The 70501-nt window shown below is 41.2% G+C and overlaps 5 protein-coding genes across 5 annotated transcripts; 4 read left to right on the top strand and 1 right to left on the bottom strand.

The window, feature by feature from the left end:
- The first annotated feature begins 6584 nt into the window (after positions 1-6584).
- LOC140995203 (dynein axonemal light chain 4) lies at positions 6585-11195 on the top strand. The gene is made up of 4 exons (XM_073465171.1): positions 6585-6667; positions 7185-7264; positions 9835-9918; positions 10104-11195. The coding sequence occupies exons 2-4, from the start codon at positions 7193-7195 to the stop codon at positions 10266-10268; spliced, it is 321 nt and encodes a 106-aa protein (XP_073321272.1). The 5' UTR covers positions 6585-6667; positions 7185-7192; the 3' UTR covers positions 10269-11195.
- Positions 11196-21277: 10082 nt separating this feature from the next.
- On the top strand, positions 21278-55065 carry LOC141004718 (extracellular serine/threonine protein kinase FAM20C-like). The gene is made up of 11 exons (XM_073476381.1): positions 21278-21536; positions 21624-21780; positions 23146-23321; positions 25525-25603; positions 25930-26022; positions 26222-26337; positions 26543-26723; positions 26938-27047; positions 54226-54307; positions 54422-54481; positions 54792-55065. The coding sequence occupies exons 1-11, from the start codon at positions 21278-21280 to the stop codon at positions 55063-55065; spliced, it is 1587 nt and encodes a 528-aa protein (XP_073332482.1).
- Positions 29793-53538, top strand: dnhd1 (dynein heavy chain domain 1). Its single transcript, XM_073463961.1, has 43 exons — positions 29793-29904; positions 30350-30539; positions 30624-30827; positions 31608-31718; positions 31839-31995; positions 32251-32505; positions 32747-32890; positions 33322-33433; positions 33621-33853; positions 33946-34189; positions 34446-34603; positions 35433-35558; positions 35718-35994; positions 36201-36328; positions 36703-36901; positions 36982-37067; positions 37232-37451; positions 37585-37710; positions 37826-37920; positions 38045-41180; positions 41283-41388; positions 41637-41796; positions 41905-42178; positions 42286-43825; positions 43920-44025; positions 44370-44484; positions 44575-44761; positions 44972-45074; positions 45440-45568; positions 45767-45958; positions 46098-46517; positions 46630-47038; positions 47193-47288; positions 47421-47597; positions 48001-48179; positions 49010-50008; positions 50096-50264; positions 50404-50478; positions 50755-50980; positions 51193-51284; positions 52031-52180; positions 52413-53041; positions 53149-53538. The coding sequence occupies exons 1-43, from the start codon at positions 29793-29795 to the stop codon at positions 53536-53538; spliced, it is 13236 nt and encodes a 4411-aa protein (XP_073320062.1).
- Positions 55066-56837: 1772 nt separating the features above from the next.
- baiap2l2b (BAR/IMD domain containing adaptor protein 2 like 2b) lies at positions 56838-64740 on the top strand. Its single transcript, XM_073476358.1, has 14 exons — positions 56838-56891; positions 57091-57166; positions 58059-58145; positions 59142-59203; positions 59986-60057; positions 60601-60690; positions 60833-60964; positions 61738-61842; positions 62322-62424; positions 62593-62800; positions 63090-63155; positions 63440-63779; positions 63886-63929; positions 64665-64740. The coding sequence occupies exons 1-14, from the start codon at positions 56838-56840 to the stop codon at positions 64738-64740; spliced, it is 1515 nt and encodes a 504-aa protein (XP_073332459.1).
- A 1508-nt stretch (positions 64741-66248) lies between these two features.
- Positions 66249-67525, bottom strand: pvalb7 (parvalbumin 7). The gene is made up of 4 exons (XM_073466727.1): positions 67465-67525; positions 67064-67193; positions 66800-66909; positions 66249-66274 (listed from the first exon to the last, which is right to left on the bottom strand). Exons 1-4 carry the CDS (start codon positions 67523-67525, stop codon positions 66249-66251), a joined length of 327 nt encoding a protein of 108 aa, XP_073322828.1.
- Positions 67526-70501: the final 2976 nt, after the last annotated feature.

Genomic DNA, 70501 nt, shown 5'->3' with positions numbered 1-70501 from the left:
CATAGTGCTAAAATGAAAGATACCCATTACTAAAAGGTGCAATATGTAAGAATTTTAATTTGAAACATCCAAAAATTACCTAAAATTATCAACAGAATGTGAATAAATAAGAGTTTTGAAGCTATAGAGTGCTGTAGTGATGAGTCCTAAAACACAGAAATCACTTAGCATTTTTGCATCTCCGGTTCCCTCGTCTCAAAGTCAAGGTTTTTTTTAATTGGTTTTCATTTAAATGCCTGAAATAAGGTGTGTGGTTACCACAGGCTTAAGATATTTACACGTTTTGTTCGACGACATAAAAAACATCATTAAAAAGTCCCACAGGTGAATTATAAAGCACGTACGTGTTTAGAAAACGGCGGTTGCTAACAAGTGGCAAAATGAGACTACAGGAGTTTTCAGGGACATTAAACATCATCATCAGAATCAGAATCAGAATCAGAATTAGAAATACTTTATTAATCCCCGAGGGGAAATTGCATCACAGCTGCTCCCATTCAAAGTCCAGAAATATGCAGAAAAAAATAATAATAAACACATCAAAAATACAAGAAATGTACATTCTACTAGAATATATCCATATATACTGTATAATACATAATGCTACAATTGAAAATGTATGGGTTATTGCACATTAGAGAGAAACAAAGCGTCCAGAGTCCTCCTATTGAGTCACAGTGTCTGACACTCAGAGCGAGGAGTTGAACAATTTGATGGCCACAGGCAGGAATGATTTCCTGTGGCGCTCTGTGGTGCATCATGGTGGCATGAGTCTAGTACTGAATGTACTGCTGTGGCTGACCACCACGTCATGGTGTGCATGGGAGCAATTGTCCAAGATGACATGTAACTTGGACAGCATCCTCCTCTCTGACACCACCGTCATCGAGTCCAGCTCCACTCCCACAACATCACTGGCCTTGCGGATCAGTCTGTTCAGTCTTCTGGAGTCCGCTACCCTCAGCGTGCCGAACACGGAGACTCATCTCCTCACTAGTCCGTCTTTACAGGCCGACTTCAGTTACAGACTATTCTAACTCTAACTTTACAACTTGTAGATTGACCACTGTATAGAAAATGTGTTTAGTAATTGTGTAGTAAGACGCTTAGTGGTGGTGACGTTTAAACCATGCGACTGCAATGTAGCCTGTTTATAGCCTAACGTTAGCTTTTTACATCTGGAGATTTACTTTACATTTGAAAATCTTAAAATTGGTGTTCATCTGTGAAGATTATCTTTCTGAACAAAACGTGGAAGTATCATAAACTTGTGTTTGCCACAGAGCTTATTTTCAGCAATAATCCAAAATCCAAGTCTTTTCAAGTATCTGATTTGTCGAGGGACCCAGGGCGATGCTAACTTTTGCATTTGCCTACAAAATCATGATCCCTGCAGCTCTCCATGTCAACAACATACATGTATATTGTGTGGCAGAGATATTTATGAAGTTAGCATGCTAACCAGCTTGTTGTACGCATATTTTTCAGCCTATAGAGCCCTGTTTTGAACCTGGAAATGTTAAGTTTTTGTAAATATACAGTATGGGTCTAGCATCATTAGCAAAAATTAGCATTATCACCCATTTGGACAATATTTCAGCAGCATCTTGGCCAGTATCTTGGATATTGGGCAATATTCGACTGGCTGGGGGGTTATTGAGGATGTTGAATTTATTTTGAATATCCTGTGGCCATATTTCACCAACTCTGTGTTGCTCATTGATCAGTTATAAATTCAGTCAATCGATGAGTGAATGAGTAAGTGAGTCATCAAACACATCGAGTCAATGAGGTAATCAGTCAGCCCTCGATCAGTGAGTCATCCAGTGAGGAAACATTTTTCTTCGCTGATTCTCGGCTCCATCTCCCCGTTGATCTCTGTCACAGCTTGTTAGCAGAGTCACATGGGGTCCACCACTCCCCTCCCCAACGAGCTGCTTCCTCTGCTGCTGAATTATAGATACACATTAATTACCTCTCTCTGAGGCAGGCAGAATTTATGGAAATCCTTACGTGACCCACCACCACCCTCGCCCCCCGCTGCCGCCTACCATCTCTCTCACGCACATACACAAGTACACAAATACACCGACTCAAATATTAATTTCTACATCGAATCTTGATCCCTTTCATAATATCTCTCAACTCTTTTCATCCCCTGCAGAACAGATGCTGGCAGTGTGTGTCAGCCTTCCTCTTGACTACACAAACAGATTACCAGCGGTTTTTTATTCTCCGTGCGCAGCACCGCTTCTTCTCTGCGAAGCTCTCCAGTCGAGCAGTTCTTACACGTCCCCTCATATTTATTCTGTAATTTCACTGTTGATCACTCCTTCACCTTGAGCTGCTTCACCCTGAAACCCCGTCTTCCATTATCCAAACATTCCTCCTTGAATTTCTTCCCACGTGTGCGGCAGCATGCTCGCTCAAGACTCTGCCTCATCCTCTATTTACCACAAAAATGTTTTTTAAAATATTTTCCCCTGTCCTGATGAATACTCTCCTCAAGGTCTTCATACTGCCACTTTTCTCCTCTTCTGGTTTTTTTTCAGCCTCTCGCCAGCAGTTGGGAACTTTTCACCGCGCCGTCTGTCAGAAACACCTCCATCTCCTTTTCTCCGGCCTTCCGCTTTGTTTCGACGTTCGTTATTTCTGCTTAGCTTCCAGCCCTCTGGCACTTCTCTTTGCAAGTCTCTCACCTGGGTATTATGTGCGCGCTCTCTCGCTCTCTTTCAATGTATTTCAAGATGTTTCACACTTGATCCGAGATGGCTGCAGACGCCCACATATACAAGTTGTTGTAATCAAATATAGTCAGTTCTCTTGTTCTAATCTATAAATGAACATGAACTCAATATGTAACAATCAAACTAATAAGATCATTTTGTTGAGAGTAGGGAAATACATTATTGAAACAGTACAGATGCCATTATGAACACCCATATTTCTTTTTCTTACCGTGCGCTCTGATTACGATTCACGTGTTGAAGCTGGGTCGTTATTTTGTGTTAGCGGACTCCATTTTTAAACTAACATTAGCTACTGTTGCTCTCTGTTAGCGGAGCAGGGAGAGGCGCTGAGACGAGGCGCTGGAGAATATTCATCAAGTCACATCCAGTGGACTGTCGCAGAAAAATCCGCGTTAAACAACTTAAACAAAACGTCCACAGGCTTGTGTAGGCAATAGGCGAGAGAGATGGGGAAGACAATCCGCTCACATCTAAACTAAGGCGTTAAAAATGTGTTCCCATGGAGATGCAGTGAAACATGTATGTATATTCAATGCCATTTTACGATTCTCTACTTTGTCTGTATGAGTTCTCGCTCACCTCTCGCTCCCCTTTTGTTATTCAGTCTGTTTCAAATAGTCTTTTCTTTTCGTAGCTTTTAGCGGTGTCCTTCATGTCACATAGAAATAATACACTTGTCAAAATATCCTCAAAACAGGACAAAGAGAAAGGAAAACGAAAACAGTGATTCATTCATGAGGCATGATACACAAATGTATTCGTCTGATAAGCACTGAGGTTTATTTTTGACCTTGGAAATAGTTTGACAAAGAAATTCCAACTCAAGGTCCATGATGAAGATGATGAAGGAGTGTAAGAAGCCTGTGTGATACAGTTGAAAGCTTTGGAAAAAGCTAGTATGAATAATGGATTGTCAATGTACTACTTCTGATTATTTCTAAGGCGACAAGGTACAAAACCGGCCGAGCGTGGCCAGCTACATTGTCATAGTTCAATGTTGAGGCCAGCTCAACTTTTATTTGTAGTGCGTCGCGCCCGTCACGCGGGAATGATTTTCAAGGTTCATATCGCCAACATCCATTGATAATGACTTGTGACCTGCTGCCTTGACACCAGTAGACTGCACACACCATGAAGCATCACATAACCGCAACATCCATGGTTCAGTTCTGGCCAGGGACCTGTCCGTCCTCCTATGTTTTCCTGTCCCTCTCACATAAAGGAGACATTCAACGATGAAAATTCAGTCCTTATCTACTCAACTCCAGGCTAATGGAAAGTCGGATGTAGTCCACAAAACATTTCTCATCAACAACTGAAGTAGCCGTTTATGTTAGTGAACATAAAATGACTCCAGTATAATCCGAGATCCCAAATTGATTTAAAAAAACATGATTTACACCTGCAACCTGCGACTCTGGAGCCCCTCTGCAGTGGCTCCCTGTGGCTTTGATATTTTACATGAATATGAATAATGTATATATGTATATTTATCATCATCACTGTTTCAGGCTACAGTGTTTCTTGCATTCTCCGACAGTAAAAATGTGCAGCCTACACACAGAATTGTATATGTTCTATCAAATTGTGATTAATTGAATGATCTTGAGTCAATATCATCGTGCTTTACGCTCAAGCCCGAGGGTTGAGCGCTGTATGTTTGCTGTTTTTAAATCTAGGCTGCCGCTATATGTTTTATTTATTATCAAATGAGGCTACTTTTTATTTTGTACATTTTCACAAACACAGGGAGGACTTAAGTCGGCCTGCATATATAGCTCTGTATTGCTACTCTATTTCTATTTATTGTAGGTTAGTTCCTTTATTTCATAAATGCACCAAAACATGGCATCATTGAAACGGAAATGCAAAGTTTAAGTACCTTATACTGTTAGCATAAGAAGCCCACTGCAGAGTTGCCACATGATGTGAAAATATAAATGAATGCTCATTTAGACCTATTAATAATCTTGATAGGCTAATTTAGACTTTCCAGGCTGCGTTTCCTTCATTATAAGACACAAATATGTTTTGCGGCTCCAGACAGATTCCTTTGGCGAGGGACGGGGGCAAAAATGACTCTTTTGTCAGTAAAGGTTGCCGAGCCCCGGCTGAGGAGATTACTATAATGCTGTTTTGCTGCTCCAGAAATGTTTTGTGGGCTACAAAACTTCAGCTGACTTTGCCATTGGGGTGTGTAGATAACGACAAAATGTCTTCATCATTTCTTTATGTTGGCTCAAAACATTGTAGAGAGAGACAGCTAACACAAGAAGACAGAGAGCCAGTGAGCTGAAAAGTAAGTGGACCTTGAATCTGGATTGTTGTGTCAAACTGTATTTATTTGGCTCGTGTACAAATGTTACCAAACCCAAATTGGGCCAAAACATTTCATAACATAATCTGCCGCTGTGCAATCAGTTAATGGCTCACTGTTTCTCTGAGCTAGCGCACTCCTGAGAGGAGGAGGCAGTAGAGGTGAGGGACGGGGTTTAAATTTAGTCGCATCCTTTCATGTGGTTGCATAAAGAGAGTTACAGACAAGGACAGAAGAGACAGAAGAAGAAGGAGAGAAAGATTATCATGTGATCTGTCTGCCTTCCCAGTGTTAGATAATCAATTCTAATCCCGAGGAGAGTCATTGTTTTAAATTAAAATCCAGATGCTTCAGACCGGGGTTATTACAGCAGAGGCTCAACGCACGCAGCCCAGGTAGACGGACACAGCCCTCACCGGGAGGATGTGGGACTGAGTGGGGTTTTGGGTGTGTGTCTGTGATTTTTGCGTGTAAAGCTGACTGACAATTCTGGGTCAAAACACTCCACCTGGGGATTCCACCCAGATGTTTCCAGCTGAATGTGGGTCAGATTCAGTAAGAGGGATGAGAGGGGAAGGATAGAAAAAGAGGTTTTACTCACATGCAGAGCAACAGACAGTGGTTTAATTTTAGAACAGATGGACAGATAGACAGTGGTGGACTGTAACCAAGTACATTTACTCAACTTGACTTCAAATTTATTCTGTTTTACTGTAAATTATCGTACTTTTAAATTTACAGACTAAGATTTTACACACAAAACACCTAATGTACACACTGTGCAACATCTGACATGTATTTTTTATATGCACAATGTGCAATATTATTTATTTTTCATATAAGGTGCTTGATGTGCTGTCACCTTGCTCTTTTTGTACTTATATTTTTATTGATTTTACTAACAGGTGTGTGCATGTGTGAAATATATTGTTTTTAGGCACTGCACATCAAACAGCAACAATAAAGGCATGCTATTCTATTCTATTCTATTGTTGTTTGCTCTTTTTTACTGATATTGGTGCCTTGTAAGCCCGTTCGGGCAGTGCACACTATTTGTGCATGACACCATAATAAAAGATCATGAATCTATTCTATTCTATATAAAACACACTGCATTGTTATAGATCATTCATTCAAGTCATTAAATTCAGCTCCACTTCAATCAACAACATGTATGTACACTTTTTGTTTATGCGTCAGACACAATGATCCATTGCTTTAACAAAACAACACAATATTATATTATGAGAGTACTTTTTTTTTGCCAATAATTATCAGAATCAGACACGAGGAATTTGCCTTTTTTTGATGCATAACAATAAACAAAGTGAGAGAAAGAAAAAAAGATAAAACAAGTACTGTAAATAGAAAGATTTAGAGAAAAAATGTATATATATGTTTATATGTTGTTAAAATGAAAAGAGTCTGGTGCTGGATGGATACATGGAGTCTGTCTTTTGATTGACAGCGTTCTGAACCAATAGGAATGAAGCTGGGCGGTAGTGGGCGGGGCCTCCCTCGTACATCAGTTGTTTAAAATGTCTCCCTAACAACCGAACTGGGAGTCCAACGGCAGAAGTTTTCGCTGGACAAAGGCCTCGTAAGTAACTCACGTCCGTGTTTTCACCCCCGTCTCTCCGCATTTATGATCCTCGGACAACACACTGTGAGTCGCATTACCACGACTGCCGATTTAAAGAAGTCGCTTTTGAGATAGGAGACGTCAACCGGTAGCATCAGCTGTTTGCTATCACACGAGCTAAGCTAATTAGCTAGCTAGTAAAAACCCAGTTCGCTGGTAACGGATGCTAACCTGATGCAGCCCGGTCACGTTAACGAACCGAGCCCTGCATGCGATACCTGTCGATGCTGTCCGAAGGAGAAACATCTTATTTTTGCGCAAACCACTAGGAGATACTTGTTGTAGCTAGTTAGCATTGGCTAAGTGTTTTTTAAGCTAATGAACCTAGCTGGGTCATGTTACAAGAGTGTTCAGCCAGAGATGTGAAGTCTGTCCGTGCTCCTCGTGAAATGCTTCATGTTATCACGCTGTTAGTTGACTTTTTTTTTTACTACGTGGGTTCATTTTTAACATGTGGGAAATGTCTTTTTTCCAGGAGTCGGAATGGCTGGGACTGGCGAGGGAAAGAAAGAGGAGGCCGACTACAAGAGACTGCACAGCTTCCCTCTCATCAGGGTAGGAGAGAAACGGGACAGTGCCTCCTGATTCAGGACAACAACATCCTGACTGGTGTTGGGAGCAGCTTATTCTGCAGTGACAACATCCAGATCATAGTTTGATCGTTGTCTTGTGCTGTGTAGGCTGCACATGTTAGGCTGCTGGGTGTTAGTATTGATAGTAATGATGTATTTGTTTCATGAAGTACATGAAAATGTACCTGCAAAAATAAATGTCAGTGTCTGTAATTGACTTTTGGAAATGAGAGACAACTTCTCATTGGTTCAAACTGCTACGTAGTCTGCTGACTTGGTCATTAAAGCACATACAAGTTCACTAGCAAATGCAATAGTGACTAATCTGTAGTTTTAGAGTATGTGTTTTTTACATTTGTTTTACAGAGTATGTAACTACTATATATCAGAAGCCATGTGTTGTCATTAAGACAGGAAAACTTTAGGCACTTTGAAGACATCCTCACAAGATCCTTAGAAGTGTATTCAACCTTTCTCCGAGACTTTCACCTCCTCCTCTTCCTGTTAGGAAACAAGACAACACATACTTTACACTGGGATGCACGATAGGGATTTTTTCATCCAATATTGATAATTACCTGCCGATAATAATTTCACATTTTTGTATTTTAAAGATAAATCCGTAACCTGTAAAAAGGCTTAGATGGCAAAGATAGATGATTTATGATTTATTATTCATAGCTCTAATAATATTTATTGTGATAAGCTCAGACTTTTTCCCTCCTCTTCAAACACTTGCAGAACATTTATTGCAAGTTACAATTGTGTTGTCTTCTTCTGAACTTGAACAACAACGTCCAGTGACGACATGTGTGGCTCGTGTTTACATTACGCAGCTCTACACAGGTGCAGCAGCTCTTCATCACGAACGGCTATAATTTCATTATCTGCCGATAACCGATGTATATCGTGCATCCCTACTTTACACTCAACTGATCCTCCAGGCCCAGTTGGGTATTTAAATGTGTTCATACTATACAGGCAATTGATGATAAACAACGCACAGACAAATACCGTTGGAGAAAAATCTCTCGCTCAAATTGAGATAATCTTTCGTTAGGTATCGAATACTCTCAGATCAGCAAACTGCATAAATGTGTGGTTGCAGTATTAATGTAACTGCAACCACATTTGTCATGTTTTTCAGCTGCTGTTGCAGAGTTGGTCAGCCGCAGCATACAGACTAATCACTGGCATTGCTCACGATGATTGAAAGTGCAAAGCCCTATTCACGAGGGACTAGTCTTGCCTCTGGACCTCTTGTATTTGTAATAATTCAGAGGTCTGTGATCTCGATCCTGTGCGATTCTGCCATGGCCGTAATTTGTTAAATAAAGATTCTGACACAAATTACCTTCGATATTTTACCAAAGTCAAATGTCCTGTAATAATATTAGTCCTGTGAGAATCGGCATTGCTGTGATTTGGCATATTTATTTATTTATTTATTTATTTTACTGAACAAATATGAAGTTTGTGAGATGCCAGAGAAGTTTAGGAGCAACAAAAAGTTTGTCATATTAAAATACAGCCACAAAACATCTGTTACTTGATCTAAATGTGCTGCAAATATGTGTTTCTGCTTGTAACGCATGCAGAAAGCAGGCAAAAACATCATTAATGTGGCTGCGGAATAAAATGAATCTCCGCTTCTGAGATGTTAATGTTATGTGGAGCCGTGACATGATATGTGGGGGATAATGTGAATTTAAGTTAAACAGATTTTGCTTATCTCGAGGGAATGTGACACAAGAAACACAAACATGGGGAGGTAATTTCTACGTCACATTGTTGATAATCGGTCACAATTTTTTTTAAATCAACGTTAAAGTAGTTGTGTTCATGTTACAATGAACACAACTAGTTTGTCGGGCATGTTGAACAGCAACATCGGGAACTGAAGGCGTTTTATTTAATTTCCTAACAAGCACAGTAAAAGTAGAAGAGAGGAGATGTTGTTTAAATATGGCTTTAACTGTACGCAACATCAGACATTCTCTCCTGGAAGATATTCGTTGTGTTGCACTTGGTTGTTCATATGAAGAGCAACAGAAATAGTTGTGTCAGGAATAAGAAATGAGGTGGCAAGAGAAGTTCAAACCCCGGCTCCTTTCCCACCTCTGCACAGCTGGTCAGTTATGGCGTGAAGCGAGTGTGGATGTCGGATTGTCCATTTGGGAAAGTTACAGAAATGTTCGACCACAGCTGTGGGTGGAGGAGGTTTTCTTCTACCGTCAGAAGACTCATTTGGATGTAAGACAGTTTTGACTTCTCCGACTGAGTCTTGAGGGCGACACACACACCTATGCTGTTCGGACGTGCATCATCACCATGGTGACACACACCAACTTGTATGAATGCACCATTGTCCTGTCTCCAAGCACCAACATGAGTCAGAAAAGCAGCAGTTTTATTATCTGCTTCCTGGATGAGTCCATCCAAGCTACTGCACTGTGTTTGTATGACATGTTTTTAAAGATCGTCTTATATTTAGGTTTTTTATTTGTTTTTAATATCTTGAGTCTAACATTTAACATGTGTGTTTGTCTCCAGCACACAGACATGCCGGAGGAAATGAGGGTTGAGACCATGGAGCTTTGTGTTACAGCCTGTGAAAAGTTTGCCACCAACAATGAGGTGAGTGAACATGTTGTGTGGTCGGAAATTGTTTTCCTGCCACGCTGTGCCTGTAGTTAATGGCTTTCGCAAGGAAATTAAATCACATACTCGACAGCGGTATTGTGTCAGGACTTTTTGTTCGCACTAAGGCTTCATTCTCTACATATAAAGATTCTCCTTTTTGTCCTCGCTGTCTTTCTCAGAGTGCAGCGAAGATGATCAAGGAGTCAATGGACAAGAAATTCGGCAGTTCGTGGCACGTGGTGATCGGTGAAGGCTTCGGCTTCGAGGTCACGCACGAGGTGAAGAACCTGCTCTACATGTTCTTCGGAGGGAGTCTGGCTGTGTGCGTGTGGAAGTGCTCGTAGCACCTCCTCGCTGTCCTTCCTCCCCATCTGACCTGGTCACTGGGCTGGGAACGAACACCAGCTACCAGCCAGATGCTGGTCACACTTTCGTTTGCGGCGGGTTAGTTCGTCCACACCGCCAGCCACTGTGGCAGATAATAAACCAATCAGTTGGAGATCTTGTCCAGTTTGAAAATGTAGTTGGAAGGGAACTATGAGTGCAGCAGTCACTTTGGCTGGTAGGCATTAAAAAATAGCTTCCTGCCTTGTCCGTCACTTTCCTTTTTCTCTTTGTTTTCTACTCTCCGTCCGTCTCTGAAGCCGTACCCATGGTCCTAAACGTTTGTGAGCGTGCATGTGCAAGAACGTGAGCTCAACTTTTACAAACAATACAGCCAGCCAGGGTCTCCAAAGTCCTTTATCCTCATTCCTCTTCAGGGAGCGTGTGTGTGTGCGAGTGAGTTTATATGTTTCGTGTGTGCTGGACACACACTGTTTTTTGAAATAACATTTCATCGTCACTTCCCTCAGCAGTTTGTGCAACAGTAAACTGTCCACATCGTCTGTGACTTTTCACACGTGTCTTTCTCTCTTTCTCTCTCTCTCTCCAACCGCACTAGTCTTTCAATAAAATTTTTAATATTTTTTATGTGTACATATTTTGATGCGACTTGAAAAACTTCTTTTTAAAGACCAGTGTCATCTTCTTACAAACTGAAAGGCTCAAGAGTCTCCTGAGCCGAACGAACACTACACCTGATCCACCTTTTCTCCCTGTAAAGGTGTTTGTAATAATCCCTATTAATATCCCCCCTCCCTCCGCTGGGTGATATTAGCAATGTGATTGTTTTCATGTTGATGCCAGTTTTTAATGATCCAGTGCAATGGATCATTTTGTGTGACTTGACCTGATTGTACAATAAACTCTGAAATGTGGTGAAATACGAATCTTAATCGCAGTGTGTGTTCTTCATGACATTTAATGTTCGCTAAAGGGGTTCAATTACATTTATTATCTTTTTGGCAGATCAAATTTATCATAAGCAAACGTAATTCTTGGAGCACCAGCAGGGAAAGAATAAATGCACGCAAGAATAATTGCCACCGAGGTGTGAAAGATTTCTGGTAATTTAAGAGCAAATTTGGTTTGCTGTGTTTTTTTTATTTGTTTTAAAAAACAGCTACGCAGTTTATACATTTATTAGTGGCTGCACCAGCATAGCCAAAAGTCAAATGATAATATATTTCTAATTTGAATGCCTAATTTTAAAATGGTAGAATGGAGTAAAAGTCAGGGATTCACCGAACATCAGTATCTCCAACGCTCACCACTTTGACTGCCACCGGCCTCTCAGTAAACAAGATTAAATCACATTCACTGATGGCTGTGGGTATTGTGTCACACCTACAGTATTTCGCGCTGGCACATTCACGAGTAATTGTCTCATGACATCCCCCGCCATCAATTTGTAAGGCTGTCTGAAAAATTCTCCTCATTGAGTCGGTAGTTGTACAGCAGGCTCAAAAGCATTTAGAAGTAGTTACCAAAGACTCTCTTTTTTTTATGTGAAACAAGGCCAGAGTAAAGGTCGTTTCATCAATGCTACGATCGAATTTGTGCTCTTTCAAAGGTAGTGTAACACAGGCCTGAATGACTTTCAAACCATTTCCCTGGAACGTAAGGTGAAATCAACAACAGAAAACATTGGCCACTGGCCAGTGTGTTATTTTAAGCATCAGTATCTGCCCAAATTTTCACAAGTCAGACACAGGGCAACTCAAAGTGCTTTTACGGGGCATGAAATGACATTGAAAGACATTAAAAACGAGTGAAAAGACATCAAAAATAGAAAAATATGCTAAAATAGAATAGGCTTTAAAAAGACAAGACAATAAAAGTTACAGTGCGGTTCAAGATATTGATCAGAGCCTTGCTTCAGTAAGAGGCAGTGGCAAACAAAATGGTCTTCAGCCCCTTCATTTAAAAGAGGTGAGAGTTGGAGCTGACCTGCAGTTTTCTGGGAGTTTGTTCCAGATATGTGGAGCATAATTACTGAACCGTGCATCCCTAATGAAAATATTTTTTTTTTTTGCGCGAGGAATAACATGCCGGCAGCTGCTTTTAAAAAGCTCTTTATAAATAAGAAATACACAGAGGAGAAGACTAACAAAGATGCTTCCATAAATACCTCAGAAGGGGTTTATGTTCTCAAGGAAAGAGATGTAAATGCTGAAGTGTTTGGATAGTTTGGGACTTGTCAGGATGAAGATTGAACCAGGCAGGTTTTTCCCCGAGAAACCTGAGAAAGTTGTATTGAAAAGATGCTGCTTTAAAGTTCAAATGCAATCCTCTGAAGGCAATTTACATTTTTTTTGTGAAAAAGTTTCTCAAACTGACAGTTTTGCTTAAACAATCTTTGTAGAGTTCCTTGTTGAAAGGCAGCGTTATCCTCAGCCGGCTCTGCTCTGTGGCTCCAGTGAGAGATACTCCAGTTCATGCGATCCATTTTAAACGCATCAGCAGCAGTTACAAGAATCTGTCGGTGAAACGTGATGCTGGCACGCCCGACAGAACCGCGTGGAGAGAGGAGAACAAACGATGAGCACAATAACCCGGTTCTGTTCTTTAATGCTTAAATTAAACTTCTGCGGGACTTTCAAGGTCGTCACAACCAGGAAATTAAAGATTAGTATCATGATGAGATTGAAAGTTAATAAACATTAAGTGAGTGACTCATCAGTTTGCTGCCGAAGGATGAAAAAGTTTCAAGGATATTTGAACTCACCTAATCAGTATTAGTTCTCATTGTCATTAACCACACAGCACATCTCAAGGAGTACTGAGCAGGCTGCGTAGATGCATTCAGTTTCACAACCTGCCTGCCACTCACACGAAACATGAAACTCACATGACCTTTACGACAGGGCTCCAGACTTTCGCTCTCACGTGCACCAGCACACAATTTAGGTGCACCTAATACATCTTAATTTAATATCTGGCTAGCAGCAATGTCTAGTCACACTTGATGGATTTTTGGGCGCATGTGCGACCAAAATAGTCACACCCTGCAGCCTTGTATCGTTATCACTTGACTAATTGCTGCATTTATATGTGTTAACATGTTTGTGTGTTTATATATGTACTGGGTTTGTGTATGTTTGTACCCCTAAATCCCAATTCTAATCCTGATTTCTGTCCTAAACTCAATCACATCTCATTTCTAGTCTAAAATAAACCTTTTAAGTGATAAAAAAACACACAGTAGCTTGACTGTGTGAATGTGTAACTCTTTATCTTGTTCAGAACAATAATGTGTGGCCTCCACTGAACCAGTAAAAACAGCTGACAGCAACAAATAAATAGAAAAAGTAAACTCGCTTTTAGAGCACATGAGCAGGAGTAAAGTATAAACACAGTATAGTGTATAATAGTCCACAGCGGACCCGAGGAACAGCACATTTCCTAATATTGATACAAAAATAAATACGTGGCGCTTATCTACTTAAAGGAGAGAGCTATTATGTGACGTAATGAAGTGTCCCCTTTGCACCATGACAGTGTGGAGGGCATTTTGACCCAGCAGTGGAGGGCCAGAGGCCGCCATTATTGACAAATCAACAGAATCTGGCAACCTCCACCTGAGTGTTTGCGTACCCAAACACCATGACCCTGAATCAGGTCAGCCTGCACTCCGGCCTCAGAAATGAGACGACACTCATCAGATCTCTTTCTCATCATTTCCCTTCTGTTCACGCTCATGTTGCGCCGAAGAAGAAATTATCTTCCTGTGCAGGAAATAGTCAGCGATGATCTGTCCGTCACAAAGCAAGCATATATCCTGCTCATTATTTTTCACTGTGTGTGTGAATATTACATGTACCATTTACAGGCAGCGTCTCCTTCTGCTTCCTGTTAGTCTCTGTAGAGTCTTTGTCCAGAGTCCTGAAACTGCCTGAAAAAGTGAGTTTGCTCTCGTAAGCTGTGGCTTTATTTGAAGTATGATTAGAAAAGGAAACAATTAAGTGAAATTAAGATTAACCTTTGGGCCCTAATAAAGATTTTATTGCAAAGTGGTCATGTACCAACACCACCCAAACTCCCTGGCTTTAGTCTTTTACATCTTTTCAGTCTAATTAAGTTAAATTGTGCAGTTATTTAAACGTAGGCTGGAGCCGCTCTGTAGTCTGGAGCCGCTCTGTAGTCTGGTGCTACAGTACAGCACTAAAACAAAGTTAACGTTGTTTTATTGTCATCATCTTTTGTCCGCAGGGGCCAGAATCAACAAAAAAAAGACAGTTCTTTGTCGTAGCTTTAACAAAGTAACATGAAATTCCTGCATTAAAAAGTCTAAAATGACTCGAGCTTTGTTGTGTATTTTGTTGAGTTGTGTCCTTTTATCATCCCAAATGTTTCTACAATGTTTGAACCCAGAGAAGTCTGTAATTTTCTTCAAGGTCATGGTGCTTTTCATTTTGTTGCCTGTTAATATAACTTCTGTGTGAGTGTCAGAGAGTGAGGAAGGAAGCCGTGAGTAAAACTTTAAAACATCACCTCGTCCGTGTCTGAATCACAGCAGATTTTCAGCAATGGTTGTTGTTTATATGAAGACAATAACTCCCATGATCCCACACTACTCACGTCTTTTATTTTGTTTTGACTGGGAGCGACAGAAATGAGTGTGCGTTTAAGTCATCATTGTGGGACCAGTCTTTCTAGTCAAGGCTTAAACAGTGGAGACAAATCTTCTGTCCTCATGGTCTTCACTGTCTTCACTCTGGACCACAAGGATCAGAGCTGTTCATCAATTATTCTTCTCTGATGTTGCTCGACATAACATTTCAGGGCGAAGGTACCAAATCTGAAAAATGCAAACAACCACAACAGCTTTAATTTCCTCCATAGACGTTTAATACTTCGGTGACTTTGTCAGCGAGCCTGAATCAGCGCTGACAGGCGAGTCCACTCAGGGAAAAAGGTTACGGTTCATCCGGGTCAAGACATCCAGACTCCGAGTCAGTTTCAGCCCTCAGGCCATCAGAACTCTGAACACTCTCCCCGCCCTCCCCGTTACAAAGCACCCCGAACCTCCCCAACGCACACAGACGCACACACAAAACATTGCATGAGTCACTTTCATACCAGCACATAAGCTACAGTATGGACCTTTGGACTATTTGCACTATCATGATTGCTGCTTTGCCACCTCATCCTGCATATTTATACCTTATTCTGCATACTTATTCAGTATAATTTATATTCTCTGTATATTTATATATTTGTTTCTGTTGCATGAGTAGTTGGGATAAGGAGAAATGATATTTCACACAAGTGACAGTGAAGATTAACGATTAATGAGATATGAGATCTTTCTCTAAATTTCTTTGAAAGTTAATTTCATCCGGTTTGTTGTTGTGTCGCTACCACAGTTGATTGCTAATTTGGCTGCAGCACTGACAGGTGCTACAGTGCCTCCTTGTGATGTTGCCAGAGAGTTCTCGACATGAGATTTGGCAGGAATCTGCCTCCAAACAACAAAAATGCATTCATAACATTTTGATATCGAGAAGCAGCCCGGGCATGAGAACCACTGGCTTACAAATCCCTTGTCATTTCTCCATCCTGTAAACATCTACCCACACAATTGAAATGGATTTGACCGGGATACGTCCGGATTTGTGTGGATTTAACACGCTGATAACTTTCACCCTGATTTCACCTGCCTGTTTCATGTGAAGGAGGCGGCACATTCTGCAATTATTGTAACAGCAATCTGATTAATCCGGTGGGTCCTGTGTCGGTAAACATGGCTCCACCCTGCGATGCATCTCATTCATTATTCACCTCAGACACTCTTTATATATCTCCTCCCTCTCCCTGTGTCTCCTTGGTGTTGTTAAATATTCATACAAAGAGCCGCAGAGTCGCACCAAAGGCTCTGTTTGCTCAGTCTCAACACTGAAACGCTCTCCCCAGTGCGTGGAGAGAAGACTTATTATGCTGCCGGAGGCTCGCATGAACTTTAGGTGAAGTTACAGACATCGTTAGCATCAGAGGAAACTATTAAATATCATGCTCACATCTCTTTTCTTATGCATTTCCATGTTTTTATTGAACCATTGTGTATTGACTTGTTTATGTTTTTCTGCTTATTGTGTGCACGTTTCTTGGTGACATTTAGTTTTTGCTGCATTTTCCCTTTATACAAATCTTTCAAAAATTTCCATCTGTTGCTGAACTTCATTACAAATTGTTTCACTGTTTTTTAATACTATGCCTCTTATTTGAGTACAATTTCACTATAGTTTCTGAGTTTAAACTCTTCGAGACTTCACTTGTGATAGTCAAACAAGTCATTTCACAGGAGTTGTGACGCTCAAAATAAATGATCCATGGTTTTACAGCTGCTTCTTTTACAATGTAAGCTTATGGGGGGGAAAAAAGTCTTTTTGGGCCACAGTACATCACATGACGTAATTAAACTGTTTGGCCACTATGAAAGTTGGCCTCAAAGCCCGGCGCTCTTCCTGGGGGCTTGCATTCAACACACATTCAAGGTTGATGTGAGTGACAATAGCTCACTAATAAAGTGTGGTTGAGCAGCAGCTTTCACATCACACGGTCACGAGTTCCTATGTGCATTATGAAATTACCCTTTCTTCTCTTCCTCAAGGTTTTATTCCTTGTAAATAAATCACAATTACTGCTGTGGGCGAAGGCTTTAGCATCGAGGACACACATCTTTTCTGGGAATTGTGGGACCTTAACTACAGTTTACGTTTTATAATTTAAAGCTGGATTAAAGGTAGTACAAATAATGAGTTTCCAAGAGAAGAGACCCCCTTTTTTTTTAGACTTTACAGTCTAACCTGCAGGACTGTTGGTGGCTGCTTTCACATAGCGTGTTGCAGCAACAGGCAGTCGAGAAAAATACTTTTTTATAAATGCGGAAAATCCACTGATTAGTGCTTCAGCTGTTGATGTTGAACTTCAAACACAGTTTCTGTGCCGTCACACTGTGTCCTCATTCGAAGCATCTCTGTTATGTTGGAAAAGCTCAGTGCCGTATCTTAGCAACCTCCTTACCACCTGCAATGATGTGTGGAGGGAAGGTTGGAGCCTCCATGTGTGTGTGTGTGTGTGTGTGTTAAAAGACACAGGAAGTAAAACGGAGAAGACATCTGTAGGGGGTTTAAGATGTGGTGACTGACAACACACAGGACTCAATATGTGGTGCTGAAAAGAGAGAAAAGTGAGGTTTTTGGAGAGTTTAGCGACTGAAAATTCAGATTTCAACAGTCGCTGAAGGATCCAGAGAGTTAGAGAGGAGTGGAGCGAGATGAGAGTGTGACAATAGTTAGAGACGGAGGGCGACGGAGGACAGCAAAAGCAAGCGTGAGGGATGCATTTTTCATCCGAACACCGCTCGTGGGCTTTTTATATTGAGAGACGAGGAAAAAACAATCCAGTTTTAATATGAGAGTGTGTTTGTGTGGCTTTCCGCGAGTGTGTGTGTGCGCGTGGCAGCTCCTCTTATGACCAGCAGCTCCTGTGGCTTTGTGTCTCACTAGCTCATTTCTAGACCGAAATAAAAGGGCGACTTTTATTAAGTTTTGGGAAAAGTGGAGGAGGATGGTGGAATGTAGCAAGAGACGACTGGTGTGTGTGGATCAAGCTAGAAACAGCTTGTTTATAATACATCATTGAGGGACAGAGACAGAGAGAGCATTAGACAACAACAGAGACACTTGGCAATAAAAGTAAACTGGCCAGAGGGCTGGTAGGTGAGCTGAAGTAAGAAAAACAAATCATGAGATTGGAGGGAGAGAAATGGAGATGACAGTTGTGAAGCTGTTTGCGTCCTCTCTCTTCTGATTGATTCCTCTCATCACCCTGCCGAAGGCTGGAGATATCCTTGGGAGCTTTTTGCTTCACTTGCAGCAAGAAATTGAAGTAAAACCCGCAAATTGTATCCTGATACTGGCTGAAAGGATTGGAAAAGATGATTCTACTGGTGCTGACAACCTTGAAAGTCATTTCAATTATAAAAACCAGTTCCATTATCCAAGGCTGCCACCACGACGAGGCGGAACGAGAATGAGAAAACCAAAATTAAATAAGCGGGACGGCCAAAGAGTTCAAGCACACACTGATTTCAATTCAAACACGACACAGTTCCATGATTCAGTGTAGCAAAATTAATTATCCTGTCAAAGTCTAGTCTTTGCTTCCCCAGGGAAAGATAACTGGGTGGACTTTTTTCTTTCTTTCTTTTTGAAGCGTCCTCGGGCTCCATGAAACGCCCTTCAAGTCTCATTTTATTATCACTATTGTAACTGATAGTAACAGATTCCTGGTGTACAGTCACAGTTCATAGTCAATGGGAGAAAAAAAAACATGAATGTGGAGAGACAGTGGAAGAACATAATGAGTCCCAATGCATCCCTGCAACGCAACGTGGTCACTGAACGGGCTGACAAGTATGAAAATGACAGGACGTCCAAATTAAACCACAAAATGATACATTTGCCTTTCGACATGGGCTAATTTGTCTGTTACTTACTAAACTGTCATAAATCTCTGTTGAAAATAAATGTTACGATGAAACAATGCAATGGTTAAACGTTGGTACATTTACAGATAGATTTGGATTGAATAGTACTTTGTCTACTTCATAGACATACGATCTCACACAACAAACACAAGCACGCAAAGACTGCTTCCTCTGCGTTGGTCTCCATCAACATGTCACATATTTCTGATACACCCTTGAACATAACTTCTTTTAGCAGGCAGGTAAAACCCACTGAGATGTGTCCTAGTCTTTGAATTTAAATAATTTAGACCCGCTGAGACATCCTGGCCGCTAAAATAAAGAGCCCGTGTTTGCCCGTCTTGTATGTTCTGTCATCTTTATGCATAATACAAAATTACACACATACAACGATACAACGCTTCCTTTAGTGTCCAACTTCTTTTCCCGCTTTGGTTTACATAATGTTAATCTCACTCCCTTCATTTGCATGTCGCTCATGTTGCAATCCAGAACATCAATGTTTTATGAGCGCCGGTGAATAATAAATGAATATGACCACCTGCATGAATACAGGAGGCTTGCACGAAATCTGTTCAATGCACTCTATCAAGCTGATGGAGATGAGTCATTTTTAAGGTAGGAGATCCCTTTCTCTGCACTGTCAATACTCTATTCAATACACTATTTAGATAGTCATAGGGGTATGAGGCATGCATTTTGTTAAACTTTATCAGATCTCCGTATGAGACACACATAAAGCTTACAACATGTAGATACACGCACACACACCCAGACTTTAAAGAACCATACTTCACAGGAACAGTGTATCCTGTGGGAATCTCCATGAAGTCTGAGGTGCCTGAATCAAAGTCTCAGAGCAAATACACTCACAGAATATAAAATATCTGCCTTCATACTGCCTGGTTATTAAGTCCACATTGTTGAAGCCTTGAACAGACTGCACATAATTCACTGTTTATGTACATAGAGCATATTTACACATACATTTTCTGGCAGCACACAGAATACATCTTCCTCTTTGCTCTTATTTCTCTTGCAATATGGTGTTAGATCTACAGGAACAACTATTAAAGCCACTGTGGTAAAGGATTTACCTTTGAAACAACATATTTCAGGAACAACACAACCTCATATCAAAATGGCTGGCTAGGTTTTTTTTTGCCAGCAACTCCCAAAACTGGCATGTCAGCTAACATCGGCCACTTTAATATTTAATGTGACAAGAGACGAAGCTGCCATTTGGTGTGTGCGGACGGGTGTTTTCAGCAACAACCACAGGTACTGTACCTCATACAAGCTGCAGATTGATGTCAATAAAGGTCACAGAATGGTGTAAAACCAGTCTGTCGGATGGTTTTTTGTACTAAGTCTGTGAGTGAGTAAGGATGTGTCTCTGGTAACAGATTCTACATCTCTACATTGTCGTCAGAAGTGCGACAAAAAGTAAAGGTTTGGCTAAAGGTCAGTTGTGTAAAAGTGATTTCCTGCACAAAAGAGGCAGATGCAGAACTAAGTTCAGAAAATATTGAATTTAAGTTCAGGAGTAATACTTTTTTCATAGCATGAATATATGTACATTTTTATCTTGATTTTCTTTTCATGTTCCTTTGAAATCATATTTAAAATGTCGACCCATCAGTATTAATTCAGATCATCCTGCATCTGCAGTGCATGTTCAAGTGTGTGTGTGTGTACTGAAGTAGCTCCTGACTGGACAGTCCTGGCTGTCATGAATGATCAGGAGGTTTGCCCTTCCAACACTGCCTGTTAAGCATTAAAGGCACGTTCACATATAGTGGTTTTAAAAAAAAAAAAAAAAGTTACACTCTTTTGTGAAGTAACTTTCCGAGACTTTGTATAATAAGATCAATCCGTGCTGTGGAAATGAAGAGGTGGAAGTGACACCCTGAAGTAGAATTTTTCAAAGGTCTAACTGATGAACGCAATGACAAAAGGACAGACAAGACAAATAAACTGGCAGAACAAGTCTGACCGACTAAAAAAAGAGAGAGAGAGAGAGAGTAAACACATTGATCCACATCCAGATCACTTTAACCTGGCACCAACCTCTGAGTCTGGTCGCAGGAGCACAGAAAAGTGCAAACAACCCGAGTAAAGCCGCCTTGATACTGGATAGAGTCCCGTCTGATTCCACTGAGGACCAGCGACAGCAGTGAGCTGACAAGAGGGATTTTTAAAGGAAGGAAACTATGTGTAAGTTGAGTTTTGTTTTTCTCTTTATGTAAACTGACTTCAGGAAGGTCAGAAAGTAAAAGTAGGCTGATATGGACTTTTTAAAAAGCCTTTTATCATATACAGACTGCGTGATGCTCTGACTTTAATTAGTTTTTAACGCTCTACACCATATGGCTTTTCCTCATATTCTCCGAGCATCTTTTGCACCGAATTTTCTTCCTCTCTTCTTCCCTCCATGTGTTCACCTCTCCTAACCCTCTCTCAGCTCCTCTCAGTAGGATGATGTGGCGTATGCGCAGTCGCTCCAGGACAATCTGTCTGTCCTTGGCCTTCATCACCGTTTTCCTCTACCTCCTGCTGGCGCTTGTCTCTCTTCCCATTTACCACCAGCCCTGTGACCCCCTGCTGTCACCGAGGACACACATCCTGCGAGACCTGGCACGTGCCAACTACACCTCTGTGGGGCTGAGTGGTCCAACTGATGCCACACATAGAGATTCTTCCAATAAGGATGCCAATAAGGATGCCAAAGGCCACGTGCGGACACTTTCTGATGGGTTCTCATCAGCGACAGAGGGTGAAAATGCCTCAATGAACATGCCGGGTGATGTGCGTCGCTATGGCACCGACCGAGCAGAATCTGTGGAGTCTGGGCTGTCGAAGCTGGAGGCATTGTTTGACCATCCTCTTTACAATATGCCCAGCCCTCCTATCCCTGAGGAAGACTGGCTATTGAGAGTGAAACCGAAGATCAAGGCGAGCGAGAGGAGCTCCCAGATGTGGTCAGTGTATAATACAGTTAATGTGCAATAGACTCTTTGTGTGTGTGAGATTTCTCCTTTAAAAAAAAAAAAAAATCTTCCCATAACCCCTTTACCTTGAGCAAACAAGGTTTGTATTTGCTTCATCTAACGTCTTTCACCATTTCAGTTTCTCTCAGTTGCTGTAGTCAAGTCACATAAAACAGAATGCCTGCAAGGGTTATTATATTCGACACCTCGCTACCCAGGCACAACATATCCACTCAATATGAATCTAAAGCAAGCAAAAGCCAACAGCGAAAACACTTCATGGACAACTGTATGTAGAACCCTGCTAATATTACACTCAGTTTCTCAGCATTTTCCTCTGAAATGTACAGTACATGCAAGATTTTCAGCAGATGGGTCAGACTGCAGGGAGCAGACATGATCCCCTGTTGTCAAGTCGTGTTTATATTTGTCACAGTGCTGTTACTATAGGTCTCTGCAGGTATGCTTGGAGCTTCTGTACGTTGTCGGTTAATGTATTTCCACGCAGCATTTGCAGACACTAGAAATATGAGCGGCCTCCTCGGTATGCTTCGTAATATTCTGTGGCATCTTTCCGGTGGCCTTCCCACCCATTTCTGCATTAGCCTTGATCTTTGTACTCACATGGTCTGGAATGTTTCCAACAATGTTCAAACCCAGAGAAATCGGTGAGTTTACTCAAGGTAACGGTGTGTTTCATTTGGTCGCCTGTCGCTAAAACTTCTGGAAAAACATCAGGTGGTTCGTGAGCGACTAAACATAACGTGAATAAAACTTTTAAAAGTACCTCGTCCTTTTTTACATTTCTGTCTGAGTCACAAAGATAGAATTTCATCAATAGTGGTTGTTTAACAATGAAGACAATAAATCCCATGATCCCAAGCTACTTGTATCTTTTGTTTTTACAGAGAGACTCCTCAGGGCAGAAATGACATACTGTGCATTTAAAGCTGAAACTAACTAACTTTTTAACAGATTAATTTGTTTATTTTAAGTTATTGATTATTGTCCTATCTGTAAAAGTTTGAGCACAGTAAAAATATCGCGATCAAGAACCTAAGATGGCATTTTCAAATGACCAGCAGTCCAAAACCCAAAGAGATGCAGCACGTTTCACATTTAGAAAGCAATTTTCCCTAAAACATGACTCAACCATTGTCAAAATTGTCTCTGATTCTTTTTTTCCCTGTGTTTTATGTAAATTTATTAATGATGCTGCTGAACAAATCATCAACTCTTTGTTTAGCCAAGGCATGTCTGGTGCCAGTCTCTGTCTCACAATTAAAATCAGAGAGAAGAACATAACGCTGACACACTCGCCCACCTGGTCACTCCCTCGCCTCCGTCTCTCTGCAGGGTGAGTGCTAGCCAGGACGGCTACGAGGCTGTCCGGTGGAACAGCAGCAGTAACAGTCATCCTCCATGGCTGCGCTTCCACCTGGGCATCTCCCGCTGGCAGCTGTACCCCCGTCATGACCCCAACATGGAGCCGCTGACCAAGCAGCTCGCCACGCAACGCATCGTCAGTGCAGGTGTGACACAACATTTCTGAGCCGGGGTGACATGTGCCTGTGCAAAGTTTCTCTCTCAGACACTTAAATCAACAACACACTGATCATGCTTGACAGAGGAGGTGTCAGACGATCAAAAGAGAGATGTTTTTTCAAGTAGTGGACAGGAGGATCTGAGTCAGCTTCGAGGGTGACTCAATTTACTTCTTGATATAATAAGCGAGAGACTTTTGGAGGACTGCAGTCGGCACAAAAACAAGATGTCGTGAAAGGCAGTAGATCTATCAGAACCGAGACTAATTTTGCCTCCAAGGCGAAACCTGTAGTGGAAAAGGTGAGAGAGGGAGAGGGAGAGGGAGGGCAGATGAAGGGAAGGGTTGTTAAGATTGCGTGACACCTGAGGTTTAGGGTTAGACTTTCAAATGTAGATTTACTTCTTACTTCTCTTGAAATGAAAGCAACTGTGAACCTTTGAAGGGCCTTGGGGGCTCAGCAAGAGGGTGGATATGAATATACTGTATGAATCACTGGCCAGGGAGCAAACATCTCAGCCAGTCAATCAGCCACGGTTCTCCACACTAACTTTTTTCACTGTCAGTGTGTTTGTGTATTTGGTCTGGTTTAATTAAAGCTGTGACAAGGAAATGTCCTCTTTTGTTGATCCTGTCGGCTCTCGTGGACAAAGGTGGTATGAACACATGACTGCCTCCTGTCATAAAAAGCTCTTGATCTGGCTAGCTTGTGCATTTTTAATGCTATTCTTCATTTTCAAAGGATAAGTTCAACCAAAAATGAAAGTTTGGTCAACATCTACTCACCCTCAAACTTGGGGGAAGTTTCCAAGTCCACAAAACATCTCTGGAGCTTCACAGCAGAATGGCATTCAGCAACAACTGAAATATAACTTGTTTTAAAACTCCACACAGCTCGAACTAAAGTGTCCGGAAGCCCCGAGATCCTAAATCAATTTGAAAAGATTTTTTTTTATTTACACTCTAACAGTACAGGCAAGCTTATGCACCCACTTCTGACACTTTAAGCTGAGCAGCTACTGTGAAGGTAATGGCTCAAAAAGGGCGTAAATAGAGATAGGGTTAGAAAAATTATATCAGCACTCATACGACGCCTGTCAACCTGCTGACGTTCAGACCCACGACTACTCAGTAGTTGTTACTACATTATTACACGAGTATTCAGTACTCATCAGTTTGAGCGCACCCATCTAGTAAAAAATAGTACCGAACAAAGACATCAGCTGAAGGTGGAGTCTTGGCCTCTTTTCTAACAACAAGAAAACCACATTATCAGACCAGATAAGTGTACTGTCATTAGCCTCTTGTCATACTAGTAATGCTGACGTAAATTGAGCAAGGATGTGTCTTATTGTTTCTGAATTTAACTTTTGATTTCCCAAGCAAAAGCGTTATTTCATCTCCCAAAGGTGACACAGCCTTGCCCCGACGAGCAGTGGCATAAATATCGGCAGGAAGCAGCTTTTTGTGCTCGAATCTTCACTCAACCTTGATAAACTGCACGTAATTTGAAAGCACAAGGCCTCACGTTCTAATAATTTTTCCAATTCCACTTCCAGTAACAAAACAGCGGAACAAACAGTTAATTTTTTCACCGTGTTTGTGCCTATGCAAATTTGGTTCATCGCTTTGATTAATTCTTTTTGATATTAAAACTTCAAAGCAGGCTTACAGAAAAGACTATGTCTGTGACTATTACAGCCCAGCGTGACAGTGACTGTAATCAACACAGATCAAGGACGGTGAGAATGAGCACAAGAACGTGTGCTTTGTCTAAATAACTGAAGATATGGAATAAAAATAGAGATACATTTACCCAGTTGAAAAAATAATTATCTATATATGTGGTAGAAAATATAATAATCAGTCCTTCTGACTCATTGTTCACTCCATGTTACAGAGTGAAGGCTGAGTGACACGTGAATGAATGCAAGTAATGTCCCATCAAACGGAGCAAAAACCGTGTGTGTGTGTGTGTGTGTGTGTGTGAGAGAGAGATGACACAGTGGTGTGAGTGAACTGTGTTATATCGCGATGACGCACATATTGTCTATTGTTATATTTTGTTCTGCATGTGTGCCCCATTAAAGGCCAGCGTGTTTGGTCACAGCATGGTGTGTTGCATGTGTGTGTGTGTGTGTGCAAACTGTGTGCTTTGTTGCTATGGAAACATTGTCTGCATTGTTTTTCAGTGCAGAAGTCTGGGGGGACGCAACTGAAGCTGGTGATGTCATTTCCCAACTATGGACAAGCCATGTTCAAACCCATGAAGTGAGTCGCAGGTGGCAAATCCATCACACTGCTTATAAAATCCAAGAAAGAGTGAATCGATTCAGTAAATCACGAGGGGAAACTGTGGATGCATAGAAAGACATTTTTAATCCTTCACACAACTGAGAAATGTCGTGAGTGAGTAAATATTAGAAAGGATTGTGTCAAATATTTCCTTATGTCCAGTTAGTGTTGGATTTTATTGAGAACAGAAACGTCCACAGCCCGTGTGTGCTTGTTCAAAGCAAGTGAGCAAATAAAAGGGGCTTATATGAATTTAACGAACACATTATGTGCTATAGTTTGACTTTCTTTCTCTCTGACAGGCAGGAGAGAGATGAGGAAACCAACTACAACCTCTACTACTTCTCTGACTTTGAGAGGCACAATGCAGAAATCTCAGCTTTTCACTTGGACAGGTACCAAGTCCAGTTTTTTTCTACAAGTACAACACTGCTAGAGTTTGCACAGTGAGTGTAATGCTGGATGAAATGGCCACAAAATGAAAACACGTTACGTAACACTGAATCGTATTTTCTTCTCTACTCCCTTCCCATTTTCTTTTGTGTTTGTCTTCTTGTCCTCATTTCCTCCTTTTCCCCCCAACTCTCCCTGCAGGATTTTGGGCTACAGGAGAATCCCGCCGGCGGTGGGGAGGCTGGTGGACGTGGTCGAGGAGATCAAAGATGTCACTATAGACCGCAAGGTGGCTCGAACCTTTTTCACTTCCCCTGGTACCGCTCACACAAGCCTCCATTATTCTTTTAGCCTGCTCAAAATGCCCCTGTTTGTCAACTGATGCTGAATCTCTTTGATTTGTGCTTCCTTTCTTCTAATTCTCTCTGGTCACAACCACCCACAAACTCTTTCATCCAAATGTTTTCTTTTGTCATTTTCATTTCCTCCTCTCCTGCTCTGTGCTCCTCTGGCTCCTCCTAGTGGGTAACGTTTGTTTCTACGGCCAGTGCTCCTACTACTGTTCGACAGAGCACGCTGTCTGTGGTCGCCCCAGGAAGCTGGAGGCCTCCCTGGCCGTCATGCTGCCCGATCTCTCCCTGGCGTCCCGCAGGTCCTGGAGATCCCCCTGGAGACGCTCCTACAGCCGCAGCAAACTGGCAAAGTTAGTGGGTCTTTAGTTATAGAGGAATCAGTATGCTGGATGAGATAAAGGGATTCAACATATTCAGCTCAGCAAATGTCTCTACGCAAGACCAGAACAACAGCTACAGTGGTGTTACCAGGGATTACAATCCTCTAAAACGGGTCTAAGAGTCTACCTGTGATATAGACCACAGGTGGTAATGTAAAGAGTGAATGCTGTCTGTCTGTTTCAGGTGGGAGTCAGAACCAGACTACTGCTCGACAGTGAAAAAGACCCCGCCGTATGACAAAGGCACAAGACTGGTGGACTTCATCGATCTGGTCATACTGGACTTCCTGATGAGTAGGTTTATACTGAGTACAGTGTTTTGTAAGAGGTCAGACTCAGAAGTCATACTCTTTATAATGCAGGTTAGGGAAGAGTTAACGAAGTTGTTACCTGCTGCTCGGCACACAGCGGGAGAGTCATGGCTCGAGTTTGGCTTCGTACTGAACCCTCTTTGATGTTGATCAACATGAAGGTCTACTAGGCTGAAGAGTCAGCCTAAAATATAAATGTTCAGATGTTATTGCATTGAGTTTCATGCCGGAGGATGATGTGTTCATCTAAAAATCATCAACACTAAGCCATGAACTCTTTCAGTTGGTGAGGCAGCTCACATATTGATGCTACACTTTCACCTCTGCATAGTTGTAGAGATGTGCTTGAGAAATTTAATATTAGAGTTACAGGTGTTACAGTGCAGCTGGTGACCCAGCAATTTGTGTTTGGAAGAAGATCCTTTAAAAGTATTAATGCCACGTCATAAAAATACTTAATTACATGTAAAAATCCTGCATTTAAAACTTTAATCAAGCAAATTTACTGAAAATAATAGAATGAAAGTACCAATATAGCAGAAAATTGGTCTGTAACTGATATATATATAAGTAAATTACAAAAGCAAATGATTTATATTGATAAGTCAATGCATAAGCAGCTATAAAATATCAACCACAGCTCGTATTTATTACTTATTTAGGCCGACTTTAAAAAAAAACTTAGTTGGTAACCAAGTTAATAATAGTTAGTTCACTGTGAACAAACAATGAATTGCTTTAAAAACATTTATTAAGCCGTTGTTTATTGCTTAATTGTTGTTGTTGTTTAGAGCACATTGAAAAGGGTTAATCAATACTGTGTACTTACTTTACAACTGCTAAATAAATGTTGTATAAAGCATTTCATTGTATGTTAACAGTGAAATAGCTATTAACTAAAGTTTGAAAGACACTCCTGGTCTTATATCACTGCGTTTAACTTGAATAACATATGTTTATGTGTGTGTGTGTGTGTGTGTGTTTGTATTGTGTGCTTGTGATGTACTGATCTGTGTTACTCTGTTATGTTTGCTTTAGTTAATTTTTTTTATGTGAAGTTTTAATTATGACTGCACATGTAAATTAGCTCTAAGCTAACTCTGGTACAATGCATCAAATGGCATCATTTATGTTTATTATTGTACATGGTCCCTCTAAAAATAAAGATAAAAACACATTAAATATAAAGTTACTGCTATTGTTAATGGTTATTATAAAGTTTTAATGTAAGATTTTAAAAAGCAGTAGTACTTTACACTGTGTTGTTGATGTTTATAGCTGTAAGAGTAGGCCTCACCTCCTCCAACACGGATCTGCTGGGTCACCAAATACGGTGTAACACCTGACTGACTCGCTGTGATTTCTTGTCAGTGTTTTCTGTTGTTTCGTGCAGTCTTGACACGACATACCGGGTTAAATAAAAACTTTTAAGGCTAAAAGTTATTGACATACTTGACCTTCACCGGCCAGCTCCACAACTAACGGTGCGTTACCGTGGCAACGAGCCGTCGCCGTGGTTGCCTTGACAACTCGTTCACAGACAGGTAAGAGTCACAGAAGTTTGTTTGTCTACTCGTGTTGTTAGCTAGCTCGTTGTTTTAAAAGTACTTATTTAACTTTAGAAACATCACCACCTGCTTTCTAATCCTCTCGTGGAGCAGTAATGTGAACGGGTTGTTAAACTGCGACGAGTGAAACGTCCTCGGTGCACAGTTAACTTTAGTTAGCTGGTGTAAATGTAACTAACTTTAGCTAACGTTGACTAGCAAAAAGTGCGTATAGCGTCAAGCTTTATGAATGAATGAAAGCTTAAAATGCTTATCTTGGTTACAGATATTTTTCAATGGGCTGTTTTATGCCATTAAACTGATAATTCTGTATTCAAAGTTTCTGCTTATCCCTGTCTAATTATGTTTGTTGAGACTGCTGATATCATGTATATCTTTATCTGTTTTGTTGTATGTTGCCACTCAAAGGAGCACTATGTAGTTTTGGGAAAAGAAATTGTAATCAGAAGAGAAATAATAAACTTAATATAACAGAGTTTACAAAGTGCTTTGACAATCCAGCAAAAACAGGAAACTCAGAGAGACGGTATTACAGAATAAACACTCAATAGTAAAGCCAAACACAAGGAAGCCTCGTCTAACACGAGTTAAAAAGAGAAGGCAGAACAGAAAATGTAAGAACACAAAAAGTCAGTATGAGTCATTACAAGTAAAGGACTAAAAGTGATAAAACAGGGAAAATCACAGAAAAAGAAAAAAAGTAATGCAAAAATAGAAAGTTCCTCAGCGACTCATTTTTTTAATCCCTAAACAAACTAAATAAACAAACTCTGTTGGGTTCCGTGACTGAATAAAATGAATAAACAAACTGAGTTTGTATTATTACCTTATTAATATTTCAATATTAAAATTCTGAGTCTGAATTTCTTCTCCAAATACTAAGTAGTGCCCCTTTCACGATACAGGATATGTTTAGCATGATATACTGGTGATTCACACTAAAAATGTACATTAAGTTTTTGTTCTTTTCTTCCAGAATTGCCGGAATAAAGAGGCAAGACAACGTTTGTGCTACTTAAACCTGCTGATGGTATTCAGAGAAAGATCAGCAGCATGTTCGCTGCCCCTTCAGAGAAAAGGTCCCATGATGGAGACATTACTAGGTCTGGATCCAAGGTTAAGAAAAAGGCCCACGCTCCTGAAGTGACTTTACCTCCACTATGCCGGGAGCTGCCATCTCTCTCAGCAGTTTTTTTGGCCAGGCCTCAGTTCAGAAATTTCCCCTCTGTTCGGCCTTCATCAGTGGTGGAACTCCCTCGTCTTACAGCCCAAGTAAGACCTCGACTACTGGCCTCAGCATTAGGGACCCACATCCCTAACAGAACTGCTGATGAGTCAACAGCACAGAGGTACATGGAGTACTTTGTTCAGATACAAATTGTAAAGTTGTGGTTATGAGTGTAATTCCTACTGTTATCACACTGTTACAGATAAAATCAGGACAATGAGAGAAATCTGATGTTGTTGATGGTTTGCAGGTGGACTGGATGTGTATTTATAGATCTTTGTTAAAGTGTCTGGTTGTAGGGTAATTAATATTTTTCCAGATATAGTGTATACAGTATATTATAGGAGCTTGTCAAGCAGTAAGTTTTTCAATTACCTTCCATAAACGGGTGACAAATTTAGCCATCAACATTTTACTCCTCAAAGTATTTGACGACTGAATTAATTGCTCTTCTGTTTACACTCATTTTTTATTTTTTCAGTCTTACAGGGACAGATGAAGCCATAAAAATCGCAACATGTAACGATAAAAAGATAACGACTGTGATAAATGGAAAAGTGACCAAACCAAATAAAGTTCCTCTCACTGGCACAGAGGTAGTTCATATCTTTGCCAAGAAAAGAGACCTGGGGGAATTGGAGCTTTATTACCTGAAAGAAGTGGCCGGAGACTCTTACAGGTACACTAAAATAAGGTTATGTACCAGCTGGGGTGCACACAATTAAATAGTGAATACACAGTGATATGTCTGCTTTATTTCCAGACCATATGACCTGCGAGTGGTCGATTCCAGTGAAGCTGGTTCTGAGCACTACATCTTCTCCCCTACTACTGTCCTGCATGTGACAGGGGGGGGTTACGGTGGACATGTGAGTCTGGCAGAGTGGCACAGAGAGTCTACATTGTGGACAGCCTTGCAGGAGATCCAGTTTTTCAGGGACTTTAGACTGCGGAAAGCTTTCACCTGGTAAGTTACATACAAGCTATGCTTTCTCTCTCTTCTTCAGGGTTTTGTTTTCCCCTAATAACTGTTTATTTTACCAGGAAAATCTGTTGAAGTCTGACATATCTGAATCCCTCCATGCATAATGTCTGTCGAAACAAATTCCCTCTAAGCAGAATTTGAATCGTATTAAAGGTGGAGTAAGTGATTTAAAAAAAAAAGATAGTTGATTGTAACGCTTTGAGTAGGTGATGCACGGCATGAGCAGTCTCTGTGAATTGTTTTTTTAACTGGCAATAGACAGGTTTTCTGCTTCAGTGTATCATTCTGAAGTAAATGTTGATTGTGCAATGTAATGGATAAAGAATAATGAAATCAGCAGAGCTTACATTGGTTCGCTATAAACCTCTCTATCACTGTACAACTTTGTCTGCCACCAGGCACGCGGCCCCCCAGAGAAAGCGATTTACTGGCGATCCATCTCTGCTATAGACTAAATGATTGAATAAACTCATGTTTTGTCCTATGTTGTTGTTATTTGTAACTCTGAGGAAAACAGAAGCGATCTAGTTGTCTTTGCAACAGTGGCAGCAACAAAAAAACTGCTTGGAAACACTGTGGGGGAAGTTGTTAGTTGCCACTTTAAGCTCAATAAACACAGACCATATTTGAACGGAAATTCTTCTGTTTGTCCTGGACATTGAAATCTTCCAGGACATGTGCTCCAGCGTACATATTTCTTCCCTGCTCTTGTTTTGTGTTTTATCCTCATCCTTCGTCTGCTTTATGTTTTTTTCATGCCAGGTGGCATAGAAATGTGCGTAAAAACATTTTTCAGCGCCGCAGTGAGGATCTGCAGGATATGCTGGTTATAGCTGTACCTCAGTTCAGAAATGCTCTTTTTCTGTTCACCAGGTGCGTCACGTTCACATGTAAATCATTCAATATTAGTTAAATTGTTGATTTTTTAAGACGAGACCAATGTTAAGCTTCAGTTGTTCGGATTACCTAGCAATGATTCTGTATCTTTTACAGAGTCATTGAAGAACTGAAAGGGACACACCGGCTGCCCCAGGACGAGTCTAGATCATACACTTTGCTGGAATTAAAAAATGTGCTGGTAACCATGAATCAAGAGCGTTTGAAGATACTGGAGGAATTATCACAGTGTCGCGCTGTCATCTTCACTGCGGTACAGTTTTCTCTGTTGTAACAAACTCAAACCTGTTTTAAGCTGTGATGAATAGTTTTAATGAAAGAGCAATCGAGCGACAGTTTTTAATTGGTTCATGAGAAAAGTTTCTGAGCGTAGACAAAAATGTCAGTTTTATTTGAGATGGAAGCCTTTCCATTTCTGCCAGCTGGTCAGTTTGCTAGGAAGTAAAATAAATATGTTATCACTGTAGAACTTGTTTTATTTTTACTGCGGTGCTGTTTTTGTCACCAGGTGAAAGAGGGCAGCTACAAGGCACACCAGGAGCTGCAGCTGCATATGGAATATGCTAAAAAGCCACATAAAAGCTACGAACCCATTCACCTCCATCTGGCTCACCAGCGGGAGTTGAATAAAGAGTTGGCTCGGTCTGAAAGCGTCTTGCAGAAATTGGGCAACTTCGCTGCTCTCGTCAACCAAATGATTGTGCAGAGTCTCGTCACGATCATCCGACAAGATGCCATTTCTTTTGTCAGCCATGTTTTGAAGGTAACGAGAGAGCATAGTCCTCTCTTTCTTTAAAACACATGATTTTCAGATAGAGCACTGTAGCATACTTCTCTCAAGGTTATAACAGGAGAGCTATGGATACAAAACTTGAATTACAATGAAGGAACACAACTACATAAAATAATGGAGACAGAATCAGATAAAGCTTACTGACAATGGATTTAAACATCAATCATATTAATGCTTTATTGATGATGTATGATGTGTTTTTGTTTGTTAGAGGAAGACATCTCAGCAGTGCTGTCTCTTCCACACTGAGCTTTGTTTCAGTGCCAGTGGTCAGCTGACCTTGGACCCACCAGTGCATCTATTCCAAGAAGCAGTGAGTGAAGCCGTCCTGACTGTTGGTGATTCAGTAATTCAGGTAATTTAGAAAAATTTCCACTTGCACAAAGCCAGCCACTTACTGGAACTGTGCTTCATGGTTGTCACAATAGGTATTGTTCACAACATAATGTTTCATTTCATAATCTCATCACACCATCAACAGAAAAGTGGCTGACTAACAGAGTGACTGTATTACTTAAACAAACTGAAATGTGAAGGACAAAAATTAAATGAATGAATATAAATGAATAAATCAGTATCTCCAAAAGGTTTATTTGCATGGATGTAAAGCCTTTAATACACTTATGATCTATTTAATTTGCTCTACAGCGTCAATAGTAATACTTGTGTTATATTTAATAGTTTCATTCATTGCATCTGTTCATTCTGGCAATGTTGTTGTCATTTTGATCAGCCTTTTGATAATGAGTTTATCACCAGCCTCTTAACATTTTTCTTTTCCATCAGATGTGTGACACTTGTGGATTCTTCCTAGAGAACAGCAACAGTGTCTCCAGCTCTGGTTTCTCTCAGGAATTAACCTCTGAGTGCAGTTGTATTGAACATTTGACTTTTACAGGTACAGCCATTTGCATTAAAGTTGCTGGTCTTTTCAGTGCTCTGATCTCAATAAATTTGAGCATCTGCTCATCCATACCTGCAGTATTCATATGAAAATTTGCCAGAGCAGTTATATTTTATGTCATTTATTTTATAAACAGTGGGAAGACAGGTTATTTTCATTCTCCATGTGTTTTAATTCCCAGGGGAGGATAAGAACAGTGATGAAACAGCTGGTTGCAGAAAGTTTTGCTGCTGGAAGTTTTTCAGAGACCTGTCATCTCGCTGGCTGGTGCTGCCTCAAGAGACCTCGCTGATGGTGCAAGGCAGCAGGGTACACGGCTGCTACTATCCCCTCCCCAAGAGGCAGCTGGAATGGCAGATCAGCATCAACGATGTTAGAAAACAAATTGAGAAAGAGCAGGCCAAGATTATGCAGGCAAGACTGTCACTTTATCACATCAATCAAATGTTAACTAATTTGCACACCTGCTCATGTGCTTCTAGTAACTGTGACTGTTCTCTGTACAGGAAGCTGAGCTAGAAATCCAGCAGCTGTGCGAGAGCTACTCATGGCTGATGGAAATCCACATGTTCATTAGCCAATGGAGTGGAGCCTCTCTGGAATCCATGATGAGTCAGCCTGCACTAGTATATGAGGAACATATAAAGAAGGTACGCCACTGGACAGAAGCAATCCACACAGTTCCCTCATCAATCTCCACCTCCAACCAGCTGTTCACTATCCAGTGCCATTGCATCAAGGACAATCTAGGTATGTCGGCTCTAAAGTAATTAAATCTTCGCTTCAGTCTTACTTGACGACTCTAAGATACAAAATCCTTTTCAAAAACTTTTTGAATTGACTTTGCCCCAAACCAGGGAGGAGTGATGAAACAATGTTTCCTAAAAGAAATTACTCTTTATTGTTCCCTGGCTTTGTAAAACAGTAAACTGGATGGCCAGTTGATGGGTTACTTTTTTGTTTTTATCCCGAATGCTTTATTACTCTTTGCGTTTGTTTTTTCAAGGGCAACAGCTGAAGATGATTGAGCAGGAAGTGCTGGAGCAGCTCGTTGAGCAGATAAAGCTGCTCTCAGAAAGTGTCATATCAGACTTGGAGAGGACTGCAGCTGAACTCAAGCCAGAACCCCAAGACTTACATGACTTCTCAAAATATGCTGTTATGGTACAGAAACACACACATTACATACTTGTATGATTACAGGTCACGCAAAGAGAAAAATCAGCCCAAACAATAAGAAAGACATTCATAAGAAGCCAATACCCTAGTTTTACCTGTTTCACCTTTGCAGGGTTCACAAATGGACGATTCAGATCCTCTGAGATTCTTCTTTTGGTCACATATTCATTTTAATTATTCATCTTAAGAACTTTGTCTTGTTAGAGCAAATGTGTTCTGAATTTAGACTCCATTATCCAAGAATGTTCAGGTGATTCAAAGTGCATTAAGGCTTTCAGTGCTGTTATTTGAAGGCACATAAGTGAAGAACACTAGTGTACACTTAAGTACTCCAGTAAACTCTTTTGACGGTGAGTTGTTAAAGACTTTCAAAGTGCAGTTTCAAGTCAGACAGAGTTTATGGTTGGTTGTATTTTACCTAATCGTCACCCAGCTTGCTTATTCAATCTACAGGCACGAGGTCGTTCTCTCAGTCTTTTCAATTATTTGTCAACATGCCAACATTTAATGAATCTTTTATTCTCTGTAGCATAATGAGATTTTATTCATCTGATACCAGATATTTTAATGATTTCTGATCCGAAAACCAACCATGTTACATATTACTGTTGTCTGACTTTTAAGAGTCTACAGAGCTTTTTCATCTTCACATTCAAGTTTTCATTCTAAACAATTGAAGGTACATAGTGTTTGGACTCTCCATGACCTTAGTGCCAGGAGATACATTTTAGATCAGTAATTAAACATAATTTATTAGTCATGATAAACACCTAAAATTGATTTTAAAAAGTCCAAATCTGTCTTCTCTCTTCAGGTGAGGGAGTCTGTGAAAACGTTTGCTGACCTACAGAAACGTTTGGAGTACATTCACTCCCTCCAGGACACTGTTTGCAGTAACTATAGGAAGATGACTGAACAGGAGGTGACTTTGAAGGAAAAGGTCTGTATGGATAAAAGTGAAAATGATGACATTATTAACCACATTATATTTGTACAATTCAGTTTCCTGCATTATTTTGGAACATTACAGCTGTAATGTCTCATTTATAGCTTTTTTTACACCGCGGTCTGTGTGCTTCTGTTTGTGTCCTATATTCAGATGCTGGACATTTGGGATTGCTTTATTCCCCTCTTGAAGAAAGCAGATAGCATTGTGTGCCAGCGTCTTCCTACAATGGCTCATGCACTGGACACAATGTTCTCATTTTTGGTGTATGACCTTAAAAATATAGTGTCTAAAACTACATCTGGACCCTTCCTTGACCCAACCCAGAATGCAAAAGAGATGGTCTCCACACTGAACCACATGTGTTCACATGTGCACAATCTCAGTGCAAAGCTGGAACAACTTAGTAGGAACAGTCGAGACCTACAAGGTGAGTTGGTACAAAATATGGGTTGAAGCTTGAAAGAAATGCTTTTGATGTTGTGCTTTTAGCTTTGACCACTGGTGGATTAAACATGTATTTTAAATGAGAAATTAAACAAAGAAAAAATGAAGCTTGGCAGTAGTAAAACTGTCATAATATGTAGTTACAGAAACCCTAATCTTATCAGACTGTGTTTTATTGCCTCCCATTAGAACATCCAATGGATTTGACCACTTTGGCAACAGATGTTCAGAAGGTCAACGCCCGTAAAGAGTTGTGGGGGCTGAGAGATGCCTTCATAGCATGGCTGAAAGAATGGAAACAGCTCTCTTTCAGTGAGGTAACATGTCAAACTGACCTCTTTCTGCTTATTAACATGATGACTAAATATGTTTTGCAAGGAGGTAATTACTGTATTTGTGCGCATTCATGGTGCTGAGAAATTTAAAGCTAATTTAAAATGTACTTAAAATTGAATTCAGTCTCTCCTTAATTAATTGCCATCTTTGGAGAAAAAAGTAGTGATGTTAAGAGCTGGAGTATCGGCAGCACAGCTTGGTTCACACGACATTCATGCAAAGATGCTAATCACTGTTTATAAACCATTAAGAGTTATAAAAGTAAGAATATTCTGTTTTGTGATTTAAAAACAACCCTATAACTATTGTCCATGGGAGTTAAACCAACAAATATTTTGAAATACTTTTCTGTCAGGTTGTGGTGTCACAAGCTCAAGGGAAAGTTGCCAAGTGGAAGGAGCAAGCTCTGTCTCTAACAAGTATCATACCTACTGATGATGCTGTGCTGCAGGAGACTTTAGGAAACCTGGACAGCTTAAGCCATCAGCTTACATTCATGGCCAAGCTGCAGAGCCCCACGCTCAAACATAAACACTGGAAAGCTATTTTTGAAGGTCAGAGACATTCCCATATATTAACACATGCATATCATTACAGGATATTTAAAATGATTGAAATGCTTTCCATCTGGCAGGCATGGGCTATGTTCCAGAGAAGGAGGTGACTGTTGCTGAATTGATGTCTCAACAACCTCAAATTGACCAGCAACTCATTAACAAGGTGAAAGCAGGAGAGATGTTGCATATTGAGCACGTTATGGCAGCGCTACTAAAATCAGAACAAATAGGGGTTGAAATAATTGCCTTTGCGTAACTATCTTTATATGTCATTAACACACGATACTTGATTAATTTTGCTTCTCATGGTTCCTTTTACTCCATCAGATATGTGGGGATGCAGACGCAGAGTGTAACATGGAGCAGACCTTCCACAAACTTCAACAGGGTTGGGAAGCCAGAATCTTCCAGCTGGAGAAATTCACTCTCCCTGTTTGTGAGCCACAACAGGGATTAGCAGAGACAGAAAAGCCCACAGAGGGCACCGTTTCAAATCTCCGAACGGCCAGTCAACATTCCTGTCATGATGCAAGATTCACCATCATTGGTGAGACTGAATAACAACCTAACAACAACTTAGTAATAGAGATGTAATCATCAATCAAGCAGTTACTACTTTGATTCCGTGTGAAATCAATATTCTGCTTCGAAATATCTGCGATTTGTGTTTTCTCATTCAGGTCTGGAGATACACTTTGCTGAGATAGAGAATGATTTGATGACTCTGTCCATCATGTTGAAGTCCCCCGACAGTCTGGAGTTCAGGCTGCAGATGGAAAATCTGGTGCAATCACTACAAGATCTTGGTAAGGGGGACATTCAGGAATAAAATATAGAAATCAACATTTTGAAAATTTGCCACAAAGTGTAGAGATAGTATGAACATTGTATTGTTTTTCTTCCCCTTTTAATAATTAATAGAGAAGCTGCTTTCTTTATTTGAAAGACACCAGCAAATATGGGCCTTCCTGACCAAGATGTTCCATCAAAACTTTACTTTTCAGAAAGTGGATTTGGTATGTCCCTGTTTCATGATCACAAGTCACATATAACTACCTTTTGAATTGCTATAAAACTGGTATTTCGCAGAGCTTTTCTTTAAGTTTCTGTTTCAGATAAATGTATTTCTTTTCCCCATAGCTGGACCGATTCCGACCAGTTGATGAGACATTTAAGGAAATCATGCTCTCTATAGCCAGTGACCGTCATGTGTTGAACTTTGTTCATTTCAAGAAGACAAATGACAGATTCCATGGCAATAACCTTTGCCAAATACTAATGGATGGCCTGTCTACAATGGAGGGTATTTCCAACCAGATGGTGGATCTCCTGGACACCCTCTGTGAACAGTTTCCAAGACTCTGGTTTCTGAGTGACAGGGAGGTGATACAGCTACTCTCTTTTCACCCAGCGCCTTTCACACTGCAACCCGTTGTACGCAAATGCTTTAAAGGGGTTCGTTGGCTCGAAGTGGATCGTGAAATACCATCTAGTACAAGAAATGTAAAGTACTCTGAGGCTACGTCTCAAAGCCGCAGACAGATGAAGGTGCTGGGATTTTTTGGCAGCCTCCAGGAGCACATTACCTTTCTGTCTCCTTTGGAACCAAATCTCAGTGCCTTGGATTGGCTTTGTCTGTTCGAGAAACAATTGAAGATGACCATGGTACAGCTCATGAAAGAATGTGCTCTTATGCGAAACCAGCTTGAACCATCCAGTCAAGATTTGGAATGTGATAAGAAAGTTGGAGACGTCCTGATCGACATTGCCGATAAGAGGAACATCGCAATGCCTGTGCTGGATCTCTTGTCTGACTATCCTCTTCAGTGTCTGCTGGTGGCTGAGGAGGCAGTTTGGTGCAACGTTGTGTTACAAGCTTTCCAAGAATTGAGCCCAGTGAAGCTGAGCAACATAAAGGCACACACCTCTGCAGAGCTGAAAAACCTTGGACAGTCCATAAGGGATGGAGTCACAGGGGCTAAAACTAAGTATACGATGACGTGTCTGCGTGTGTTAGTGCAACTTACAATGAAACATTCGCAGCAGCTATCTCAACTCATGGAAGTGCAAGGTGTACCTCTGGAGTCTTCTTTTGAGTGGCAAAGTCTGATGAAGTATCACATAAACTCAGAAAATTGGAGTCTGAAAGGCAATGATGGACCGACATGTTATGTGGATGTTTTGGGCCATCGACTCCAATATGGTTATGAGTATTTTGGTCCAGAAGATTGGGTGATTGTGCATTCTCCGTTCACAGATCGGGCAATACTGGGGATTCTCCTTGCCATGACAAGCTATAGATGTGGGTTTGTGAGTGGACCCTGCATGTCTGGAAAGAAAACGACTGTGGTCCAGTTAGGAAAAGCGCTGGGCCGACAGCTTGTCAGCATACAGTGTTGTCCAAGCATGAGACCAGGTGTTGTTCAGCGGATGATGTTGGGTGCCCTCCAGACTGGAGCATGGCTGCTACTGGACTCTGTAGACTTACTAACACAAGGGGTCCTGTCATTACTGGCACAGCATCTTGTAGACATTCACCAATCGTTCTCTGGGTTGACAGAAAAGAAGAATCAAAGAGAGAATAAGGACCCAAATGACAGGACTGCTGAGAGGGTCACAGGCTACAAAAATGTTGATTCAGAATGCCAAATGATACTTGCAGGGAAAAGCATTCATGCCAGCCTACACTATGGGTGTGTTCTCATCTCATCCAAGGGGTTTACATCTGAGGTTCCAGAGAGTCTGCGGTATGCAACCAGACCCATTGCACTAACCCATCCTGATTACATGATCATCGCAGAAGTAATGCTGACTTCCATTGGTTTCACAGAAGCCATGTCTTTAAGTCAGCGTCTGGTGTCCCTCATCAGCCTGGCCAAGGATTCCCTCTGTCTGCCTGATTTCATCACTGACAACCAAAGCTGCTATCTCGTTGTCTTGCAAAAGATCATCTCCGCCTCTGAATTACACTTCGAACAAACTGTAAGGCAACGGAAAAGTTCGGATGAGGCTAAAGGATCGGCTGCAGAAAAAACTAATCATACATCTTCACAAAATGGGACTGCCAGATTTGTCGAGAAGGACAGAAAAGAAGCTGAAAAGCTTTCCAGGTTGCGCCGTTCTCATTTGTCAGTTATAGAGGGATTAATGGAGGAGACAGCCATTGTTAAAGCCATTCTGTCTGTCGTATTACCTGTTCTTTATGAGCACAAGAAAGCCTCACAGTTCTACATCATTTTCAGGGACACATTCCCATTAGCTTGTCAGTTTCCTCTTTTCCAACGCTATATTGAGGAAGAAGAAGAGAACCAACTTAAAGATGCAGTTACAGAAGACTTACAAAGGAAACAGTGTCACTCTGACACCAAAACAATTAGCAGTGCTCTTACACTCTACCAGGCCATTAAAATATCTCAGGCAGTTCTGCTCTTAGGCCCCTCAGGTAGTGGAAAGACAACCTGTTACTGTGCTCTAGCTGGAGCACTGAATTGTCTGGCTGCCGAGGCAGTGGAACATGTGAGTGAAAACGACAATGTGACCAAAGGAGATACTTCACAGGCAGAGCCACAGATCTCTCCTTCAACCTGGAACTCTGTTGACACTGTGGTCTTATTTCCTAATGCCATGTCCCATGAAGAGTTATTTGGCTGCTTCTGTGAAAAGAGAGGATGGCAAGATGGAGCTGTTGCAAAGGTGCTGAGAGATTTAGAACGACGTGAACCAACAAGGTCTAAAGTCTGCAACAAGAAAAGTAATCGGACACCAATAGTGAAATGGCTGGTAATGGATGGGGAGCCTGTGGGACAGCCTGGCTGGTTAGATTACTTAACCACACTTTGCAGTCCTGAGGACCCATTTCTGTGCCTGTCATCAGGTGAAACACTACCATCCCAATCACACCTTAAACTACTTATGGAGACCACCAACCTACATGGCGCAAGTCCCTCTGCAGTGACCCGTTGTAGCCTTGTTTATTTCACAGGTACTGATCTGTGGAAGGCTGTGTGGAAGAGTGAAATGGATGCCCTCTCTTCTGAACACAAACTGGATCAAGGAACTGTGAAAATGTGGACTCGTCTAGCTGGAGATCTTTTTTCCAGCACTCTGAGTTTGCTCAGACAAGAGGCATTAACCTCTGCAATCCATAATGAAGGACAATGTTTTGAAAGTGTCACCTATGGACTGCAAGAAATCATGTCATTTGTTCGGATCCTGCGTGCCCTCCTACACCATTTCAGGAAGGAAGTGGAAAAAGCTGAGGCAATACAACAAACAGGTATAACCATTACTCACATTACAAATTACCTCGTAAACGTACACACTAGTTAAGGAAATGACTGTACTTTCATTAATGCTGTACCACCTCTTCTCTCACCAGATATTCACAGAACTGCCACAGATCCCGACACTAAACAAGAGCTGCTGCCCAGGAACCTTTTTCTGGTGGCTTACATTTGGGGATTTAGTGGACATCTGCATCCTCGGTAAGAGAATCTTTATGGAGCTTACGTATGTAGTCACTTATAATTATGCAAACGATTAAGTATGTATGTTATTGCTGCTAACATGTACAGTGGTGTACTGGCTTTCTGGTATACTGGGACAAATCCTGCAACTGTCAAAAATGTATTAAGTTTTGAACACATCATCATTTGTTGTTTGTAATACAAAAAACCTCCTAAATGAACAAAAAATACTAATTTTCTTCTTTTATTTTATGTTTTTACTTTAGACACTGGCCACAGTTTGACTTACTAGCCCGTCAAGTGCTGTTTAATTGTCGGTACAAAATTGTGGTTCCTGATGAGGAGAGTGTGTTTGATCACTTTTTTAACATCGACAGCAAGATATGCCCCAAGAACACACTGTTGACGAATTACATCTCTCCCAAGGTTTGTCCTGAGCATTCAATTTTGCGTATTGAAAGTACATCAATGTAGAGCTTAGGCTACTGCAATTAAATATTTCAACTAACAAGTGTTGCAAATCTGTTTGCATAGTTTGGGAAACATACCTATCTCCTCAACATCATGTCGGAGGCAAACCAGCCAGTGTTGCTCGCAGGAGAGCCCAACTCTGGAAAAACCACTCTGTGCAAAACTTTGCTGAGTTTTGACAAGCCACATATCAGCCTACCAGCCAGTCCACTGCTGGGCTCCAGAGACCTGCGCACTATACTGAATAACATCAGCTGCCAGAAGAACTGTGAGGATACTATGACAAAAAAGCCTGGAGTGCTTCTTTTTGTGGATGATTTGCATGAAGCACCGTGTGGTGAGTCAAAAGAATTGACCTTATTGAGAACTAAAATGGAAGTTTAATCTGATTTTGCACCGCTTGAAGCTTTATAAAGTTAATTTGTTCTGTCTTCCTGTTGATAGATGTCTATGGGAAGATGTCAGCATCACTAGAGACACTACGACAGAGTATTTCAAAGGGAGAGATTCTCACATTTGATACCTATCACTTCAAGTCAATGTGTTCTGAAACCATCAGCTACATGGCTACCTGTTGTGTCTTTGGATTGGGCAATCACCAGAGCAACGTGATATCCTCCAGGCTCTCACGCCTGTTCTCCATCTTTGTGCTCCCTAGCTTATCTAGGGACGTTATTTTGTCTATCCATTCTCCTCGGCTGAAGATCTGGCTCAAAGACATGTCACTGTCGCAGAGTGGTGCTGACATGGCATGTTGTATCATCACTGCAACTAAAAGTCTGTATCATGCAGTATGTGACCAATTACAGCCTACTTTGCAAAGGCCCCACTTCATATTTTCCCATCATGACCTTGAAAAGGTGTTTTCAGGATTGTGCCTGTGGCAGCCTCACATCACAAACACAATGCAGAAAACGGAGAATTCACTTCCAGGCTTTCTCCCTATCCTGTCAGGGCCTGCAGCTTCAGTGCTAAACATAGTACATCTCTGGATGCATGAGTGCATGCGTACATTCTGTGATAGGTTATGCTCAGAGGACGAACGCAAAACTCTCGTGTCACTCATAGCCAAGACAGCAATGACACACTATGGAATTCAATTGGTTGAGGAAACCAAGCCTGTTGGTGTAGATAACCCACCTGCTGTGACAAGCCTTGCTGTTCCCACACTACCCATGGACACAGCAAGCACCTGCAGGCCAACTGATCAGAGTGTAGATACACTAACTCTGCCTCAAGAGCCAAAACCAGCTGACCAGTCAGACCTGAACATAGGCCATACATTGACTGAATCTCCCCTTCTGTTTGAAAACAGTCAGCATCTAAAAACTCACCCTCTGCAACCCCAGACTCTTCAGCGTATGGAGCACATAATAACTACGCTTGTTTATGGTATTGACCTCTCAGAGGCCCTAAACTCAATGAATCAGCAGCACAGTTTTAGACGCACCTGTACCTATCAGGACCAAGACCTTGATGTACAACTGCAACAGCTGTGTGATTTTATTGACAGAAAAGCAGAAGAAAAAGGACAGAAATATGATAATGACTACAACTTTACAACCAGAGTCATTCTACACAGACAGAGGGTGATTCAGCTGTTACATATCCTCAGGGCGTTGCTCATACCTGGAGGTCACGGAGTGCTGATTGGCTCAGACAGAGGCACAGGCCGTAAAACCACTGTGTGCTTAGCTGCCTATGTAATGGGCTACCAGTTGATGGAGGTGCATCCTGGGAATGAGGATAAATTGCATGAAATCCTTAAAGAGGCTGGGAATCAAACTAGAGCGGATGGAGTTAATGTCATCATACTGGTCCACGAAGGAATTAGCCAGTCTGTCAGAGATGAACTCTTGGTGGGGATGGCTCACAGAACTTACCCAGGGCTCTACACAGACGAGGAGCTGAGAACTCTCGTTTCCAGAGTGACTGCTGTGAAGAATTCAAGAAGATACCTTATGGACAGTTGGATGTTTGAGAAGTAAGAGGATAATATCTAGAAAACCAATTGGTCATCATACTACATAAATTTCACTACTTTGTTAACCATATTTGTTCTGTTTCTTTTCACAAAGATACTTGAGCCAAGTCCACAGAAATGTGCATGTGTTCATGCTGCTTCCGCTCACCATGTCAGACAGCAGCGAGATACCTGCCAGCAAAACAACCCATGGATGGAATGTAAATAAGTATTTTCTTTGAGTATCAACACTTGTCACTGTATTTTACAACAACACACAAAATGCACTTTTCAGACCAGGTGGAGAAGATGCAGGCAACAACTATTTAGACACATACTTTTATAGTTGGATACTTACAGGATCAACCCTTGATTCTGGTGTGGGATCCTTGTACCCCAGCAGCACCCCAACATGCAGACCATGCTCACTCTACTATAATGTGATATTTGGGGTGGAAAGGGCTCTGTATACATAGCACAAGTTGTGCCATTAAGTGTGTTAGATTTCTAAAGTAATTTTACACAGTAAATCTAAACGGATGACTTCTTATCTTTTGTGATCCAGGCACAACTGACCAAGGCCCTGAGTGTCAGTTGCTGTGTGGAGGTGTACCAGCCTTGGTCCCACCAGTCTTTAGTGGAAGTTGCTGCTCAGTGCCTAAAATCCAGTACCCACAAAAGTGAGTCACACCACCAAAGTTAGTCTATACTTACTTAATTTGTACTTCTTCTTACTGGCAAGACATATCCTTTCCCCTTTTCTTTTTTAGTGAAGCGAGAGGGGCTTGAGGCCGGCCTGTCTGTTGCTATGGCAGGAATCCATCAGTCTGCATGTCAGTATGCTGCTGTCCTTCTAAGAGCTCAGCCTTTCAGCCCTCAGACTTATATGGAGTTAATTTCCCACTTTGGTTACCTCTGCAACCATCTGCACAAGCTACGGCAGAGCCAAGCTGTCAGGTAGTTCTTCTGAAACCGTTGGATAATTAGCATTTTTTCCTCTTTTCTCCCTGTGTCTTCAGTATTTAATGTGCTGCTGCTGATTTACCAACACACTTGTGTTTATGCTACTGTGAGCAAGCTTTATCTGATAAATAAACCTTCACAAAGAGTATTTGGATTGAAAACAGAAATACACACACTGCTCTACTAACTATTGTATTTTTTCAGAGTTGCCAGTGTCCTGTCTCACGTGGATGTCATGAACAATACGGCTGTGCAGTACAAACAGCACTTAATAAGACTGCAGGAGAAGGCTGCTGAGACACAGCAGGTAATATATAGCAATTCAGCATATGCAGTTCCAGTGGGATTAGTATTCTGTATGTGACTGCAACTGTATCGACTGCCACAATTTCTATACCACAAGAGGTTATTTTTCATCACAGTCAAACATGGTTTCAACAACTTTGTAAGCAATATATCAAGTGCTCTTCAGATGCCTGTGAAGGCTTCAGAACATTCTGCGCACCAGAGAAAATATTGGTTTTAAACTAAGAGTTTCTTTTTGTTGCATCTAATTTTTAAAGAGGAGATTATGTTAAAGTAAGCAAGTGGTCTTCAGTTCATATTGAAATTCTCATATTCAGTAACATTTGCCCTATAACACACACTATTTGTGAAATTGCCATCCCTAAGCGCATGGAAGAACTCCTCAGAGCTACAGATCACCAGAGAAGCCTGCTTGAGGAAGCTCGGGACACATGTGTAGCAGTGGCAAACAAGCTCGATGACCTGGAAGAGCAGATTAATTACGCCCAGAAACAGGTAAACAGATTTCCTGTCTTATTAAAATCTGCATCCTTTAAATCATATTGGATCACATTATAAAAAATTGCTTATTAGCTTTGTAATCATAGTATCCTAGGCTGTTTAGATATTGGACTAAATCCCTGAGAACAATTTAGGGGATTTACCTGAAGTGTCACAGAAAAGGATCTTAATATGGTGTTTATTTTTTTTCAGGTGAGACCTGTGTTTTTGTCAGGCCTCAAAATTCTCAACTGTCTAAATCCATCTGACCTGGAGGAGGTCCGACACTACAGAGATCCACCTGATGGAGTTGTGAAAATTATGGATGCCATTTGTTTGCTGTTTAATCGTCCACCAGGCTGGGAGAGCGCTAAACAGCTTCTTGGACAAACCAACTTTTTCCAGGTGTGTGGACAATAGTAATAGTAAAAGTAGTAGAGTGGCTTCATACAGAAGTTTATATTGGTCAGCACTGGTTGAGTAATGGCATACAGTGGCGTAAGAGGCTGATTTGGGATTGTTTTCCCTCTAATATCTCTCCTAGGAGTTGGAATTTTTTGACCGCTACACTCTGACAAATGAACAGCTGCAGCAGCTCGGACAGATAGTTCACAGTCCCCATTTTGTGCCGGAGTCTGTGCGAGAGGTGAGCAAGGCCTGTGAGTCCCTGTGTCAATGGGTGCAGGCTAAGTATGAGTGCTGCTGTATACAACATCAGCTGTTGGTCAAGCGGCAGTTGGAGGTGATGGCCAAAGAGGCACGAGGTCAATTGCACCTGGCCAAGCAGCACAAGGAGGACGCATGCCATCATCTGGAGGATGTCAAGCTTCAGCTTCGGTTGGTACAAAAAGAACTGGAGGAGCAAATGCTGGAGCTGCGCTCGGCTGAGAGTGCAGAAAGAGAAGCTACTACAGCTGCAAGGCAGTTGGAGACACATTTCAGAGACTGGAGAGCTGCTGCTCAGGTAACACAGAATCTGCAAATATTCTGTACAGGCTATTTAAACATGCCACTAAATTTGGTGTTATTTCTTGGTAATCTTTTTTTAAATGATAATGTTTTTTTGATTTTTTCAGGAGGCAGAGTTAAATAACCAAACTCTACCAGGAGATGCCCTTATCCTGGCAGCAATCATCTCTTATTTAGGCCCCTTTGGGCCTGATGTGCGCACGGAACTGCTGAGCAAGTGGAGGGAGCTATGTCAGACTGGAAGCATAAATATAAACCGAGAGGACCCACGAACCTCCCTGTTTACACACTCTGAAGCCTCACCGTCTTTACCTGTTCTTGGTTTTCCCATCGCTGTGTCTGAGAGTCTGCAGCTGTCTATGGGTCAGGCATTAGGTATTCTCCAGGATGCTCCATCTGCCAGAATGTTTGTAAAGCTGCTGCTGTGGGGCTGCAGGAGTGCGTGGGTTCAGTGCTGGCCTCTGCTGGTAGACACCCAGCAACATCTAGATATAAGCTCTCAAAGCTGGCTCACAGGTACAGTAAGTCCTTAGATTTACATTTTTGCTGGGGTTTGCCTGTTTGTTGCACCTTGTGCCATTTAAATCCCCCTAAAATCTCTACAATGCCTGTGTGAAATGCAAATTATATTAAAAAACAGCAAACCGGTTGTGTGTTTGCTCTGCAGGAGAAAAAGCCAGTCTTCAGATGGAGGCAGGGTGTGACATGGTGGTTTGTGCTGATGATCCAGAGCTTATGGAAAAGATCGACCAAGCTGCGGAGGAAGGTGAATTAGAAATGCCACACCACTTAAACCACACAATAGTATGAGACTTTTACATCATGTTGTAGTCCATTTGTTACCAAATTATATGTCCTTTCTCAGCTTTTTTCTCAGCTTTAACCTTTTGTTTTGCAGGCTTAAGTGTCCTGGTAACAAACGTTGAGCGTGCAATTCCCAGCCCACAGTTTCTGGCCAGATTGGTTCGACCGGCTGGATGTTGCCTTCCAGGGATAGAACAACATGTTCAGCCGACCCACCCTGAATTCTGCCTCTTCTTCACCACCCATCTGCCTGTCAAACTGCTTGGCAGTGGTAAGAAGGATTTGTGGAGTCTGTTAAACACTTACTTGGCATTTATCTTGCAACAGAAGTACAGAATTTCCAAATTCATTTGTCAGCCCAATCTAATAAATGTAAACAAGTTTGTCTTGGCTTGGTTTGACTGGCTAAAGTTATCACTGCTACAGAGGCATACTAATAACTTTACACGGATCACAATCACAGTCAGTATTAAGACCGCATACTACTCTATACTGTTTGTGTTACTCTGAGCATAAAGAGTTAGATTAATGGGATCTTTACAAACATTACAAACATGGATCGCCAAAACTCAGCAAACGTAATGAAGTACTGTAGACACTCTGGACATATTAGAAATTAACTCCTCTAACTCAGCTGCAAGCAGTAGCTCACTTTTCTTGCTTTTGTTCCTTAGAGATTCATCCCTCCATTTTGGCTCAGGTCCGAGTGGTTGACCTTTCTCTGAGCTCAGAAGAGATCCAGGAGCTGATGCTGACACAGCTGCTGCAGTCTGACTGTAAAAAGCTGCTGAATCGACACTTGCAGTTGCAGAATGACAAACAGACGCTGCAGGAGAAACTGGTCTCAGAAGAGGTGACGATACCATCATTTACCATCATATCAAGCAAATACTGTCTCTGTTGCTTATATAGCCTCATTTGATTCAGTGAAGTAGAATGAAATCAGTCGGGACATTCGGGTGCTTCTCTCTTAAACAAAATGGTACGGTTTGAATGTGTAAAAGACCCAATCTGCAACTGGCATACAAATGATTTCTGACTGACTGAGGCATAGCCATGGTCAGTTTGGTTGGGATTTACATCATTTCATGTAGCCTGTACAAAAGATGAATGAAATTTCTCTCTCATTCCTCTCACACATCAGCGTTGACTGTTCTTTCACCTGATTAATTTATATTAATTATGTCATTAGCTTTTGATTCCATGGCAACTGCTATTGTCAGTGTCCTTCCTAACTATGCACCAAAATAGCTAGTTTCAGAGTCCGACATGTATCTTCAAAAATTAAAATTAACTTAATAAAATTAGAGGTTTGCCTGGTGATCTGGTTGATATCCCTTGATCTCAATGATTATCGAGTAATCCTTTTCCATATAATTAATGCTGTGCCAACAAGCTGTAGCCTGGCTTTGCATGTTCACCTTATCTATATTAGGTTATGGACCAAGTAAACCTTATTACCTGGGCTGCAGTTCTGTACATCAATCATGTTCTGGGCTTTTGAGTGTGGTTTCAAGTGTTTTTTAATCAAACTGTTGTTGTAGTCACTGAATGGAAAAGTTACTTTATACCTTTAAGTTAAACTAAATCTGAGGTCAGTCCTTTGATGCAAAATCTTACTCTATACATCATAATGTAATTATCTGTTGTCGTTTGTACTGACTCTATCTAATCTTGTCTTAGAATGCTCTTATGGACTACATCCTGCAGACTAACACCCCACTGCTGGAGGACCCTAATTTTCTCCCCCGCGTGGCTGTTTGTCAAGAAGCAATGACGAAACTGCAGACAGAGATCCAACAGCTGAATGAGGAGCTGGAGTACCATGAGTCCCTGCTGGCTGTCCCCCGGCAGTTAATGAGGCTGGCTGCTACCCTCTACCAGGCTCTGCAGGAGGTGTCCCGTCTGTCCCCTGCCTACTGCTTTTCCCTGCATGGCTTCATCATAGTTATGCAAGAGGCCTTCATTGTGAAGGGCAGGCCATTACTGTCATATAGCAGTGGGAAAGTGTCAGAGGGCGTCATAGCGGAGGTCACATACTGGATGGTAGCCCAGCTGCTGGTGCAATACAGGCCTTGTCTCTCCAAGAGCCATGTTGCTGTTCTGAAGATGCTGGTGTCTTTGGCTTTGCTCCAACACAACCAGCACTGCCCTGAGGCTGAGAGGGCGGCTTTCCTCAGGGGCCTTCAAGACACAGAGCATTCTGTTTCACAGTCCACAAGTGCTCTGCCCAGCTGGATACCACCTCATATCCACCCAGAGCTCCTCTGCCTGGAGAAGATCCCAGTCTTCAAAGGATTGATTGCCTCTCTCTCCACCTGTCCCACACAGTGGCAGGAGTACCTGCACTTCACTTCCTCGTCTGTAGCGGGGGCTGTTCCCTGTCGCTCTCACTCCCATTTATCCCTGCTACAGCGGGCTCTGCTATGGAAGACCATGCTTCCAGACTGTTTGGAGGGACTAGCTGACGCCATGGCCGTCTACCCCCTGTGCCTGTCTGGACAGACCTCAGAGAATGAGGCCCCTCACACTGGGAACCCAGAGGCCCTCTCAAGATATCTTGTCAAACACGAGCGACCCATCATTCTTACAATGCCCAGTCCAGGAGAAAATAAGTGGACAAGCATCCAGCCTCTTCACTTAATAAACAGCGTGTCCCACTGTGTAGCAGACAAAAAGGAGGTAACACACACGGTTTCTGTTGTTAATATCTGTAACCAGAGAATATTAATGCATTGCTTAATGTTTTTCTTAATGGATATGTTTTAGGTGAAAGTCATTTCCTTTGGGGCTCCGTGTGACACAGAGTTCATTCTCTCAATGCTGGACCAAGCTGTTAATGACGGCCACTGGTTGGTTTTCAACAACTGTCACCTGTTGGAACAATGGGATGATAAAGTATTGACTCACCTCAGCCGGTTGATCTCCTCTTTCAGAGGTAGGTAGTCCATCATGCATCACTTTAAATTGTATTTGTAACATTTGTTGCCATTAATACATGCTTACAACCCAAGTTGCAGCCCAGTCTTTCTACTTATGTATCTACCTATCTGCCTGTCTACCTACCCATCGCACAGAGAAGCGATGCCTGATTCACCCGTGCTTCAGATTGTGGTTCATAACTCAAGAATATGCATCATGCTCTATACCAGGTAGGTCGTAGATCTATTATATTGCCATTACTGCTAAGTATTGATCATTATAGTGATCCAGTCTAATCATGAGCTTTTAGAAACAATACACAGTACATTGGTGTGCAATTTAGGGCCAAAGCTATCAATTGTCATCAATAAAACAAGAACAAAAAGACACAATCTTATCCTAGGTGAGCTAATTTATAGCCTCAAGCAAAAGCGTAGTCTCTGTTTGTCTTACTCAGGTTGTAATAATGATTTTAATGCCGATTATTATTTTGTATTATTAAACAGCGGCAGTGCGAATGTGTGCCCTGCCTCTGCTCTGTGACTCTCCCTGGAACCTGACGGAGGAGCTGAGCTGTTCCTTGCGACAGGTGGTCTCCATCATACGGTGTCAGTCACTGTCGGCTGTCACAGCAGACAACATGGAGCTCCTCCTCCGCTGTGCCATCTTTCACTCTGTGTTACTGCAGAGACAGACCTATAAATACTTAGGCCAAGGGAGGATTTACAATTGGTGAGAAACTGGGCTCACATACTGTAGAGGTGTTGTCTCATTGTAAAAAATATTTGTATAATTTTCTGTTAAATCCGTTTACAGTGAAACCAAATACAACCTGAACTAATGTCTCAATATTTTAAAACCGAGGAACTTTCTGCAAATGGTGGAAATTTAATGATGGATTTTAGATTTTATTCTTGTGCATTTGGATTGTTTGTCTTTTGAAGGAGTCAGGACGACCTCCTGGCTTTGATGGATGCACACATTAGCATTGCTGGTCTCTGCCATGACAAGACTCAAGCTTTGCAGTATATAGCAGGTGAGGCAGCATGTCTGGTATTTTGAAAGATGGGTTCCATGTTGACATGTTTTCATGTGTAAATGACTAATAGGTACTAAGGTTTGGAATCGGCCCAGTTGAACTCCTCAGCGGGCAGCCGCAACACGGGCTGTGATGGCTGCAATGTAATCCTTAAGGGCAGCTTCGTCTGTCAAAGTAAGACCAGTAAAAGTGCTTGTTTTTGTTTTTTCTGAGATTGTTAATGCAAGTGTGTGACATTAAGGAAAGAATGCCTAAAGAGATAAACCTTTTTGTTGATGATTTTTGTTACAGTGGATAGACAAACCAAGATGATTTTGGAGAGTTTTATTTTTTTTTGGTCAAGTTTGAATGAATTTATTTTTATGATGATAAAATAACATTTGCAGCTCTTTCTGGTTAAACAAAAGGATCTTCCTCCTTAACAAAGAATCTTTTCCATAATGTGGTTAGAAATTCAGAATGACAATCTTAGCCTCTCAGTGGCAAAAACAAGCACTTTTAGGGAACATTCTTTGAAGGATTATTTGGCAGCCATTGCAGCCATGTCCAGACGCTGGCTGAGGCAATCTACAGGATCAATACCAAAACTGTATGTACCTATTCGTCAATTACATACCAAAATATGTAAAATAAAGGCCCAGCTGCTGTATGAATATCCAACTTCACAGTTTACAGATAAAGCTATCCTTCTTGTTCAGTTACTCTACAGTCTGATTTAACCTTGTTGTACTTTTCATTTAAAGTCAATCTCGTGCATGGTGGTCATGTACTAGACTCTGCAGATTTGGAGGTGGTGGAGAGCCTTGCTAAGATCTGCCTCAGCACATTGTCACCTCTCTGGGGCAAAGGACCACAAATCCTTTCAGATATTATCAGCAATCCTGGCCACTTTGGTAACCACACAACTTTTTTAAAGTGCTGTGTTTTGCATAGTAAATATCCTACAAGCTAACTCTTTGCCCTTTTCAATATTTACCTGACACCTTTTGTTGAGCAAGTTGTACGACCGTAGCATTAATATGAGGCGACATTTAGTTTACGTTAGAGCCAATACCGGGATTTCTGTTTGTCAGATATTCTTTGTAACTACAATGTATTGATTGTGGCTGTGTTTCATGTCGTCAGATTTGACAGGATTACTGCAGATTTTGGAGCAGGGTTTTCAAGATTCAGCGAACATCAATGACTTGACTCTTGTGCTCGGCTTCAGTGCGGATGTGGCAGCTGAGAGAATCAAAATCAATAGCCACAATTTGAACATACTGCTGCAGGCCTCCCAGACTCCTCTAGGAACAGCGAGGAGCTTCTGCACCCAGCTAAAGCAGCATGCCACACTGCCAGCCTTTAGCCACGCTATAGACAGACTGCAGACTCTGAAGACTTACCTTGAACACCAGAATGACAGCCCAGATACAAATGCAGGAGCTGTTTCTCACAGTCCCCTACGTGACTTCCTCCAGGCTGAGTGGGATGATCTCATTGATTCTGTGTCCTCACTCCTCTCACAGCTCCAACAGCCCGTTCAATACAGCACGCCGACCTCCGCTTCCCTCCTCAAGCTCACTGACTTGTCTCACTTGGAGAGGAGGGCAGAGTTGCTCAGTGCTTATCTCTGGCACCACAACACCACAGATCCACCTGTTGGCTACCGACTATCTTCTTTTAAAAATGCCAGAGGCTTCCTGGTGGCGGTGATAAGACAGGCTGCTCAAGTGAATCACAAATATACCAGTGATATAGCCCTGCATTTTCAGGTAAAGCATACAAATGATAAAATCATATTTAAATAGCCTTAAATTTTGGAACTCTGTGGATGAAAATAGTTCCTACTGCATGTTGATTGTTGTTTTCTTCCCTCCAGGTTCTGAGCGATAGCACATACCCAGCCTCACCTCCTGTGGATGCTGTGTATTTGTGTGGCCTGGAGCTTAGAGGAGCATCATGGGATACACAGCTAGGAGCCCTAGAGGACACAGTCTCTCCGCAGCCATGCTCACTGCCCCTAGTTTGTGTCCAGGCTCAAGTCAGGAGCACAAATACAGCCCGGGATACCTCCCACTGTGAAAGTTCACATTTAAACTGTGACCCACAGTTACCACTCTATCAATGCCCGCTCTATCTCGATGGAGAGCGGGAGAGTGGAAACTGGGGACTGGCAGATGTTAACATTATCGCTATGCTGCCCCTTCGTGCCAAGTTAAATCCTGTTTTGTGTAGTTTGAGAAGGGTGAGGCTAGTGAGTGTGCTCTGATGAAACCAAATTTTTACCTGCTGTGATGTACTAGACTGAAGCTCAGATGCTTTTACTTTATTGATAAAAAAAGGCCTCACTCTACATGATTATTTTTGTAAATATATTCGTCAGTGGGACTACTGTTCACATAAATGTATGTGACACTGCTGTTGCTGTAAAATGCCTCTTCATACTTTGAGTTTTGCAATATTTTGAATTTCTTATTAAAGATTTCACACAATGTCATAGTTGCAATTTCTAGCATTTTGTGTGATCCACCTGGCATCACTGTTTTGTGTGGTCTTTGCCACCCATAACTACACCCAATGTCATGTGAAAGTAATGCCATGATGCACTGACTGTAATACCCCTCCATATCAGCTGGTTTTCAGTTTTGAAAGCTGTTTAAATGTTAATGTATATTCAGATATTTTTCACCCACGTGTGAAAACACAAAATGCCATCAATTTTGTTCAGCGTATCATTGTTTGAATTATGTGTGTAAGTAGCTTTTTGTCCAGATTTATGAAGCAAAACATAACAAAAACTGTTAATTTGAGGATATCTGTATTTAGTTTTAGCACACAAACAAGTTTTATGTTTGCATAGCTGGTAACAACAGAATACATAGCACTTTAGAGCTCTATAGAGGAGGTGTGAATTTTGTTGATAATAGTAATTCAATTCCTTTTTCTCCTCCTTGAGGTAACATGGACCGGCACCATTATGAAACCTTTGAGAGGTTTGGCAACAACACTTTCCTACTACACCTGGACAACGGGAGGGCGTGAGTATTGTTGGTGTGTTTGTGTGTGTCTCTGTTAATGTACTCCTTTATAGTGGTCACTGGCGTTGTAATTGTGATGTGGCTTAACCGACTCCGGGTCTCTTCCGATTGCAGATTTGGGCGTCACTCCAAAGATGAGCCTTCTATCCTAGCTCCTCTAGAACAGTGCTGCAGGTAAATACAAAAGTACAAGGAACAAGATCATATATGGTTCATTATTTTCTTTGTGTCGACTTTGTTGTCTTCAGTTAAATTCAGACTGAATTGGTTTAAAGAAATACAAACAAGCCCAAGTGTTTTTTCACCCATACCAGAATAATAATGGGTGCTTTGTGAGACTAGGAAAAAAATCACACACAATATGACCTTGGTATCACATAAAAGTCATCCCCCACCATTTTCCTCTCTCTTCCGTTAGTTCCTCCTCCCTAACTACGCCGTGTTATCCTTCTTTCTCTCCAACTCCTCCTCTATCTGGCTCTAGAATCCGTCGCACCACCTGGCTACGCCTGCGTCTGCTTTCTCTACCACAGTATCGTCTCAGTGACGTCATGAGGGCCTCGCTCTCCCATGATCCCCTTCACAGTGTGGCTCCACTGCTGGCAGAGCCCCACCTCGCCGCTCTGGACCGGCGCTTGAAAACTGTGCTGGAGACTGTAAGTCGGTGCCAAAAGAGACAGAGTGAAAACGGTGGTGATGATGATGTCATCTATGATGACATGGCCTCCTTGAAAGACACGGTCACACCTGCTGGGTAGGAAAGTCTGTTAATTTTGTTATGTTGATGACTACATGTCACACTTGCACATGCAAGATGTTATTAGCAGTTACATTAATGTCGTTGTTAAAGTCTTAGGGACTTTGACAGTGTCTTGGCATAGTTCCAGTTACAGTAAATCAGGTTGTATAAACAGAACAAAACATGAGAGGGGAACCGTAAATAGCCACACTAAACTTCCAGAAATTTTCGACAGTATAAATTCACTGTAATGTAACAGTGTCCTAGGAAAGGGCCAAATAGTCCTTCGTATGATGGGAAGAAACAATGGAACGGATTGTTGGATTTAAGACCATTTCCCAGGAAGTCATATATTGTATATATTATAATTATTATCAAGGACAGATACAATATTGAAATACAGAAGAGGCAGATTTTGTCATTTACTGGGAAGGCTGTCTGTTAAGTGTCTGTGTGTAGTGAGGGAGGGGATTTGTGACTACATGTGAGATGCAGGTTATTTTGTCTTGTAACAAACAATTACATTTTAGTTTTGTTGCTTTTTTTTGTCGTCCCTTGACAATAATAATTTTTAACACTAACACTGACTGTCTAGATCTGAATCAAGCTGTTTTAAAGGTAACTTAAAGATAATGTCAGATGCTATATAGTAGATTCTTTCCAATGAAAATATCTCTACTATGAACAACTATTTACTATCTACTGGACATTTTCCTGATTGTATTTCCAAATTATTTTCACCATATTTGAAATACCTTTTGCACTTTGTTCCTTTGATATATTTAAATAACATGGCTATTGTCATCACACTGAAACATAAACATAAACTGACTGTTAAAAGCAAATTGAAAAATGTTGTTTGTTGACAATAAAATAAGTTTTACAGATAAACTTTATTATTTTTATAATAATTAGAACTCAATCGATATCTGATACTGGCAATATTAGTTAGAATTTTATTACTTAAATGATGATTATCTGTTAGGATTTCTGCTACATGAGCAATAATGAAAAATATTTTAATTTAATTAATTTAACTTTAATGATGATGGGCAGAGAAGGTGATCCTATATTATTTTCATGTACTTGCTGTGTACAAGGTTTCCAGTGGATATCTCAAAGATACTTCATAGATGAGTCCTATGAAGCAGACGTATACTGACTTGGGGAAATGTTCTCATCATGTTTGAAATGTTCAAAAGCAAGTGTTTCTCATAGGTTCTGGATTAATGTATTTGGATCTAACTGTATATGAGTAAATAATATGTACATTTTCTAAGGCAGTAGTTTGTTTGACCAAAGCTGAGGTCCCCCCCGTAGGTGTGAGTCTACGTCACAGCTAGTTAGGCAGCTGCTTGTCCTACTTCTCCTTTCCTTCCAGAGTTTCAATCAATAATTTACCTGGCCCGGTCATATCGATGGCACCTACTCCCTTTTCTCTTCCCCTCGCTGGCTTGCTCGTTCTTTCCACGAAAACTGTTGATGACAAGCAGGTAAAAGAGCTCACTAACGAATGACAGAAGAAGGGAGAGAGGGAGGAAAGCACTATCGTTCTGTCAGACAGGTGTTATCGGTCTTTGGGACAACAGCAGGACCAGAAGGACAGCAGTGAAGTGACTTTCACTGCCTGAAGACGCTGATATCCAAAGATCGAGAAACGCCCGAGGAAACGTCTTCAGAAGTCTGAATGGGAATACAGACTCTTTACAGAAGTTTGTTCTGTCTCTGACGATCTTTGTTTTGAGGCTTTCTTGTTTTTTGAGGTTCATATTCTGTTTGAAATTGGTCACTATGTCCGGAGCCACCAGTGACCAGCTGCACAGATCAACTTTATCTGTCTATGTGGTGAGTTTATATTGTCTTCTTGTTCCCTACATTTGGATTCTGGTCGTGGTGTGGACACATTGGCTGTAATGTAGTATTTCAAACTGAAGGAACTGTTGTTCAACTGTTTTCAGTGATGTGTTGGTTTGCATGTTTATCACTTTATTTGTGTGTGTGTGTGTGTGTGTGTGTGTGTGTGTGTGTGTGTGTGTTACTGTAGAACCTGATGGAGCACTTCAATCCTGGCCTGCAGAAGCTCGTCGCTTTAGGAAACAGCTATGTCAAAGCTTTCCAAGGTGAGTGACCATGTGACTGACTGGTGGGTAGATTTTGTCATTGTTATTTTGATTGTCAGTTTACACATATAAATATGTGAATGGTGTCGTGTAATCTCCTGTGAGAGGAGCTAGAAATAAAAACTACACGCTGTAATATACAATCAAATGTTAATTAGAGGGCCTAATACTGTAGGTGCTGTAAGGATTGTGTTGTTTTAGTTGCAGAAGTAGAGGAAGATCACAAACCTGCTGTCACAATATGTGTAAATCTGTTGCAGTTCTTACTTGTTGCACTGAAAGTTTTTATCTGGGTTTTAAGCCGTTTTTAACTGCACCAGCTAGTCCAGTGACTGGGCTTGTATTGGGCATTAGAGTCGCACAGTAAAGTGACATGTTGAGTAGTAAGACAAAATTAACTATATTCCTCTTCATGTACAAATAAAATATGTAAAATTAAGTTTATATTTCAGTACTGATGCCTCATGTTTTCTTCAGACATGAGGCATCAAAGCTTGAACAGAATTTTTTTTCGGATCTCCCAGTCTTTGCCTCACTAATCCTTCCTGCCTACGTATCCCCAATCTTTATCGTGTGTTACGCTGGTAATTGGGTGAACAGCATGTATCATTAATGCACCTCTCTGCCTGATAAAACAAGAACAGGCCGTCAGTCACAGGCCAACAAGGCAGCGTGGTAAAACTATACCCACTGGCATGGGGCTATTCCTCGACCAAAATCACATATCACATGTCAGCACTGCGAGGCTTGTGTTTATAATGAATAGAGGCAGAAATGATTGACCCAATTAGGAGTAGTTAAACTGTCTGTTATGCTTCTCCAAAGCTTATCAGTTTATAAGATTTGAGAAGCTTTTAGTTTATTGTGTATTTTTGTGTGTGCGTGCCTACAGCCTTAGCTGTTTGCAGTGAGGCCTACTTCAGCGCTGTGGCTAAGATGGGTGACCAGGCCATTCACACGCTCTCATCCCGCTCTCTTGGTAAGTGTGTGTGTGTGGTTGTATGTGCGACTGATTACTGAGTCTTTCTATTACAGGTTTTGGCCATAATTTATAACATTAATTCAACAGAATTGTCCTCTAGAGATGGCCAAGTGCTCTATTGAGCTAATGTCAAGCCTGGTCATACTGTTGCATTTCAGATTGTAAAATACCACACGCTCACTCAGTAACCTTATGATTACACCCTTACATTACACCTCGTCCTCTCTTATAAATATCTCTGTGTGTGCTCGTGGTTGTGTATTTGTGTGTGCCTGTGCGCAGACTGTTGAGTGCATGCATGAGTGCATATTTTCCACAAGCTTCACTTTCACTCTGACCCTGGGGACGTGTGATAGCATTGTTAACGGTAATTAGCATTATGCTAACGCATCCCTAATGAGAGTGTGTGGGCTCACACATCAGCGCTAGCACACAAATACGCACGTGGCTCCGCTAGTTTGGCTTATTGAGAAGGTCAGGGAGCCACAGCGTGACCAGGGAGCCTATTGAGTGACAGCCTCTAAATTATAGATGGGGACAGTCTTTCAGCTGCACTCAATTCATTAGCTCAACCACAATCCATGACAATAGACAAGTCCAGAGGCACTGATAATATAAAGGGCTTGGCTAACTTTCCACCAGTCCAGCTGGCTTGATCGAAATGTAGATGACTTGAGTTGTGTTGAAATGTGTTAAATTCATATATCAAATTACTGAAATTCCTGATAAAATATCGTGCCTCTCTTTTGTAATGGACGTAAGATCACACAAAATAATAGAATTAAACATTTAATGAAAAACGTTTTGTTGCAGGTGCGTACAATATACATTGAATTTAATTGAATACATAATATAACAACAATATGACACTATAATACTATGTAACATTTAAAAATAGTTCCAAGCATTGTAGACTTTTTTCAATGTTTTAAATTCTGACTGCAGATATTTGATATGTGTGTTGATCTACCCAAGTCCTTTTGTTTTCAACAGGGGATGTCCTGATCCAGATATCAGAAACACAGAGGAGACTCACTGCAGAGATGGAAGGAGTGGTCAGTAGTTGTATTCAGTCAATACTCATGTTATCTAATCAAAAACACAGGATCAGAAGTGCTGGTTAAATCTTAAAATAGACAAATATTGAACAAATATGAACCACAATAAATTATTTCCCATGCGACAGGTGTGTCTTGCTATTTCATTAAACCCAGTTGACTTTTAACATAATCTTATCCACCTTATTCCAAGCTCCGATACTTTGCGCAAATTATTGCCGCGACTCACGTGTCTTAGAGTTATTTGTAACGCTTCTTAGATTTGAAAGTGCTGCCTGTCCGTACACATTTCCCCAAGTAACCTCACCAGGAAACCAGGATAGCATTGACACATCATAGACATTGTTGTCCTGAGTATGCTAAATTGCACAGCCATAGAAAAAAGCAGGTTATTCAATATTTCATATTTGGAAAGAGACTTTTGGGTCCTTAATTAAGAAATCTGTGAAGGATTCTGATCTTTTGACTCAGTACAAATTAAATGACTAAAGCTGAGCTCTGCAGAAAGCTTTTGGGAGACATTTGCTTCCATTTTGCTGCTTGTTGAAAAATTCATGGTGCTACTCAAACCCTTGGGCCTGATTGCAGTTGCTTTCAGTGATGTGAATAAGAAAAAGGTGGCCTCTGATAAAATAGTTGGTCCGAGGACGGGGCACATTTACATATAGATGCAGTCAAGCGAAACAACCTGATAATGAAAAATTGTGTTTGTACAAAGGGAAGGTTTCCGTAATGACTTGGCTACACCGCAGGGACACGTGTTTTTCTTCCCGCTACAGTTTCGATGGTTCCAGATAGAGGTGTTGCAAGCCATGGAGAAGAATGTCAAGTTGGATGAGGAGTACATTGATGTGAGTTCACGAAAGGGAAAAGTATATATTTTTTCATTTGTACCCTTCTGAGGACGAGTGGAGTTGAGGAGAATTTTGAAGAGCTTACTGAGCTATTTAGATTCAGAATATGTTTCACTGTAACGATTAGGCTGCTGTTATATTAAATATACTCCGTGGATGTTCTGCGTGTAATGATTATGACAATAAAGTTAAGAAAAGTAAAATATTTATCAGTATATTTTTAAATAAATAAATGTTTAGTGCAGTTACTATTTGAGTTTCAGGACTTTCCTGTTATTTCATGCTTTGTGGTTCAAGCTACTGATGTGTGCAGTTTTCTGAATGATCTCTCCTGAAATTTTACTTCATTACAGTAGTATGACAAAAACTATTTTTACATGTCCTCCAATATAAGACAAGAGAACTACACTGTAAGGCCAGATTCAGTTGAGAGTGAACTGTTTAGATCTTTGTAGAAAATGTCTGTTTGTGAAGAAATTCAGGAAAACATTTGATAATCACATCAGAGCTTCTTAAATCAAACGGTTTCCTGTGCCACAGGGGAGTCGCAGAGTGTACGAGCTGGAGGTGAGAAACCAGGCAGAATCTTTGGAGAAACAGCTCAGACGAGGAGCCTACAGAGACTCTCTGGTAGTTACACAAACACATAAACACTGCACTGGTTCACACACACTGAGATATACTGTACACAATGTACATCTCTGCACTCACACGGTCCAGCAGTAACACATCTGTACCATGTGTCATTTCTCATATGTGTTTGTGTTTTCAGGAGAACAGTGAGTACATGTTGTACCTGAGGCAAAGTCAGCAGGAGATTCTGAAGGAGGAGGAGAGGAGGTATCGCTTCTTAGCAGAGAAGCACTGTGGCCTCACTCAGTCACTGCTCTTCCTTATAAACAAGGTATAAACACGTGCGTGAGCTAACTTTGGGCTTGACCCCAGCTTTTTGTTTTTATGAAGTTGGCTCAGTAGTAAGTAAGCAAACAATTCCACAAAATTGCTAACTAATGAGAAAAATCTACATGACGGTCCACTAAAAACGTCTACCTACTGGTTGATGGACATTCCTTGTTGTATACATCAGAGGAAAATGAAATTACTCAGATTTAGGTGTTGCAAGGTATTATTGAGTCAATTAGAGCTGATGGACAAATAGAATTATAAAAAGTGATGAGAGTGTCAGACTTTAATGATAAATCTGGGTGGGGAAATTGAAAGGCAGCACTTACCCCTCCCTCATTACCACCTCTGTTGTGCCCTTGAGAAAGGCCCTTGTCACTGCTCAGCAGACAGAGACAGCAGATCAGATCGTGGTTGCTGAGCAGCTTCCAGGTATGAATGTGTGTAATTGTGTGAATGTGATCAAGGCATTCATAAAAAAGGGAGCGGTGCTCTCAGTGAAACACCACTGCATAAATGAAGTTAAAAAAAACCCAGGTGAAGGTGTGTGTAGCTGATGCCAAATTAACCCATGTCATCATCATCGTCTCAGCAACATTTACATGTTTTCTTTGAACCACCATGGCCAAGACATTTTATTATCAACATGGTAGCAAGTTGGTTGCTTTATGAAATTCATGTCTCAGCGTCCACTGTCTTATTCACTGTTCATTTGTGTTGCTGCCTGATCAGCTTGAGATTTAATGAGGCGCTGGTGTCTCCTTCTGTTCTCAGACGGGTGCATCTCTTCAGCAAAAGGCAGATGGATGGAAGGAGAAAGTGAACGACACCAGAGGGTCCAGACCTCGTACTCCCACTCATGTGGACCAAGAGGCGCAGGTACAGACGCATCACGTCGTTTTGTCAATTATCTTGATCCACATGAAGATTATACTCAGTCGATCAGCACATCTTGTGTTGTGCTGAAACTACCATAAATTATCTAATAGGGGCCTTGAGCCCTTGTTTTATCAGTATACTGCTTTATTAACTTTTAGTAGGAAGAACCCTGATGGATATTGGATGTAATCAAATGCTACAGCTCAGACATAAATTCTTTATTTTACTAAGATAATAATGCTTAGTTTTCACTGACACTGTTAGACAGGTATTAATTTACCCATATATTTATTATTGATGTTGTAGTGGTGTTGAATTGCACCGTATTGAGAGATGTTTGCATGACATTAGATATACTTTTCACACGTTTGTATATGGTCTATCAGCTGCACAGAACTTAAGCTTAGATACAATGACAAATAAATAGAATTTGAGCGGGAACAGCAGTCAGTTTACCTGCGTGTGTTGTTCCTGATCAGCTGCGAGGTTCAGTGAGCTCCCTGCTGCAGACTGTAGCCAGAGATGAAGATATGTCCTGGGCCAGGAGGGAGCAGCAGGCGCTGGGCAGAGTGCCCTCTAGAGGTGAGAGGATGACTGTACTTGAATGTGATTACGATCTGATAACCAGTGAAGCCAAACAACATCAGCAGTATTTTCCTCAGCAACATTCCATAAAAATAGATACTGCTCAGTACATTTGCATTGTGTAAACTAACATATGCTTTGTGCTGTCTGTTCTCCTCCGTCCAGCACCGTCTCCCATCCCCAGCCGTTCTCGCTCCAGCTCCGTGGGGGAATCTCTGGGTCTGGGTGGAGGGAGAGCCATGAGAGCCCTGGTGTCTCACCCCTCCTCATCCAACCCAAAGCTTCTGCCTTTCAACAGGGGAGAGACTGTCACCGTACTGGTCCAGGAGCCACGCAACGGCTGGCTGTATGGACGCACTGACAGCAGCCTGCGGTGGGTGGCTGGGATAGGAGGAGGATTTGCTTTTAAGCATTTTTACTTGATAATTAATCGATCTAAATGCTTTTTATGACTGTCAGTAGCCAGAAGGAAATGCAATTGATAAATCTCTGGCATAACTGTTGCCTTGTAGCCCTCTCCCTCCTCCTTGTACAGTTGACAGTGAAACCACAACGGAGATGAGAAAAAGTTATTATTGTATTAGAAATGTGAAAAAAGATGTTGTGGAAATGTTAACAATATTGCCGTTTGTCATGAGAACATGTCATGTTTTCTCTTTCAGTCAGGGCTGGTTCCCTGCTGCGTATGTGGCCCCAATCGAGGATTTCTCCAACACTTTAGCAACAAGGTAGGGACAGGTTGACCCCAGGAGTTAAAGAGCTCCTCACCTGAAAAAGTAGACCTACTTCTATATATTGGTCAGCATAAGACATGCTAAATTTTTATTCAAGCAAGAGACCAAATGTATTACATTTTTTGAGCACTCTTTTGTTGCACAGAATGATTGTATTAACGCCTAAAATGCATATTTACTGCTGTTTCTAGGAGGACTTTATTTTCTATTTATTCACCAAAATGTACCAGGTAACTTAGTATGAATCACTTAAAGATCCTATATGTGACCCCTCCCAGTGGTGGTTCCCTAAGAAGCCACAGTATGAACAATCTGCTGGACCCCACTGACACCGACCCATCAGAGAACAAGAGCTATGGAGATGTCCCACCACCAGCCACACCCAACCGCAGAGCCTCTGTAGACTTCCGACCGGTCTCTCCTCTCCCTGAGAAGAAGCTGGAGCCGGTCGTGGAGTCAAAGCCCGGTCAGACAAAGAGCTACAATGAACACCAGCCTCCACCTCCTCCCCCACCGCCTCCTCCTCCCTCAAATCAGAATCTTAGAAGGGGCTCTGTAGATTTTCGACCAATCTCTCCCCTCCCTGACAGGAAGGGTGAATCAGCATCTGATGTCCAGGTACCAGAGGTTTAATTCTGGAAATAATTTTCTGGATCTGTTCCATATAATGTAATCCAACTTCACTTGTTTTGGTTGTTCACACTGGCATATCTTCTTTTCTTAGGCATTATCACCCCATGGGCCACCTGAAAATCCACTGTTTCCCAGGTAATTTTCTTAGTGTGTATGGGTTGATAGAAAATAGGTTTATATTCCTTGATGAATTCCAGTACATTTTTGACATTTCTAAAGGGACACACCCCAAATCATAAATTCTGTTTATGTGCTGTTTATCCATCTGTATTTTTAGTGTGAGTTGCTGATTTTTTGAGATATCGGCTGTAGAGATGTCTGCCTGGCTAATTGCTCGTGGTGCTCCAGAAATCATGTCCTGCTTACTCAAGATAATCCACAGGCCTTTTGTGAGGAGTTTCACATTGGAGCTACAGTATTTCTTTCTACTGAATTACACCCAGCAACCGTATCACTGCATAGAAGGAAGTGTGCATCTACTCATTGACGAGACATCCCCGTGGCTGATAACTACAAAACTGTTGCTCACACCAAAACAATTTTAGAGGGATAAATAGGACTGCAGATAAGAGGAATAATACGTATTTTTGGTTTTGGGGGTGAACTGTTCCTTTGAGGATCATCTATCTAGACAAACCAAGGTTGATTGCTAATTCCCACCCCAAATTTTTAAACCAAAAATCCATAGTCAAACCTCTGAAGCATGCTCACTATCCACAGTCAAAATTTACCTTCTTCCAGCTGGGGTCTGCTGTTAGTTTCCCATCCTGGAGTGTGTGCACCTGTGTGTATCTGTTCATGACAGATGTGTTGACAGAGGTTGAGCATGTCAGGTATTGTGTTACATTTTTCGGCATCCTCTCGTTTCAGAGGCACAAACCCATTCGCCACCGTAAAGCTTCGCCCCACGACAACCAATGACAGATCCTCTCCTCGGATCCTCTGATCCATCCTTGTCATGCAGGCAGGGTTTCTGACCCAGATCTGCCGGATGAGGTTGTGGAGGCGGGATATACATTTTTGTTTCAGGAGAATGTAATCACAGCTCTGAAATGTGATGGCTTTTAGCTGGAGGGACAGTGGAAGGTTTGGTGGGCTTTTTGTACAGTGTTAGATTAGGTGAAGTATTTCTTCTAACAAAAGCAAAAATGAGATTGTAGTACATCTAGATTATTTAATATCAAAACCAATTTCATCAGCTCTTTGTACAGTATTGGAGTTTTTATAGATAGGCCTGTTTGTTTCTTATAGAAGAGATATTGAAGGATTAGTTACACATTTTTGGAAATATACTCATTTGCTTTCTTGCCAAGAGTTGGATAAGAAGATCAATAGCACTCTTATATCTATCTGCAGCGGGTTAGCTTAGCATAAAGACCGGAAACAGGGGTAAACAGTTAGCCTGTGTCAGCCAAGAGGTAACAAAATCCACCTACCAGCACATTTTTTTTAAAAACAGCAAGATTCCTTCTTTATCAAGGCTTTATGCTAAGCCTTGCTACATGGCTGCTAAATCCAACAACAAATTTGGCATACACACTTTCTACTAAGCGAAATGGACAACCATATTTTTCAAAATTTCAGACTATTCCTTTAAGCTGTTGATAGCTTATGCTTATTTTATTAGCTAATGTGTCCCAAATTAGAGTCTTTGGTTCATGAGGAATATAGGATCTCTCACATGACAGTGATAGTTTTCCTTGAAAGCCACAGGTTCTCAACTAGTGTTTGTAAATTTGTAATCCTCTTCACCCTCCTGTGATTGACATGTTTTGAAATGTTTAGTGCGTTGTTGTTTTGTGAGTTTAATATTTTGTGTCCGTTGTGAGTAAAATAAGTAAAGAGACAGTTATTACTCAAGTTTTCTTTATTATCATTTCTTTTCTCTCTTCACAGCTCGTCTTATATATCATTTTATCTACTACATCATCTGATCAGAGGCAGGGAGTGAGGAGGAGGAGATAGAGGAGATGAGGTGAGGTGAGGGAAGGTGGACGAGGAAGGGGAGTGGGAGGAAAGTGCACTGATATGTGAACATCTAGAAGTAAAATCAATCAGACAAAATGCACAACCTGAAATACACAAAAGAAGGAAATAAAGATTTAAGAAGTCTTCATAACATCTACACCATCTACAGCACTAGTACCACCTGTTTTCAGACCACAAACTATCTTCATTAAAATCATTTAGAATGATTCTGAAACCCATACAGCATGTGCGATTAAATATATATAAAAAATGAAAAAATTAAAAATGAAACTGATGCCTGTATGTTCCTCCTCACGCTGACTCCCTGTTGGCCTGCTTCTGCAGTGTTTTGTAGCGAGCAGGCCTCGTCTGACTCCATGTGTGGGGTCCCCAGGAAGGTGAGAGGAGTTTGAAGGTTGCAGTTACAAAATATGAATGCAGGGATGAAGAGGAGGAGGAAGAAGAAGGGGATTGTTCAGCTGGCCCCTACTCATGCACCAAAACCTCGAACTCTGAAAAAAAAGAATGAAAACATTTGCACAGGTGACTTCTACTGACATACACCTTAAAGACGAGGCTGGCAATGATTTATATTATATTCTCTATATGTTGTCACCACATCCAATGAAAACATAATTATGAATATTATATTCCTTATCTGCCAAAAGGTCCCTCTAAATCCAACACACTGGACTTTAAAAACACATCAGTGAGCATTTTATTTTCAGTCAATACGGCATTCACACCCTGCTGCTATCTAAACAGCCAGATATGTATTTATTCACTCCCAGCTGTTAAAGAATTGCTTTAGCCGGGTTTTAAAAAATGAAATCAGATATTTAGATATCTGTTTTTAAAGACTTGTACGTAAAGTACAAACAGATGGCTTGGGGCAAAAGAGTCAAAAAGTAATAAAAACAGATTTATACATTGTTCATAAAAAAATACAAACTTTCTGGTGCCGACTAGACCTTCCATCACCCCTACTTTTCTTTTTTCTTTATCATAAACTTCATTATGTTTCTCCGTTCTCTTACCGTCAATGCCGATCTTGCCATCTCCATCTTTGTCTGCGGCTTTGAGGAATGCTCTTGTCTCATCGTCAGTCAGATCTCTGCCCTCCTGGGAAAAGCCCTTCAGTACATACCTGAGAAAAGCACAGGGTGTTGCAGAGAAGCATCACTGTAGGACAGTGTTAATGAGTTAATGAACACATGACATGGGCTTCCTACAGTATGCAGTCTGTTATCCAGGCCCGGCCTCCTTTTTAGTGTGTTTTTGTGTCTGTGTGTGTTCCTCACTTGAGCTCTTCCTCCTCTATGAAGCCGCTACCGTCCACATCCAGAACCTTGAAGACCTTCTTGACGTTTTCAGCTGTCATGGCCTTCATTCCCACCATCTCAAAGAACTTTTTGGGGTCGAATGTTTCTGCTACAAAAGGCAAGACAGAACCAATCAATCAACGCTAATGTTCACCTTAATGTTAGCCAGAAATCTTCTGAAAATGAAAATCAACCTCAAAGGATAAAATGAATTCTATCACAGAACTGTGGATTTAAATTAATAGCACAGACAGTTAGCAATATACATAAAAAAATGTGTGTGCATTTACTGTATCTGTCAGTATCTAAAACTAACTTCTGGAACTTTGTATGTCTGTTTCTGCTGAGAATACCACATGGACTGGGCGACTGTTACGGACCTGCAAAGGCATCAAGAGCTTTCTTGATCTCCTCAGCTTTCAACAGATCTGTCATCGACATTTTGTCAGCTGGAGAGAGGGCCAGAGAGGGAGAAACAGAGGACATGAAAGGTGCAAAGTTAGAAATGAAAGAAAAGTATTTCAAGCTGTTCAAAGCAGACAACAGCCAGAGCAGAAGTACAACAGTGGAGGGTTTGGTACAAAAGCTAAAAGCCAAATTTAAACTGTTAAGTGTGGATCTGATCTGAGAACTTGATGGCCATTAACTACAGGTCTGACCTAGAGATACTTAAAGACTGGTTCATTGGAAATTAATATAGTCTGTTAGTTGGAGATGGCATATACACAAACATGCACACTCTAGTGGGCTTGGTAAAATTATATTTAGACATTCAAAAGATGGCCACAGTGGAACTTGGCACAACAAGACACATGTTTCAAGGCCATAGTTAAGTATTTAAGACGTTGGCATGAATACAGTCTGGCGGACACTAAGGGGACAAATACATAATACCCCAATTGCACACATACAAACACAACCACATTATCCAACCATTCACCTCTAACACGCATACTTGACTCACACAAGCTCACATATCATACATTTCTTTACTAATGTCAACTCTATTCCTCTAAAACAATATCTATTTGTAATCACATTTCTTTTTGCCACGTTGCATCACACAATGGACACGCAGTTAAAGATGCCAGCACTTGCACATCTGACTCGAGGATTGCACCACTAGCTCGCCTGTTACTGGCCTTTGCTTCCAATTTACAAGCAAGAAAATACAGTTTTTGGCCATTTTGCCATTTTTAATCTCATGTTATTTCACTTCCAGCTGTTGTTTGTTTAAAATTTAATTGCTTTGTTTACTGTTTTACTAATTTGGGCTTTTTGTTAGTTTGGGCTTATTTTATAGCCATTTTTATCTAAGCCTCCTGTTTGTGTTTCTTGCTGTCAAGGATCTTTTCTCTATTTATACTCGGCTCTATTCTAAATCGGGGTTTAAATAAGGTTGAATGAATAAACAAATTTGTTTTTCAGTGTTCACAGAGGAAAACTGGGCATAGAGTATAAATATAAAGCTGATATTTGCTGAAACAGATGGCAGTGTATCTGTCATGTCATGTTTCCCCCAAGGTGGATGGGATTGTGTGCCTCAGTTGCACTGCAGTACCTCGTAGATGACAATAGGTGTCAGAACTGAGCTGAAGGCTCTCAGGCTCCTTGTTTGCCTGTTTGGAGCACTGGGAACACACGCTGAGCTGTCAAGACAGATGTTTGATGAATGTGTTCGTGTCTATAAGAGATCTGTGTCTTCAGCAGCCTAGTCCCTTTCTCAAGATATAAGACTTAAAGAGCCTCAGCAGAGTAGTTTAGTTATCCTCACTGTTAAAGATATCTCAGGTTATCATCTAGTGGTTTGTTGATGTCTGAAAGGTCGTTTGGATACCTGATTTCATCTTTTATCCATCCTCAACAAGCCTTTGACAGATAGTTCTGGTATGACAAGTTGTTCTGGATCTTCATGTCCTGCCAATGTCATCCGACATCAGATCATATGCGTCTCAGTCATACCAAATGTTTGACTTAAGTTTGCAGGTTCTTTTTCAACAGCCTTGACATTGAGGTGTGCAGACGAGAGCTGTGGTGAAAGAATCTGTCTTGTAATCAAAAGGCCGAAGCTTCTGTCACCGTTTGCAGCGAACGAGCCCAAAGTGTCCTTGAGCTCATCCCTTTCTCCTCAGGGTAGCTTAAAATGTGAAAAATTGCAAAACAGACACAATGACTGCTATCAGCCCTGCTGTGAACAAATATGACCGCTGTGATGGATTATTGAGCTCAAATTTTAGCACCATCTATTCATCAAATGACAGACTTTCACTGCAGATTGAATGTCAGTTCTTGGCTCTGAGTTTGTCATAAATAATGCAAAAGAAATAACATGTTAAGCCTTCAGTTCTAGTTCTAGAGGCAGAAATAATAAGAATTTCATGCAAATGATTGAAAGATCCGGCCAGCATTGGTTGAGAACTCCAGAAAACTGCATCAGCCTACAGCACAAAAGATCTCTGCGAGTTAAAGATTGAAATTCTGGTGACAACACAGTCAGCAGTGAGTCGAGGCACAGCAAGTGTATTATTTATAAAGTATAATTTATTAAAACAGGCAGTCTCATTGAGCATCTGGGCCCCCCTTTGTAACATGGGCACAGCTAAAATAGTAACAACCACGAAGAACATCTAAAACATGCATTACTATTAATTACAGCACTCAACTTCTCGGCTACTGTGCCGTGTCTCTGTGCATAAACACCTGTTTATGGTGAGACACAAGCCAAGAAAACAACCATTAGAGCAACGCTTGCTCCAACATTACCTTTAATTTGATACACAGTACTGCAAAGACGAAAACAATTAAAGGAAACAGCAGTTTGCAACACACAGGGGACGTTAGAAGTGATCAACATCAGACCAGAATAAAGTAAGTGTCCCTTAAAGGGAACCTTGTTTTTTAAGGGACTAAAAGTTGCTTTATAATAGAGACGTGAGCCAGGTGTTGTCAAAAAGCAAAAATGTACAGGTGCCAGTTTACACTGGGGCGCTAAGGACATGTCCCCACCACTTTTTTAAATGGTAATGCTAATTAAAAAATGAAAACAGCTGACTGACATGCAGTGGTGCTTTCTACAGTAGATGTTAATATGGCATTGTTCTTCTGACATGGTGTTGAAGTTGTGGATGCTAACGATAAGGACTTTTACTTGGTTCATCATTGTTATTGCGGGTTTTATGCTGAGTTTTCTTGGATAGTCGACTCTGTAGATTTACTCTGTTTTGACGCATTGTTATGCAACTTTTCTAGTCTGTCGGATTTACACACAACAGCCTAAAATCACAAATGTTGAAGACTATAAAAAAAAACCTGCCTTCATCTGAGCCCACCACCTGTATAGTTGTGCTGGACAGCCTCACAGGGAGGTGGAAACTGGTGTCAGACAAATACTTAACTCACACTTAAAACTCTCACACT

This window comes from Pagrus major, chromosome 1, assembly GCF_040436345.1.
Source record: "Pagrus major chromosome 1, Pma_NU_1.0".
In the NCBI taxonomy this organism is placed as follows: domain Eukaryota; kingdom Metazoa; phylum Chordata; class Actinopteri; order Spariformes; family Sparidae; genus Pagrus; species Pagrus major.
This window is presented reverse-complemented; position numbering and strand designations above follow the sequence as displayed.

Excerpts from the sequence above, each read along its gene's own strand:
- baiap2l2b (XM_073476358.1), top strand. The coding sequence starts at position 56,838 with ATGTCCGGAGCCACCAGTGACCAGCTGCACAGATCAACTTTATCTGTC. Across the intron at positions 60,058-60,600 it reads TGGATGAGGAGTACATTGAT|GGGAGTCGCAGAGTGTACGA; the intron begins GTGAGTTCACGA and ends CCTGTGCCACAG. Across the intron at positions 63,156-63,439 it reads TCCAACACTTTAGCAACAAG|TGGTGGTTCCCTAAGAAGCC; the intron begins GTAGGGACAGGT and ends GACCCCTCCCAG.
- LOC141004718 (XM_073476381.1), top strand. The coding sequence starts at position 21,278 with ATGATGTGGCGTATGCGCAGTCGCTCCAGGACAATCTGTCTGTCCTTG. Across the intron at positions 23,322-25,524 it reads GCAACGCATCGTCAGTGCAG|TGCAGAAGTCTGGGGGGACG; the intron begins GTGTGACACAAC and ends ATTGTTTTTCAG. Across the intron at positions 27,048-54,225 it reads CATACTGGACTTCCTGATGA|GTAACATGGACCGGCACCAT; the intron begins GTAGGTTTATAC and ends CTCCTCCTTGAG.
- LOC140995203 (XM_073465171.1), top strand. The coding sequence starts at position 7,193 with ATGGCTGGGACTGGCGAGGGAAAGAAAGAGGAGGCCGACTACAAGAGA. Across the intron at positions 7,265-9,834 it reads ACAGCTTCCCTCTCATCAGG|CACACAGACATGCCGGAGGA; the intron begins GTAGGAGAGAAA and ends GTTTGTCTCCAG. Across the intron at positions 9,919-10,103 it reads AGTTTGCCACCAACAATGAG|AGTGCAGCGAAGATGATCAA; the intron begins GTGAGTGAACAT and ends TGTCTTTCTCAG.
- pvalb7 (XM_073466727.1), bottom strand. The coding sequence starts at position 67,525 with ATGTCGATGACAGATCTGTTGAAAGCTGAGGAGATCAAGAAAGCTCTT. Across the intron at positions 67,194-67,464 it reads AGCTCTTGATGCCTTTGCAG|CAGAAACATTCGACCCCAAA; the intron begins GTCCGTAACAGT and ends TGCCTTTTGTAG. Across the intron at positions 66,910-67,063 it reads ATAGAGGAGGAAGAGCTCAA|GTATGTACTGAAGGGCTTTT; the intron begins GTGAGGAACACA and ends TGCTTTTCTCAG.
- dnhd1 (XM_073463961.1), top strand. The coding sequence starts at position 29,793 with ATGCCGGGAGCTGCCATCTCTCTCAGCAGTTTTTTTGGCCAGGCCTCA. Across the intron at positions 37,068-37,231 it reads ACCAGCAACTCATTAACAAG|ATATGTGGGGATGCAGACGC; the intron begins GTGAAAGCAGGA and ends TTACTCCATCAG. Across the intron at positions 44,485-44,574 it reads AAAATCCAGTACCCACAAAA|TGAAGCGAGAGGGGCTTGAG; the intron begins GTGAGTCACACC and ends TTTCTTTTTTAG.